Source organism: Lacerta agilis, chromosome 5, assembly GCF_009819535.1.
Source record: "Lacerta agilis isolate rLacAgi1 chromosome 5, rLacAgi1.pri, whole genome shotgun sequence".
Lineage (NCBI taxonomy): Eukaryota > Metazoa > Chordata > Lepidosauria > Squamata > Lacertidae > Lacerta > Lacerta agilis.
Genome location: NC_046316.1, coordinates 53351572 through 53414176, shown reverse-complemented (window position 1 = coordinate 53414176; position 62605 = coordinate 53351572). Strand labels below are relative to the sequence as shown.

The window sequence follows — 62605 nt, the reverse complement described above, 5'->3', positions numbered from 1 at the left end:
GCCTCTATATACTCATGAAAATGCCTGTAGAGGATGGTGCTGAGTTGCTCAGCAAGTCTGAGTACCTTGCCCTTGGCTGCTCCAAATGGAAGGAGGCAAGGTGATAGAGCTGTTGATTCCCTACTCTGCCAGCTTTCCTTGGTGCAACATAGTAAGGTCTGGCTCCTCATGCCTTCAGAGGTAGCATCTACACAACTTTAAAAAAAGGAGAGTCATGTACTGTTCTGCTGGAAAGAGTCAGTGTTTCCTGTGCATACAGTATAGAAAGGATTCATTTGTGCTGAAATAGTGTTACGTTTGACATTCAGCCTGTGGGAACACTACAAAACTTCATTGTCCAGCACAGAAAGAAGCAATGAGTTATCCACCCTTCCTTTGAATTAACAAATGTATAAAAACCACCCTATTCACTGGAATTTCATAAGAGTCTGGGCTAGAGGTCTTTTTTTGTTGTTGCTCAGATGTAGTGCCAGATATCTTATTTGGAGATGCTAGAAATCAAACATAATTTAGCACTGAGCTGCAGTTTGGCTAGGATTGGAGCTGGAACTCTCATACATTAATACCTGGTTTCCAAACCATTCTGAACACACACACACACATACACACACACACAGAGAGAGAGAGAGAGAGAGAGAGAGAGAGAGGCAAGTAGAAATCAGCTGAACTTTTCTCTAAACAAGTCTACACACCATTGTCTACATTCAGTGGCTGCTTTCCATTGCCTTTATACAAGTTGCCCCATCTCTCCTCCCTTCTATTAAATATAAATTAAAGAGAACTCTTCCTCCTTGTAAAACCCCTGCCATCTCTTAATGGAAAGCACTGGGGAATCTGAATCAATTAATTAGCAATGTTGGCAGTAAAAGAAAAAAGGCATCCAGCAGCTTGGCAGAAGCAAGTTCTCATCTGGTTCCTTTCAGAGATTTTGTCATAGATTATCAACATGCTCCAGAGTCTTGGCAGAAGAAACTACATACGTGAAATGGGATTTTTACCTTGGTATAAGGGTAAGAATATGAAGCTGCCTTAAACTGGGTTGGGTCTTTGCTCTGTCTAGCCGAGTTCTGCCTATTGCGATTGCCAGGGGCTTTTGAGAATCCCAGGCAGAGATATTTTCTGCCCTTCTACCCCAGATCCAACTGGAGGTGATCAGGATTGAACTCGAGCTTCCCTGCACACAAAACATTTGATTTTGTCACAGAGCTATGACCTGGCTTCCATAAAGTTCATACCACTAAAAAGAAGAGTTTGCCACCACTTCAGCTCAGTATATTAAACTAGCATGTAATAGAGCCCTACATATGGCCAGGGCATATTTTTGGGCATGTGCTGCCTTTGTTTACATTCCCTTTGCAGTTTGTTTTCAAAGTACAGGCCTTTTGCAACAGTTCATGGTGTCTTGGCACTTTCAATTTCACCAGGTTGTGCAGCAGTGGGAAGAATATAACACTTCTTGGATTAGTGAGGGGAAGAAGCAACGAGCATCTAACTTTTGCTTCCCAGGGACATAGTGGACTTCTGTAACATGCCAGCAAATGATACTTTTATTTTCAGGAACCCCAGTCCAACAGATCTTAAGGCTTTGGGTAAAAATTCCTTTTATGGCATTCTGATCAGTTTGAATTTTACATTTCTGTTTTAAACTATATCAATCAGGAGGTTTGAGCTGTGCTCTTAAATGTTTTAAACAAGAACTTAAAATGTCATTTTAGAAGTACTGATGTTTCTTTAACAGGAGTAGTAGATTGGAGCAGGAAAGTGCTTTCATAGTTTGGTGTGGGCTGCAGTTAATGAGACAGCTAGGGCAAGAAACAGACAGAGTAGCATGTAGGCAGAGCAGGAATGTTGTTTTGTTGTAAGAACAAATTCTTTTTGCACTTAATGGGTTGGTTCTAGACATTCCCTTCCATGAATGGAAGAGCTTCTATTAATGGAAGAAATTTGGATCCAGTGGAGCATCCCCTAGTGCAGTTTCCCATGCTGTTCTGGGGGGATCCCTCAACCCTCTAGAACAGATTATGAGGGAGGGCACAGGCAGTTGCAGGGAGAAGGCAGTTAGTAAAAACTGCCTCCCCACCTGCTTTTCTCCAGTGCAAGCAGGATTCCACTGAGTGCAAGATTGAACCCAAACAATACTCTTCATATGCCATGTTTTCAGTCTTCATAAGATGTATGGCGGTGGCAGGAATCTGAACTACCAGCAAAAAGAAACTGCTCACTTATCAGGTAGTCCTACTCTGTTCAATGGGATTTATTTCTAGGATTACAACAGTATTCAAGATTCTGAACAGCATCCTCCTAATCTGTCTGGTGTATTGTCACAGTGATCAATATATTCCTGGCTTGCTTGCTTCTCCTCTTTGAGCCTTGTTTTAATGCCATTTGCTACTGTTAACAGGCTTGTGCTTGCACAAAGGAATTTTCTATTCCCCTGCAGCCCTTGTCCCCTGCCCCATACTCAGAATCTGCCCCAGAGGGTTGGAAGACCTCCTTGGATTTTGAGGGCGTGCAGAGATAGGAAGGGGACATCCCACTGCATGAGCAGAACTCCATCAAGGGGAGTGTCCCACATGCTTGTGTTCTGTCTTGCATGTGGTTTGGTTTCTTTTGATTGGAGAGAAGACCATTATTAGGAGAGATGCTTTGTATTGGATGTTTTTACTATTAGCTATTAAATATTAAATAGCTATTAGCTATTAAAATCTCATGCTCAGGTTAAGTAATGAAGGTGTAGAAGAAGTGTGTACCAAACTGTAGCTTTGTACTGTGTGAGAAACATTAATGTAATTAGCAGTCACAAAGACTAGAAACTTGCTTTTATTAAAACTAAAGCAGTTTCTGAAGATGCTGAAACTTTCACTCATAAATTTCTGTACTTGTATAATCTGAGTGCATTGAAAATGCTCTTGAAGCCTTCCTAATAATCACCAGATGGCTTTCTCGGTACCCCCCAGTTTGCAAATGACACCAGGTTATTCAGATTGGTGAAAACCCAAGTAGATTGCAAAGAGCCCTGCAAGGGATCTCTCTAAAAAGGGTGTGATTTGACATCAAAACAGTAAAAATAGGGTCAGTGTACAAGTGTAAAAACAGCTTTTCCCAGCCTGGTGCCACCAGATGCTTGGTCTCCCAGTCCCAACTGAAAATAAAAGTATCTTAATTCCTTAACACAAAACAGTAGTGTGCACGTATTTAGAATACTGTGTATAATTTGCATGTCTCACCAAAAAGGATACTACAGAGCTGGGAAAGGGCAACTCTGATTGAAGGTGGAGAGTTCCCCCCCCCCCGTCGCATCAGATATGTAAATGAAAACCTTATCATAGATTCCTGCATTGCAGGGGGCTGGACTAGATGACCCTCATGGTCCCTTCCAACTATAGTTCTATGATAGAACCCAAGGCAGAGAAGAGCAGCAACTGTGTTAAGCGTCCATTGGGTTGAAAGCAAGGCTGTGTAAGATGTCATAAATGACATTGCAGTGCTCGCTTCGGCAGCACATATACTAATAAATGACATTGCAGCCTGTGGCACTCTCCCTCTAGGTCTGAAATGCATGATATATTTATATTGAGGTTTCCAGTACCAATGCTATGTGAATGAAACATAAATTAGATTTCCTAAAGGCTCATAGAAGATCATGAGAGATGAAGACAGTGACAAGAACTTCCCTAAGTGCACCACAAATATATCCTAAACTGTGTGGTATGTAGACTAGTGGTTTTTTTCACCCTGTATTGCAGATGGATTGGGCTGAGCGATTCTACTCCCCTGTCATTTTTCACCCACAGGTCACTCAGACACCAGTGCTTGCCCATGGCAGCGCACAGCCAGACTGCTGGTTCTTTTGATTAGTCCTTAGGGTACCATTATGAGCTCTATGAAAGAGATTTCTCTATTCACCCATTAGGGATGGTGCTGCCTTACACAACTGTGAATACAGTGGTACCTTGGTTTTTGAACGTAATCCATTCCAGAAGACCGTTCGACTTCTGAAACGTTCGAAAACCAAGGCATGGTTTCCGACAGCTAGGCCTCCAGATCTTGCACTCAGCGGAAGCCACGTGGCATGTCCGACTTCTGAGGAGTGTTCAAAAACCGAAGCATTTACCGGTACTTCTGGGTTTATGGTGTTTGTAAACTGAAATGTTTGTCAACGGAGAGCTTTGAAAACTGAGGTACCACTGTATTGGGGGGGGTCACTCTTACCCCTTACCCCAGTTTGCCAAAGCAATAATAATTTCAGATGGGAGAAACCATAACCTAGATTTAGCAAGAGACTCGTGCTAGTTCAGACCAGGAGCAAAACAACTATTCTTGTACATTGGAGAAGGCAAGACTAAACTCTCTAAAGTCTTAGAGACCAACTAAGTTTGTTCTTGGTATGAGCTTTCGTGTGCATGCACACTTCTTCAGATGCACACGAAAGCTCATACCAAGAACAAACTTAATTGGTCTCTAAGGTGCTACTGGAAGGAATTTTTTATTTTATTTTGTTTTGACTATGGCAGACCAACATGGCTACCTACCTGTTTCTAAAGTCTGTTAAGGTTGTACTGAAACCTGTCCCCTCACCCACTACTCTTGCAGGAGGCCCGTTGCCAGACAGGTGAAATGACAGTGAGGCAAACACTTGCTCTCAGGGCAACAGGAGAGAGTTTGGACAAATTGTAATTCAACTTCAGCAGAGGGCACTGTTTTCCTGCAGGTTCACATAAGCAAACAGCAAAGTTTGGATGAAACAGCTCAGTTGTTTTGCACCAGCAAGGTGCCATTCAAAAGCTCATGGGCTGTAAGCCATAGTTTAATTTGTTTTTAAAGAAGCTATTGGGCATTAGTTGTGATATACTAAGGTTTCTCCATTCAGCTGCCTAGCCCCCCCTCTAATACCATAGCAGAGAGACCATTTGCTATGGGTCAACACTGACAACTTGTGGACTGTGATTGTGCCCCGCCCCCCAAAAAACCCCAAAGGAACCGAAAGCATCTCCTAATGTTATCTAAGGAAAACCCAACCTCTGAAGGATTAACCAATAGACACCATTTATATCTGATGCTCAGAAAAAAATACCCCTAATTCTATTTATATAGGTGTACTTGAAATGTGATTTGAATTTGATGTAATTTGGATGTAACACAGAAGTTTTGTTACCTACCTCTTGAAATGACAGCTGCTGATGCCCTTCTGGCCGTTGCAACTATTGGTAGGAAACCACCCTCTAACCACCCCACTGTCCAGCCCAACAGCATCATTCCCCACACAAGCCAAGGGCACATTCTGATATACCCCACCCAGAGAAACCCAACAGATCGCTGTGGCTCCTGTTTATCAATCATTGTTTTTATATATAAATATAATTCCATTTAAATAAGATCTTTTTTTACAGCAGTTGGAAAACAAACCATCAACGCCAACGAAAAAAACAACAACCAAAAAGAGAGGGAGAGAGAGAAGGAAATGAGCATGGAGCCTGTGGCTGCTCCGGAGGGCCGGCCGGAGGTAGTTGCTGAGTCGTAACACTGTTTCTCTGCTGGGCTGGGGAGGAGGAATCACAGAGGGCAGTTAGGGGGTTTAGTTCACAGCAAAGTGGGCTCCCTGTGCCCTCCACCCTGCCCTACACGGAGCTCTCGTCCAGCTTTTCTACCAGCTGCGTGTGTTTCCGCTTCTCCAGGATCTTGCTCAGCTCCTCCGTGAAGGAGTTGTAGAGTGGAGAGGTGCACGGCTCCTCATTCTGCCGCAGGAGCATGTAGCTGTTTCCATTCATCTTGCGCAGCATGCTGGGCAAAGTGGTGATGCCGTTGGTGAACTCGGCAGGGAGCGGAGGAGGGGGCGGTGGTGGGATGGGGAGCGTTTCCTTGGAGGGCGATGGCACAGTGGGTGCTTCCCCGGGGATGATTTGCAGGCAGCCATCCAGGTAGGTGCCCGGGTCCTCCTCCTCGTCCTCCTCTCCTCCTTTGCCCAGGCAATTGGAGGAGACCGTCTGCAGCTCCACGCTGGGCGCCTGGGGGACCCCCAGGCTGTACTTGCCCCTGCGCTTCTGCAGGCAGGAGACATAGAGCAGAACAACGCTAAGCACCAGGCACAGCCCCCCCAGCAGTGTGATGACGGCAATGTAGATGAACCTCACGTCCCCATAAGTGGCACTGGCGGCGTGCCAGTACGGGTGCGACACGGTGGATGCCTGCTGTGGCACTCGCTGCTCAGGGAGCACGTTCAGGGTGTAAGCAGCCACCAGGGCCTGGAGGCCGTTCTCCTCCGCGTAGCAGCGGTATTCCCCGCTATGCTCCAGCTGGGTGTCTGTCACCAGCAGCCCATCCACCCCAAGGCGGAAGCGGCCTTGTCCGTCCTCCGCCAGCACTTTGGTGCCGTTCACCAGCCAGGTCGCCTGGGCCAAGTTGGACATCTGCTCGCAAGGCAGGAGTACGTCATCACCACACAGCACTGTCCGGTTCTTCTGCATGGGTGTGGCTGCAGGAGACACAAACACACGTAGTAAAGCACCAACATGCTGCCCTACCTGAGCCGCAACAATTCAGGTGTGAGACTGGAGGGCCAGTTAATACTTTGGAAGAGGCACTCTGGGCTCTTCAGCTGAGGGGGATGGGATACCCAAAAGGTTTGGGGAGGGTTTTATTTTTAAAAGCGAAAGCGCTCTTTAAAAGTACAGATAATCAGGGGCGTCGCTGGGGAGGGGCGCTAGGGGCGGTACGCCCCCAGTGACAGGGTGAAAAGCGGCGGGTTGGGGTGACAGGCGGGGGCCCCTCCCGCCACTCCCACGCGCCACCGCTCCCTCCGTCACCCCGGGAGCAGCAGCGATGCACGGACGGGGTGCTCGCTCGGCCGAGCGAGCACCCCGTCCATGCAGCGCTGCTCCTTCCGGGGTGACCGGTGGGGAGTGGGGGGAGGGGCCGCCGCTTGTCACCCCCACGCACCGCCGCTCGCTCTGTCGCGGAGGGAGCAGCAGCGCACAGTGTGTGCGGTGCTGCTGCTCCCGGGGCGAAGGAACGAACGGCGGCACGTGGGGTGACAAGCGGCGGCCCCTCCCACCACTCCCACGCACCGCCGCTCCCTCCATCACCCGGGAGCAGCAGCACATGGCCCGCCTCCATCCAGCCAGTGGCGAAAAAGCCGCTGAAAGAGGGGGCTTTCCCCCTTTCAGTGGCTTTTTTCGCCGCTCCCTCCCTGCCCGCTGTGCTCAGGGAGCGGAGCCCGGGGGGAAAGGACAGGGGCTGGCCCCTCTCCTTTCCCCGGGACGGCTCCGCTCACGGAGCGCAGCGGGAGAGGGGCGGGGCGTCGTTCCGTGCGCATGCGTTATGACGTCATGCGCACGGAGCGACGCCCCGCCCCCATGGGTGCCGTTTGGCTTGCCGCCCCCGGCAGCCCGGCGGCTAGCTACGCGTCTGCAGATAATAAAGGGAATCTGAGGGCAGCCTCTAAAAAGCTTAGATCCCTTAGATGGGATAGGCACAGCCCCTATAGTGAGTGGTTAGTATTCAAAACCTTCCCATAAAACATCCCTCATTCATGGCTCTCTCTTCTCCCATTCCCTTACTCCACCCTACTGCAAAAACAATGAGTGAAAGAATAATTTTGATAAAAGACAAACCCACAATGCAAATAAATATATGTTGTCCTACTTATTTTGCACTACTTTGTGTCCATAATCTCGTGGTGGTTCTGTTGTTGTTTTACATAACCCTGCGCTGGAAATATTCTATTAATTAAGGGGAATAAACTTTGAGTCTGGGTGGGAAGAAGGGAAGCCTTAGGAAAGGAATCATTATCCGTTCTCTCAACCCAGAGCACCAGACCAAGGTAGCAGAGGCAAGGCTCCGTTGGCTTCCAGAAGGGGCAGTATCAGAATCTTACCCTGGGCAGAGTCGTTCGAGCAGCCCACATTGCCATGCACAATGTCCTGGATCAGCAGACTCCTAAGCCAATATAAGCAAAACCTTGATCAGCTGGGAAAAGGCAGCAGCGCAAAGATACTCAATCCCACCGGCATGCAGCACACACCTGATGAAATCTGTGGCTATTAATACACTTGTGGGCTGAATCTTACATGCTCCAGCAGGCACCCCTCCCCACCATAAGCACCCCAATATGCACAGCTGTACAATATCCAATACACAAACTGCAGGCTTTGCTGAAACCTCCCGAGTCACCTGCTTATGTCACCTCACACAAGGGCATATGCACAGCCAGCAGACAATTCCAGCGACAATACAGAGCTCTTCAGCGTGTTCCGTTTAATTAGAGTATGGAGCTATGGCTGCTCAGCTGTAGTCCAGGTCTTAAAGAGAAGGTATTACTAAGGAAGACCCAATCCGAGTCCAAGCTTGCGGGGGGGGGGGGGTGGGGGACACACGACGTAAAGCCTGTTTATTTAAATAGGCTTTCAGTGAGTTCCTATGGGATTTAGCAACCTATAGGATTTAGCTACCTGCCCTATCTATACATTTATGCTGTGATTCTTGTAATGGATTTATATTTTAGTGTGCACACACTCAAAACTTTCATTGTTGTAAAGCATGTAAATTTTCTGGAATATATTCTTACTGTCCGCTGACTACAGCTTCTTAGATATCCTGCAAAATCAGAATCCAGTAATCCTAACCCGATTTACCGGGTACATGAGACACGAGAGATGCCCTGATATGTTTAAAGCCAAATAACAGGGATGTCCTCTCAAATGCCCACTTTCAATAGGGAGGGATAGAGTGAAGGAATGTTGTCAAGTCTCAAACATTAGCAGAGCTCCAGCTTTACCAAGTGTTGGCGAACATTGGTCTTGGATGCAAGCTGTATGCATGCATTACTCATATGTAGGACATGCCTGAGTACAGACCAGAGTGGGGAGCACATGTTTAACCCAACTCAAGTTTTTCTTTTCTTTAATAGCTGCATTGAGCATGGTCAATGTATGAGCTCCTCCTTGCATCTGCCTGACTGGGACATCCAGGCAACTTGGTGTCCCAGTCCTATGGAGTGCCAGCAGGAGCTCACACATTGGCCAGACAAACACACCCAATGGGCAGTTGTTTAAAAACAGCAACCAAATATCCAGCATTTGGGAGATAAGCAGGGTAGATTTAAAAGTATGGCCCTGCTCCAGTTTGTGCACAAGTACCGGTATATTCCTATCAAACCTATCCATTCTCAAAGAAATCAGCCCTGAGTGCTCACTAGAAGGACAGATCCTGAAGTTGAGGCTCCAGTACTTTGGCCACCTCATGAGAAGAGAAGACTCCCTGGAAAAGACCCTGATGTTGGGAAAGATGGAGGGCACAAGGAGAAGGGGACGACAGAGGATGAGATGGTTGGACAGTATTCTCGAAGCTACTAACATGAGTTTGGCCAAACTGCGAGAGGCAGTGAAGGATAGGCGTGCCTGGCGTGCTCTGGTCCATGGGGTCACGAAGAGTCGGACACGACTGAACGACTGAACAACAACAACAACCGGTATATTCCACATGCGAGTAACACGTGCACAGTGTTATATACACTTCCAGGTCTTTGTAGTCAGTTTTCAATTACCTGTCCAGCATCTCGACTACTACTCTGCAGGTCTCCCCATCCCAGCCACAGTATGGGTCCCGGGCAAGGATACAATCAAAGCAGGAGACATAGCGTTTGCAGGAGGAAAATGGTAACTGCAGGATTCCACTCTGAGCCCCCACATACAGACTCCTCTGCAAAGAGAGAAAAGAGAGGACATGCACTCAGCAGAGATGCAAAGGCAGGGAACTGAAACATCCAATTAACTGTTGAAAGGCAATGTAAGGTGCAATGCTTCAAGGCCCAGGTTAATTACCGTATTTTTCCGTGTATAAGACTAGGTTTATTTAACCAAAAAATGAGGTTTAAAATTGGGGCTCGTCTTATACACTGGTAGTGCTGAGGGGTGTTTTCTTAATTTGGAGTTCCCAAAAATAGGGGGCGTCTTATACATGGAAAAACACTGCATTATTTTTCTTACATTCATATCTTGCCTTTCTTCTGCCATGGAACCTAAGGTGGCAAATACATTGTTCCTAGGTAGCCACTCTTCCAGGTGCTGACTAGACCTGCCTCACTTCAGCAAGGTGGTGGCTTTCAGACCATACCTTGGAATGACTTAAAAGGCAGAACTGCAAAAATGGAGCCAGGATTTTTATAAAAGCTGGGCTCAGCTATAGCTGATACACTCAATATCGTGTGTTGGTGACAGGTAGCTTCAGCACCAGTGCTTGACCAGCAGAGGGAAGCAGGGAACCAGAGTAAGTCACTGGGGTCACCCTGCAGCCATTTATCCTTCCCAGCTCAAGGCTACCCTGCTGCTGTACGTGTTCATCACCTGGTGCATAAATTTGCTGCCTCTCCAAAGCGACCTTGACATCAAAAAAAGTCTGAGGGCAGAGTTGCATTCCCTGCTGACCACTCAGAGGGAGGTGCTTGAAATGAAAGAGAAAGAACAAAGGCCAGGAAATGTCCCTCCTTGAGTCCCATCTACATTATTTCCCTTTAACAGCAGCATGACATGCAGGCGTTTGCCTGGCTAAGCCTTGCCCACCCTTTTTATCTCCAAGCCAGGAAAAACACAACCAACTAAATATTTGCATGTCTGGCTGATGGTTAATGCAAGGAACAGGGGCAGATCCAGTAAAAAACAAAAAGTGGCAGCCCTAGAAAAAGAGCCCAAAAAGAAAGCAGGAAGGGTGTTAGCCCATGTGGTACCCTCCATAAGTAGCTGCACTGCAACTCCTATTACCCCCAGCACACGGTCAGTGGTCAAGGATGATGGGAATTGTAGTCTTAACAAGATCCGGAGGAGCCTGCAGAACCACATATGACAGCACATATTTTAGTACTAAAATATCATCCCACCTGCAGTACATCACACAAGTTCCCCTGACAGCTCTACCAGGGAGGCATAAACCTTCACTGTCACACTGAGACAGGAACTGAGCTGCAAATAGGGCTGTTGCTGTTTTGCCTGACGGGAACTGAAGAATTCAACAGATGCAGCATTTGCTAGGATGGAAGTTCTTATCTAGTGATCCCCCCCCCACCTGTCATCATAGAGGCACAAAGCATCTTGGCTGGAAGACCTGCTCCCTGCCTTGCAAGCCTTTTCTCACCTGGCCTGTGAGGGTGGGGTCTAGACTGACTCCAGCTACAGAAGCTGAGGCTGCTGAACAGACTCTTGGGCTGGGGTGTTTTGTTGCTTTGGTTGGGGGGGGGGTTGTTGCTGCTGGTTTTTGTGTATCTTTATTTTAGACCTTGTGATTTATGTGGAAATTGTTCAGTTTGGTTGTGTATTTTTTGATGTTTTATTTATTTATGACTCCTTTTGTGATGCTGAATTTATGCCGTAAGCTGCCTTGAGCATGCTTTGGACGGTGAAAAGGTGGCATGCAAATTATGCATACAGAATTGAATCTGTTAAGTCACAAAAAATGGCAGTCCTTCCTGGGAGCTGGAAAGGAAAGCTTTTAAACTTGGGCAGCTTTGCAAGGAATGTGGAGGAACAAGTTCCAGACTGCTGAGCAAAGGGCTCCAACGAGGCAGGACAGCGCATGACAGGGCCTTTGGACACTGGGTGGGAACCACCTTAGCTACAGGCAAAGCCAAATAAACGCCCTTGAGGCACAGTTTTATTGAGGGCTGTCTACTGGCAGAGACAGCACAGAGTCAGAATACATAAGAAAAACACCACCCACAAACTTATGATTTTATTTTCCTTCCAAGGCGAAAGGTGCAAAGGGGAACCACACCTTGACAGAGCGTTTTCTAATATGGATAGTTCTTTCCTGTTATAGCAGTGTGCAGAAAAGGTGACTATCTTACAAGTTTGGTAGAGAGAAGTGGCAGGACATAGGTTAAGCAATGAAGTCCAGACTATCCTGGATTGGTTCTCCAGCTGACATAGGCCTGTTCCCAACATTTGTTTATTGCACCCTTGTTTGTGCTTTGCTTTTTTACAGTGCATGTGTGCCTTCACCAAAAGCATTTTGGTGGGGTCCGAAGCCACACGTACCTGCTTTTTAGAGATGACAAGGTTCTCCACAGGCTGGGGGGCTTTGAAGACCTGGATCTCCTCGATGATGTGGACCATGGAACCAATGACCACAGCCTTGTGAATCCAGCCATTACCTGTTAAAAGGGAGTAAACATTAAAAAGGCAATTTCCTGCACAGTCTCATTCTTGAGATCAGCAGAAGTATGCCTGAACAATTTAGAGCCAGTCTATGCTGCAGGATAACAATTTTGCCACTTCTTTTCCTGCTCTTTTCCTCTCCCCAGAATAATGGGATTTGTAGTTCTGAGAGGAGTTAAACTGAATTCTAAACAGGTACAAAATTGCAACTGCCAAAGTTCCATAGTGGAACTTCACTGGCAATCATGAAGCCACCTCTCCCTTTCTCAGAGCAATTTTCCAGAACTGATTTGATGTTGGGGTTTTGTCATCAAAAAAGCATCACTTGGAGTAGAACTTAGAGGAATATAACCTTTTATGTTTGAGACAGACAAACCCACAAAGCCTGCCTAAGTGATGGAAAAGGGGCAAAGAAGAAGAGATAATCAACCTTTGATTCTCTGTGTCCTTTGAAGAGCAAAAGCCAGAAAAAGCAAGGCTCACCTGGGGGAGGGGAGTAACCATACCTGTTTACAGGTATGTCTGTTTGCAGCTTAGTAGTGTTAAGCACAGCATAGTAGCTGTCAATCAGAATTGAGTGGCACTGGAACAACTTAGAGAAAAAGAGGCTCTGCAGCATACAGAAACCCCAACTTTCTCCTAAAACAAAAACAGAGTCATCTACACAGGTTTGGAAGACTTAGAAAGCATAATAGGGTTGCACTCTTGGTCTCCTCTACATTCCTATACAAGGTTGAGAGGGGTGAGAACAACGAGTAACCTCCCTAGATTTGTGTTCTGTCCTAACAGATGAGGACACACAGACACTTAGATATGGCCGGGGAATGCAAACACACCTACCTGTTCCCAAGAAGAGAATGTCATACACTCGCCCATCCAGGGCTTGGACTCTGTCTACAGCTACTTGGGTATAAACAGCATTTTTCTTCACCAATAGGGGGACTCCATCCGCAGGGTTCACCTCTTCATACATCAGTGGATGGAGCTTGACAAAATCCAGCACACCATTGGGCAGGTCCTGGGAGGTGTTGTAGCCATTCTTGCGAGCCCGATTGGTGATACACTGCAGAGGAGAAATGGGCGATATTTGCACGCCTAGCTTTAATATGCTTCTGGTCTCCAGCTCCTATTATCCCTGACCTTTGGCCATGCTAGCTGAGGCTGATGGAAGCTGGGGTCCAACAACAGCTGGAGGAGCACAGATTCTCCACCCCTGCTCTAACAGCTAAAGCATACAAACAAATGCCCCTTCTGATACACCAGTTGACAGGCTTGTTGTATTTCACTCTGCAGGTAAGAGACTGAACACAACCTTACATGCAATATACTCTATTCACTCAAACCTAGAATGCCTGTGAAAAGCCTAATTGGAGCATCTTATACTTTTCTGCTGCTATGGATTATTTTGGGTAGGGGAGCCCCCAGCCTTCACCCGCAGTATGAAATTGTGCATATTAGGGATTCTACTTGTCTGTTTTAGTTATGAGCACTCTTGCGTTCCTTGGGAGGAAGAGAGTGCCTCCTGCCTCCTTTATCTGAGACAAGAGGCAAAATAATATGTTATTTATTTATGCTATTCTGTGCATGAGTCACCTAATAAAAAACTGTTCTCTAGGTGACATGCACCCTGAAAAATAGATAAAATTAAAACGAACAGTTAAACCATAAATCAGAAAAACCAACACAGCAGTAGATAAAATCCAGCCATAAAGTCTGACACAGATTAAAACCTCCAGCACCAATCCAACAAAACTCAGGTTCAAAAACTAAAAGCAAGCCATTATTCCAAACTGACTTAAATAGAATATTATCAGTGATATTTAAGGGCTATTAAGTTGGGTAAGCAACTTACTGATCCTGGCCGGGGCACTGGCACCTCCCCGGTGTACTGGGACCACTTGTGGGAGGAGTCCTGATACTCCATGTAAGTCCCTTCGAAGGCTGCCCGCACTTCAGAGATGTTGTATCGGCAGATGGCAGACACCTCCATGCTCCTCCTGAAAGACATGGTGACGTGGTCATAGCACAGGACCAGAGCCTTCCACTTCTTGCTAATTCCTCTGGGTCCACAGAAACCAGGCATGGGAAACCTGTGGTGCTCCAGATATTGCTGTACTCTTTAACTCCCATCAGCCCCAAGCAGCATGGCCAGTGGGCAGAGATGATGGGAGTTATAGTCTGGAGAGCCACAGGCTCCCCACCCTCGACATAAAACAATCCTTGTAGCACTATAAGGCCGCAAGGAATCTGAAAATCATCTGGTTTGACCAACAGGGTACAGGTTTCACGAACTAAACCCAGATGGCTCAACAAAGTCTATGACACTGCATGTCAGAGGAGAATGTGATAAATCCTGGGGATCGTCACCAGCCCACTTCACTTACAGGAAAATTATTTTCCCGTTCCAGATAAACGGATTAGATGGAGCCTAAGATTGGATAAAATCTGGCCCATGAATGAAGCACCCCTGCCCTTCTCTGCAGGAAACATTTATTGTTTTAGGCACAGGCAGTAGCCTTAAAAAAACAAAAAGGCCACAAGATCAGCTGCAAAATCTATCTTGGCTGTGGAGAGTAAGGTCATGACTACAGGGTTCTTAAGTCTAGCAGTTAGCAGCAGTTGTTTCTACCAGTAAGGCAGCATTCTAGCAACCTTTTTCTCAAGCAGTTGGCTGCCCAGGCACTGCCCATTTACAGGGACTATACCTGGAACTATCTAATGTTTTGGCAGAATGTGGGTGGAGCCAGACTAGCAGCCTTTGGTAAGGGAGAATAAAAGAAGCAATTCAGGGTGGAGCTAGGCGACTGGAGTGCTAGGCGACTGGAGTGGAGATAGAGAAACATGCATATGTAAAAGTTTTAAAATGTTTTACACATTTATATTAAAAGTAATTGAACAAGTTTTAAAGAGCAGGAGCAGCTGCTGGCACAAACAGTTCTTATATACCTCACTATAGATCTGGAGTGTCCAGATGCACAAGAGGATGGAGCTCCTGTAAGTTTAATGGTTGTATGGAAGAGGGAGTTTCAGCAGCTACACCTCCTGAATTTCCCTCTTCTACTCAACAGTTAAAAGCACAGTTGCTCTGTCCTCCTGTGCATCTGGCCAGCTGATATGCAAGGCGCTGTCATCAGCTACCCAAGACTCCACTTCTCTCTGAGAACCTTTGCTTGAGGCTGCCAAAACCCACCGAGAAGCTCTGGTGCCATAAACTGTGCAAAGGTCTGAGTGGCAGGGCAACACCTTTAATTCCTTTCACTCTCTGCTGCTAGGTGGAGCTTGGAAGAGTAATCAGTCCCTGCGCCAAGATGAAATGGCTCACTTGAGAAGGCTTGTGCAACTGCTGGAGCGCCAGCAGAATTTTCCACAGCTATGCTTCTGCCTCCCACCCCTTTGTTGGGAGGCTGGATCTGAACTGCTATTTGAAATTTTCTACAATGCCCCCCAATGCAGTACTGCTCTGAATCATTATGGGCCCAGCTGCTCAGCACTGCATTGCAGTGGTGCTGCCTGGTACTTGCTACCCCATAGCTACTGCCGGGTAGGTCTGCTGGGGCCTGCCAGCTGGCACTCTGGCCTTTAAAACCTGGAGCCAGTCCTGGTATTCTGCCTGATTCTGTATCTGAACAAGACACTCTCTCTACAGCTGTATCCCTGGCGTCGTTTTACTCTCTCTGTAAACCACTTTGAGTATTATTTTTTTTAAACAATCTAGTGATGTATACATTTTATGAAATAAATAAATAACAAATAATTCACACCTGTCCTTGCCACCACTTATTGGCCATCATCTTCCTGCTATCCCCCCATGAACTTCCAGCCAATCTTTGGATTGCACCTGCGTGGCCTTTCTGCACAAGAGAGACTGGACTTGGGCAGTCTGGATTCACCATTAATTAGGAGAAGTCCACCTGCCCCAGGCAATAACAGCAAATTGTTGTCACAGTGATACCATTTATATCTTCATTCTCAAATACCAAAATATTTTGGGCCTTCTCCAACTGGACTCCTTTATCCCTGTAGTGCTAATTCATGCTGATGCTTGCAAATGCTTGCTTCTCCTGCTGGACTTTGTGCTGTATGGTGAGTTCTTAGTTTTGCACTCCTCCCTGGATTTGGCAGTGGTCTCCTTTACGCACCCTGCTCCCTGGAATTCTTCTCAGTGCAAAGCCAGATCAAGAGAATAGATTCCAAATAAGTTGTAGCTTTTGCTTCTCTGACAAATGAGTCAAATGACTTTCTGTCACGAGCAGGGTATTCCTGTGCAAACCTGGAGGTTTCCTCATTTCCTGTCATTCTGTGGGGAAGACTGTCAGCCCTGCAAAGCCCCCTGGTTTTCCTTCATCGTCACATAATAGTAACAACCAGCTGCCACTTCTGCCCCAGTTCTGTCTCTTTAACCATTCCCCTGACATCCCCGAAAAGGCCACGTGCAATATACTCTGTGCGTTCTCAATAGCCTTTGAGATGTAACGGCCAGTGCTCATTAATAAATGCCTCTGATGTTCAGCTCCCCTCTCATGAGGACGGTAGCTCAGTGGGTGCCATCTTGCTGCCAGTGTGAACCTTCCACCTTGATAAATGTTACAAGCACAAAGCTGCTAATTAGCCGAGGACAACTTGTTAAAATTCATACTACCATTAAAAACCAACAGGAAATGCAAAAGGCTGGCTATGACTTCAGACTGGGCTCAGTCCACAAACAGTGAAGTCGCACAGCAGCTATTGCTGTGGTTAAAATCCATATGGTGAACAGTTTGGCCCTTGCTCCCAATTAAGCCAAAGTGAGCCCTTCCAGAATGCTAAGCTGACTCCCCTTCCCACCCCACACCATCTCCTGCATATGCAGCTATTATTAATCTATTCTACGGATGCTCACCCATAGGACTTTTGTCTCAAAGTGCTCAGAGTGTCCCATCTGTTTCTTGCCCTCAGCAAGAAACACTCAGGCAAACTGAATCAGTCACAAGTGCCAAAATACTTACAAGGGCAAGGAGGATTTTACTGGCAACCAAACTGAAAGCCTCCATCCACCTTCACACCACTGACTAGAGCTCAGGTGGGATGAAAGCATCAGTGGACCCCGTCCAGCTTAAAAGCACAGGCAGGCCAGCCTTAGAAACAGAGAGGCGAGCCTCCTGCCTCACTCGAAGCAGAGGGCAAAAGTATCTGAGAATATAGCAGGTGGTACTGGCAGCACAGTCTAAGCAGCTGAAAGCCTCTTTACTCTGAGGACCAACTGACAATGGCATTCTTTCCATTCAGCGCAAGTTTATTTTCTTTCGGTGTCTTTAATAAACCTTTGAACGGTGTGGCATATGTCTGGATTGTGCCACAACAGGCACTGAAAACCTTTCAGAGGTGGGGTGAATCCATACCTGTTGCCTTGGAATACAGAGACTGAACCAATTTGCCCAAGTGAGTGCAGATGCTCCCTGGAATGCTGAAATATGCAAGGCCAGGTTCCCTTGCCTGAACAGCCTACCTGCTTTGTCTGTGTCCTGCACCATACTGCAAGTCAAGTTCTGCAATGCAGCAGGCAGGAGACAGAGAACCACATTTGGTACTCAAGGGTACCGTGACACATCCTGTGCTGTGTTCTGTACCATTACCTAATAATCCCTAGCATTTCGTTTGTCTTTTTTGCTGGTGGCAGCACATGGAACTTGTGTAATTCAAACGGACTCCATGTATCTTTTCGGAACGGTTACAGTTACTTGAGTACGCAACACGCAGTTAGCATGCTTGGCTTACCACTGTGCTGATAAAGTGAATGTTGCATAGAAGACGGTGCTCCTCCAGTCGCCACCATCCAGACTGAAAACATCCTTCAGCACCTCATAGTAAGGAACATAGCATGCCAACCTTGCTTTCATGAAGGATGTCCATTTCCTCTGGAGAATCTTCTTGCCACCAATATCATTCTGGAATGCAGAAAAAGAAAGAGAGGCAGAGGCTAAAGCCAAGTCCCAATTCAGTTTATATCTGTTAGGCAAAGCACAGCACAAGGCCAACTCTGATTCCAATACAGTGGAAAGGTCCCATTTGAACAGTTTCACCATGCATGAAAAGCCCAAGGACAGTGGGGGAGGGAAGCACAAATGAGCAATCAATAGCTTTGTGGTTCCTTGAAGACCAACTATTTTATTATGGCACAAGTTTTCATGGACTATGTTCCGCTTCATATATTTTATGAAGCGAACTATAGGTCCACAAAAGCTTATGCCATAATAAATATGTTTCTCTTTGATGTGCCTCAAGGCTCTTTGTTGGTTTTGCTGCAAGAGGTCTACCCCTGTGGAAACTGTGACCATAAACAAGGGGAATTCTATAAGTGAACAGAACGCTCTGCATTAATGTTGGTGTGGTCCAAGCTGAGACCAAGGTCCTCTAGGATGGCCCCAACTCATATTCAGTTGGAGCTTTACTGAAACAGATCAGCAGCCTCTAAACATTTAAATCAAAATAATTTAAATGCACAACATTTGGGAAACTACATGGCGTCTGAAAACAACTGCCTATTAACAGACCAGGATTAACAACTTAGTTCACTCTAGGAAAGGCTCAATACTTTTTCAAAATTACTGTAAAACGAGCCCCCTGAACAGCTCTCAATGCTATAATCTGGGCTGATCTTTCTGAAAGCAAGTGTTTCTGCCTCCCTGTGAGTCAAACACAGCAAGACCAGTGTTTGGAGGAGGCTTGAGAGAGGCTTGATTACCCCTCCCCCCCCCCCCCCCGTAGTGACAAAACCCAGAGATCAGAGCACAATGCCAATTGTGAGCTTGTGTGTTCCGGATAAGACAGTTCTCACTGCAAGATGTAACTGAAGCCTCAGGCCCTGGAGAAAACAAGCAACACCTGATGCCAAAGACACAGGGCTCTGGGTGTAATGGCGCACATCCCTTTCACAAATGGTTGGTGCTAATCTCCCTTGTTGCTTTGTTTCTGTTCGTAAGAACCTGGTTTCCAATTTGATTGTACATAGCTTTAACATCCTGCTGCCGACTCTTGTTTCTGCCTCCCTCCCAGCGCTTTCTCCCTGGGAACATACTTATGTGCAGTAATCAAATAGCCTCTTAACCTTGTGATCAGGCACACATCTCAAGCTCCTTAAATCTCTCGTGGCCAAGCTCACTCTCCCATTCCTCTCTCTCTCTCCCTGCCTGCTCCAATTTGCTGCTGCTGCTGCTGCCCTGGTTACAAGGACTGAGGTATAACCAGCCAAGGTGACTGATGCATAAATTCAGAGCCACAAGCAGAGTCCTGGATGCTCCCGGGGCCCAGAACCATCTGTCAGAACAGCTGAAAGATGGGTCCCATGCAGCCTTGTTGGCTCTGCCCTGCCCTCACTTAGATGAACTTGGAATACTCTGGCTCTCAAGCCACTGAGGCTTGCATTTGTAAGAGGTTGGGGGTGGGCAGCATAGCCTCTTTGGGAACGTGGGCTTCACTGCAACGGCCTGAGCAGAGCTGGCAGCACCCAGAGGAGACCCAGTAGAAGGACTTCTGCTTTGACAAGCCTCCCTCTCAAAAACCTCGTGAGCACCAAATCCAGTGCTAACTGCCGCAGTCACTGGAGTGAAAGGGCTCATTCTGGGGCCAAGGGCACCTTGCCATGATCACAGACAGAAGCCTGTATCACCTCCATCTAAGCTATTTGTGCTCTGGCATCACAGGCAGAAGAGATTCAGTGCTCGTCCTTGCAGTATACTGCAGTTGGTTTGGTTAGCCCTTTTCATTTATCACATTTGCATCCTCCCCCCAGCCTGCCACCACCCTCAAGGCAAGGGGAAAAGTAGGCTTTATTTCACCCGGGTTTAAGACCCAGTTTGGCACTCCCCATGTGCATTTGCGTGTACAGTGGTACCTCGGGTTTCAAACGCTTCAGGTTACATGCGCTTCAGGTTACAGACTCCGCTAACCCAGAAATAACGCTTCAAGTTATGAACTTTGCTTCAGGATAAGAACAGAAATCGTACTCTGGCGGCGCAGCGGCAGCGGGAGGTCCCATTAGCTAAAGTGGTGCTTCAGGTTAAGAACAGTTTCAGGTTAAGAACGGACCTCCAGAACGAATTAAGTTCTTAACCCGAGGTACCACTGTACACACACACACACACACACACACACACACACACACACACACACACACAGGCTGAGATCCTCAATGGTGCCCCTCTGGAGGCTTCAACCAGGACAAAAAAATCTAGCTAGCCCCCCCCCCCCCCTGGAGCTACAGCTCTTCTCAAGGAGTGCCCAAGGGACCATTTGACATTATCCTTGCAATAGCCCTGTGAGACAGGCCAGGTCCAGAGTTAGGGACTCTAGAGTTTTCTGGCTGAGCAGGAAACCTAGGTTTTCTATCCAAACACATGTGTTTCCTCCCAAGTCCCACTGAACTTGGTGAGGCTTATTTCTGCGTAAACATGTTGGGGTTGCCGTATTTTGAAGAGGGGAAAAAGGACACATTTGCCAACTTCTACTTTTAACTATGGATCTATGAACTATGACCACTCTGCCCATGAAAAAGAGGACGTGTCCTGGAAAAAGAGGACATATGGCAACCCTAGTTAGGATCATACTGCAAATCTCCCTGGTCCAAACTCAGCCCTCTATACAACACTGCCTCTTCCTTTTATTTTGGATGCTTTATGGCACCTGAGAACAAGTAGCTGATTTTGCTACAGCAGTGAACTACACAAAGGGGCTGTAAAGGGGTTTTAGCCATGGACACTACCCATCTCAAGAGACGCAACAGGGTAATCAGGATAGAACAGTAATAGGCTAACAGGGATAATCATGGTTATATTTGCCACAGATAAAACTTGTGAATAAGGCTTTGCAATCTAGAACTTGAGCAAGAAAGGGCTTGGCAGCATGCAAAGGGAATATACAGGTGGCTGAAGCAGCAAAGCACCAGGTCCTTGCAGGGCTAAAGCTGAGGCTCAAGCCTCTACAGCTGCATACTGGGCTGCATGGCTGACCAAACTGCACTTCGGCCTGCACCTCTCAGGCTGCTCTGTGCACTGCGCCCCATCACAACCTGCACCCCATCAGGATCTTGCTTAAGAAGTGGCCCTGCTCCCTTCAGTCAAATACTCAACTCTAGTTTTAACTGAAGATACACACCAGGCCTGTGCATCACCTGCCAGTACATGAAGCATTCAGGTGAAAATGCAAGCGGCATCTGCTGAATTTTTCTCTTGCGCACAACTATTAAAGTTGCAGGAGCCATCTGGTCACTCTACCAGGAAAAAGGGCCTTTGGGTCTTCGTTCATTCATTCATTCATAACTGGGATGAGTTACTACCTCTCCCTATAGCCTTTCTTGGGGTGACTGATTCATATATATGAGTTGTCTAAGCCTCTTTGTACATAATGTCAGAGATGGGTTTGTGTGTGTAATTCAGACTGTTAAATATTTAACATTTGAAGTACGGTAGTCTGTGCCATGCAAGGTTGGCTCTATGCTCGAGATTTTCAGGTGCCATCATCCAATGTTTGGGCACTTGGGCAACCAAGCACATGGAATTTTTCTAGTGTTGCTTGATGATACTTATCTGCATAGCCTAGTTCTTTTTCTTTGAATGTAGAAAGTCAGCCATGTGTCCCCAAAGGTCCAGTGTATAAACACCACTTCAAGAGTAATGTTTTTGTTTGACCTTTCTGAGCTGTTATTTTTAAAAAAAAATTGATTTCTATACTGCCAGGCCATGGGGGAGAAGAAGAAGAAGAAGAAGAAGAAGAAGAAGAAGAAGAAGAAGAAGAAGAAGAGGCGGGGGGCACCAACATATACTTTTGCAAGGGATAAAGCTGTCAAAATAGAACAGGGAGAAACAGCTGGAAAAAACCCTTGCCTAGGACTACATCCTTGATGCAAAGCTTACCCCCACAATTCCTTTTAAACCAAGATATCAGGATGTCCTGCAAGAGATCTTCCATGACACATCTCACTTGATTCCAAGCTCCCTTTTAAATTAATGACTCTGTAACTGTATGGCTTAGAGGGGCAGTTTTAAATGAGGAGAAAGAATCTCTCCACTACCACCAAGCACTCCTAGATAAAATTCTGAATTAATCCTCCTGATGCCCTTCAGCACACTCAAGCTTTTTCCAACACACCAATCTCTTTACCTTGCACACTCGAGCCACCCTGGCTACTCTGGGCACTTGTGCCTTGTCAAATACAGAAGTGCTCTGCTCTCCTGCTCTCTCGGTGAAGAAGTAGTAGATCTTGTCATCATCGCCCACAGGGTTGCGTACACTCTCCCTGACCAGCACAGAGGCCACAAACTCAGCATCTGAAAACATCAAGGAGAGAGGGAAAGGGTTGGCACAATATTTAGAGGAGAGCTACCAAAGGAGGCACTAGATGGTGTTCACGCAGCAACTCTAAATGATCTCAAGCCTGGGTGTCATGGCTATGGGATAGGCAACAGAGAGGGGAACCAGGAACAAACTGGGTTCAGATCTGTCCAGGAGTCAGTTAGGCTCCTTTCTGCAGTGGAACAGGACACGCTCTGGCTTCAGAGTTGGGAAGAGTACCTCCACTACCTAGGGCCTTACAAACACAAGACTCCCCCCACCTCCAGTGTGGGAAGAGACAAGAGTTCCCAGAGCTACTGCTCTGGGATGAATGGGGCTTACCATTCAACCAATGCAAGGGGGATTCTTCAGTCTTCAGAATCCGCTGGTGCCTGTTGCGTCGGATGTCTGGCAGACTACGGAATTCGTAGCGTGTTGCCGTATATAAACTGCCATCTGCGAGACAATGCAGCAAAAGTAGTAAGGAAAGGCCAGTTTTCTGAATGGTTTTGCTCACGGATGTGTCTGATCAATATCCCTCTAACAAAGCTTGGCCAGAAAGGCTTCTTTCCTTGTTAAGCTAACCCTTCTGCACCTGCTCTAAGCAGGAAGAGCACACCCTTGATAACAACCACACACCCGCTCCCGAGATTTATTGACTTTGGCCATTGTGTGTGCCTGTGCATAATAACTCCCTTACAGAGCTAGGCACCAAGAGAGCATTCGAGGAATAACCAGAGCATCACCTACCCATAACCTCCCTGTCATTTTATCATGCAGCAGCACCTGGTTGGTTTATGACTCCAGCCACATGTAGAGTGGAAGAGAAGCAGCCGCACCATGTGGCTAGCGAGGCCGAGGTGCTACACAGGCAGAGAGATTACAGCTGCTCTGACATCAAAAAGAGCGAGGAAACCTAAGTGCTGGAAGGGATGGGAGAGATGGAGATGCAGTGCGCCCTCAGGTGATGGATGACGAGCGAGCATGGCCTTCCTCTGGAGCACCACACACCCACGGCATGGAGGCACTGCCTGCTCTTCCCACTCCAGCTGGATTCCAAGCAGAACTGTTATATGGAGGAGAAAGCACATACATACCCACAATGAGACCTGTGTAGCCCCGGGCAGGGTCGTAAGGGCATTTTTCCTTTCCTTCCTCAAAGTGAGAGGGCAGTGTGAACTTGTTGGTATCCTGCAGAACACAAAGACAAGAAACAGATTAACCTCTGGGCAGGGGAATCACAGGGTTTGCTTGCATCCATTTAAATAATCAATCCCTCTGATGATCCTGAAGACCAAAGGCCTCCGCTTGGAAACAAACAAGTATGACAGTTCTTTCAGAGGGGAGAGAAGATACAGGTCTTCAGGGCCCGTTAGATCCTGCTCTCCAAAGGTAACAATGGGATGCTTTTTGTGGCAAAGACTCTCATTCCTTCACAACCCTCATTCCCCAAGAGTCCTCCCACTGAGTTAAAGTTCCAGTAGCGCTGATTGCTAGGTCTAGGCCACATCCACACCGTACATTTAAAAGCACGGTTGTCTTTTTCCTCAGCACTTAGTTGACGATTCCGCAGTAATCTTCAGCAGCTTGTCATATAGGTTGGTGGTATTATGCCCAATGTTCAGGCGAGAGGTCAAGGTTCAGAGAACAACAGCTTAGCTCAGATGAGCCAACAAACTCAAGGATGAGCTGAGATGTGAATCAGGGACTGCCAGCTCGTAACTCATGCTCTGGGCATTACAACTTGTTGCCATTTTTATATCATTATCTTCCCAACAATCTCTTGAGATCACCCACTGGGCATAGAAGTTCAAGGCTTAGCACAGATCTAAAACTGACACCTGCCACTTCCAAAACTTAACGCTGTGCTCTGCATCACACTGATTTAGAAACCTGCATGAGTACATCACAATGTACGCAACAGAATCTGGATATTTGGTGAAATATTTATTTTTATGCCACCTTCCCACAGCGAGCTGTGTCCAAAGTGGCTTGCCACAAATACACACTTATCTTAATACAAAGCATTGGGGTGGTGATAAACTGTGTCCAGTTACTTCAGTTTCTATTTTGGGCAATTAAACCACCCAATTCTCCACTGAGAATATAAACAATCCTTTGTTTTATGTGTGCTTCTTTCATGTTTGATTCCTCCCCCCACCCCACCCCATTTAAGCTGGTGTCAGTGAAGGAAGTGTGCTTACACTGAAACGCAAACATTTATGGGAATGCATCATAGCTTTATTCCAACTTCATGGAAATGTTTTTACTGATCTCTGCCTTTCCTAACTTTCCTAAAATAACTTCAGTAACTCCCTCTGATTAGAAAAGGAACCCAAATACCAAGCATCAAACAAGAAGCCTGTTCAAATTTAAAGTCTTGATATCTATGTGACCAATGGAGCAAGTTAAGTGTGCATGTCAGACAACTCCAATTACTGCATTGCCAACTGGCTCCCAGGTGCAATTCAAGGCGCTGGTTTTGACCAAACAGATGGGACCAAGATAACTTAAGCACTGCCGCCTCCCACCTAAACCTGCTCAACTTCACCAGTCTTTGGAGGAGATCCTGTTCTAATTTTCTGTAGGGTAGCCCTCTGTTGTACAAAACAAGCCATGGATCAGGTCCAAATCTTCTTATTTCATGTTTTAGTGATTCAGGAGCTACAGTCAGTTGGATCTGAACTTTTAGCTAAAAGAAGCAGGCCCATTTCTTGGATAGCATTCTGATCAAACCATAATTCTTGGTTCTGGGTGTGGTGTGCAGTTCAGAGTGCAAACTAACCTGGGAGCGCAGTTTGTACAAACATGGATCCCAATATATAGATGCTGAACTCTGAGCCTCAGCTTAGTGCTGGCCCAAGATAAGGCAGGTGAGCACATAGAACTTCTTGCCTTTCACCAGTCCATGAAGACCTCCAGGTTTTGGCGTCTTTTAGCATTGGTCTGAATCTAATGTTTTTACTGGGTTTTCTTTCTTTTTGGTCTTCCCACTGGCTTTACATTGTGCTGCTGTTTCGGTTTTCTCTTACGTTGCCGATACCTATTTTCTTGTTAGAGTTAATCTTTATTTTATTTTTGCTTTTCTGTTAGTCACCATTCGATATTTTTTGAAAAGCAAGGTAGACAACAAAAGATAAAGAGGGTTGTAGTTGATCGTAGCATTCCAACAGCAGAGAGTAGCAGAACCTGCTGCTGGCTAACAAATGGCACCTTTTCTTTCTGTTCAGAGAATCCATAGATCAGTCAAAAACACTGGGCTCTTTTCCAAGCAACTTATTTCCAGCAGGAGACTAATGCATTGGAGGGTGCTCAGATGAGAGCACCAGGCACTTGTGGAGGGTTTGTTTGTAAAGAAAAGAGCAGGAATGCAGGGAATTCTTTAACAGTTTTGAGAACAGGTATTATAAAGAAAACTCATGCTCGCGGGGGGGGGGGGGTTGGCAGGGGAAATTATTAAACCATCAGTTACGTATGGTACTGATGGCTTTTTTAAAAAGTGAACAACTCTACTGGCAAAGCAAAGAACAAGAAAGAAGAGGTAGATGAAGGGGCTGCTAAACTGCAAAGTCTGTGAAAGTAGCTATCCTTCAGGAGCCTCTTATGACCCAATCATATCAGGTAGGCTTGGGGTGTGATTCAGAGATAATGGATATAAAAAGGAAGCAGCTTGTGTGGAAAATGTCTTGGCCAGAGCAGATTTTCAACCCCAACGGATGGATTTAAGCCTTTGGTTAGGCAGAGATGAGGCCAATGCTATCAATGTGTTCTCTTTCGAAGGTCCTTGGCTGCCCGGCTTGCCTTGGAAAGGAGATTTCTGGGACAAGCTTCACAAAGCCCAGCTACTTTGAAGAATCTATTCAAAGGTCACACATGTATCACAGTTGAAGCTGAGGCTGGGGTAGCACCATTGTACTGGTTCTAACCCAAGTGTATTTTCCACAGAAATGCAAGAAGAGAGGCAAACGGGCAGTGAAGCTAAAAATGGCATGCAGAAATGTGGCAAGGCACAAAAATGAGCACAAGATAGATGAGACTGTCCAGGGCAAGCTCTGGATTATAGAAAATGTTATTAAAATAGAAGATGATCCATCTAAATGACTGTTTGAACAGGTGGCAGGTATCTAGAGGCTGCAAATTGAGGGGGGAGGGGGAACAGCATCTTTGTTAGCCAGTATAGATGATTAGTTCAATGAAAGATGCTACCTCCTTGTTTCTATGACTGCTGGGACTCTGGGGAGCAACATGTTTCAAAGAATGAGGGCTGGTGGGACTTTGACATCCTGCATAAACATGCTGAGGTTCTCTAGCCAATGAGATCAATCTAAAGGTGGAATGCTCTCTGCAGAACGGCCAAATTAGACTACAGAATCAATCACAATGTTCTTTGTCCAGCATGACCAATAGTTGGTGCAAACATAGGAAGAGCTTTTGTCCTAAATGGGATTACTTTGTCCCCAAAGCCATTGGTTTTATAATCTCTCTTCCTGAAAATATGGCCACTCTAACACTTTATTTTCCAGAGAGATGTTCAATTATCATTTGACAAATTTGCCAACCACATCCAGCAACTTAACTGGAAAATTCACATTGAAGCTACCTGGATCTCAGCTCTTCCATGATCTGAGTACATTTAAAACACGGGAAAGACTTTATGAAAACTTGGTTATCCCATGCATGTAGTACGTGCATCTAAAATATAATGTGTTGGTGTCAGTGACATAAGACTACATACCTGCTTTCTGATCTTTGACCCTAACACTCAAAACATCACAATAATAGCTACCTGCTGCATTATTGGAATTCTAAGGTTGCATCCTTAAATAAATTTACTTAGGAGTGAGCTGCATTGATCTGTATGAGACTTTGTTCTGAGTAAACTTACAAAGGATTGCATTGTTAAGTGTGGCACGCGAATCAATAATTAAATAAAAAACAAACTTTGGGTGAAAAACAATCATTGGCAAAGCCAAACCTGGACATTCTCCTATTGGTGGTCCAGCCCTGGAAAGTGAAATTGCACCAGGTTGGCTCCAACTATTAGTTTTGGAACAAAATAGTAAGCCTTAGCTTTTTTACTCTGCTGCTTTAAGCATGATGCAAGAAACACTACTGGGTGGTAGAGGAAAGTTCAAATAAGTCACTTGCAGTATTGGCAGCAGAACAGAGGTGTGAGTTTAAAGTCCTCAATCATCAGAATAAAGTGTTCTAGTGAGTTGCCTAAACTGACAAGGTTCTCTCCACATATATCACTAGTAGGGTGATGTGCCTCAGGTAGGAGGCATTGCCATCACCGAAAGGGTACAGTTTGCCCCTCTGTTCTTTTTTATTGCTTTCCTTTTATTAATGTCTGTCTTCATAATAAAAAAAACGAGAGGCAAATGCTTGTACACAAATTAACAAACTGCAGACACTTTTTACTAAGGTCCCATCTTGCCCCAAATCCAAAAAAAGGGAGGCAGGAGGAGGGAGTCCATCATACAGCTCCAAAGCTGTGTGTACATTTGGGTCTGAACGTATATAAAGAACCATTTAAAAAGGTAAAGGACCCTCACAGTTAAGTCCAGTCACGAATGACTCTGGGGTTGCAGCGCTCATCTCGCTTTACAGGCTGAGGTCGGGGTTTGTCTGCAGACAGTTTTTCCGGGTCATGAGGCCAGCATGACTAAGCCACTTCTGGCGCAATGAAACACTGACACCAGCACAGCGCACGGAAACGCCGTTTATCTTCCCGCCAGAGCGGTACCTATTTATCTACTTGCACTTTTGGCGTGCTTTCGAACTGCTAGGTTGGCAGGAGCTGGGACCAAGCAACGGGAGCTCACCCCGTCACGGGGATTTGAACCGCCGACCTTTTGATCGGCAAACCCAAGGCTCAGTGGTTTAGACCACAGCACCACCAGTGTCCCTAAAGAACCATTACCTTGCAGCAAAAACAAATGCTTCAGGAAAGATGGGTTCTGCTAACTGAGAAACAGCTTCATAATAACACCTCCATAATCACCCCAAATTGCCTGAAAAGCTCTTTAAATGGCTTGTTTATCAAAGCTCCTTTGTGTATCCAGCAGCTAGCTTACACTGATGATGATTTTCTATTATATCTCTAGTATGCATGTGTATCTAGTGCAAGTGTGTATTCTTACCCTCCCACCAAGGAGCTCAGGATGGTGTATACAAGGAGCCCAGGGTGACGTTTAACCCCTCACAACAATGCCACGAGGTAGGCCATCTGAGAAAGAGTGACTTCCCAAGATCATTCATGAACCACATGGCTGAGTAGGGATTTTAACCCTGGGGCAGGAGTCACCAAACCAGCACTGTAAGTGGAAACCCTGCACAAGGACTTCTGCTTGCACAACAGGGCTTTCTCCCCCACCTCCCTCCATGTGCCCCCAATTGACTCTGGGTCAAAATAACCCCTATAGCAGCACGTGGGGGGCAGGGCAATTGTCATTAGCAATGGTTGCACAGATGGAACAAGTGGAAGAGTGCAATGCAGAATTCCACCCCTGATTTCCCAGGTTCCAGTCCAATATTCTATCCACTATGCCAAACAGCGGGAAAGCGTCCCAAAGTTAACACATTGAATGTGAATTTAAAGGAATGAAAGAAAGGCATGCTTATGCTTCTCAGGGTCTGCCTATGACGAAAGACAAGTTGTCACCGCCACCCCCTTCCCATGTAGAGAAGCCGAGTCGAATGACAGTTGAATCTTATTTCCAGACTGGCACAGGGCACACTCAGTTCTGTCCTCCAGCAGAGGGGAACAGGGGGAAGGGGCTGTTGTCATAGAAATTTGTATGATTATATATTAAAAACTAATATAGAAATTTAATTAATAAATAAATTATCAGTGGCCCCACACCAGGCCACCTGAGATGGTTGTCTCATTGCCTAACGTTAGGTTTGGCCTTATCCTTTAGTTCTTTATGCAGACAGTATGTTAGCAAACCCATGGGCAAGGGTTAAAGCATCAGTCCAGGTTCTTAGGCTTCCCAGAAATCAACAGCCAGCCTGGGAGAACAAAACACTAGGAAGGGAGAGCCTCCCCACAGACCTCCCTCCTTCTGGCAGGCAGTAAAACTTAGTTCTGGTCTCCATGACCTTTCCGTTCCTTGGCAGGAATTACTGACACAGGAGCCAGGATTTGGGATTGGTTTATTGTCCTGGATACCTGCCTATAGAGTTCATCTACAACCAGTTCCACGTGCAGAAAAGTTAATCTGAGTGATTTTCAGTTGGTATCTGACTGGCTAATAATATTGCACAGCTTCTGGAGCCAAAGGGCATGGCTGACATCTGCCCGACAGTCAGTTTCAGTGCAAAGAGGGACTCCCAACAAGGCAGTGGAATAGATTATTTTGCTTCTTTTACTCACAATGTATGTGCAGAGCGGGTGGAAGGCATATGTGCCACAGGCATACAGGTGGGTTGTGTTCAGCCGTTGCAAAAGCTTGACATGGTTGTAACACTCTGTCTGCAAAAGAGGAAGGGAGGATGTCATTTGCACAAGAGTCCTGACAATGGCCTATTCATCAGCTACAGGCACAAACAGGTCAGAAGCGCAGGCAGAGAGAAAAAAAGGCAGAGACTTGTGGAGCACATACCTTGTTGTTTCTGCCCTTTTTCAGGCAGTCTCCCCGCTTCTCAGGAGAGGCTTCCCAATCAATCTACAAAGTTAAACACAAAGCAGGATCATTATTCACTGGAGCATCCCAGCCCAGGAAATAGTGGTGGAGCGTGACATTAAGAAGCAAGCCCTGTGAAACTCACAAGAGCTCTTCAAAGTTCACACTTCGCCTTCCCCCAGAATAAGTGGATTTATTTAAGTGCAAAGCGGGGGAGCGCTGCAGATTTTTGTAGCCTATTTGCTTTTAAAGGTCCATGACTGAAATGAGAACCTGGCTGTTACAAATACCATAAGGAAGCAGCAGGGAGAAAGGGAGAGAGGAGGAGACCCAAAAGCAAGTGGTTTTCAGTAGAGGGTGGCTGCTGTTTTCATTTTTACCTGGCTCAAGAGCTCCCTTCCCATTTTGCATAAAAAATAAGGGCACAGGAACAAACGAAGCTCAGAATGGGTTTAGAAACCAAAATTTGCAAAGGGAATTAACTGTGAACATGCCAGTGGGATAAAGCTGCACTTACTGTCCGATGGGAGCCATCAGAAACGTTGCTGGAATTTAAGGAGAATATGGCCCCCCTGGCCCCAACATAAAGAATTCCCTTCTCATCCTCTAGCAGGAGGGTGGTGTAGTTCTGGGCATGGCTGCTAAAACGTCTTGCAGTGGTCAAATCTGGGGAAAGAAACACAGGCTGTTTAAAAAGCAAGACCACAGAGGTTTCTTGGGCACTCCAGTTACCGGGGACGAGGCAGCTGAACTGAAGGCTCACTATTGTGCTGTCCAACATCTGAAAGATGAGAACAGAAAAATGCAAATGTAAACCAAAATGTGAATCAGGACAGAGTGTGGAAGTTGATCACTTTCAAGGGCCTCCAAAAATGATTTTCAAATATCCAATATATGCAGCAACTTGGGAAGGGGAGGAAAGCCTTTAAACATTTCCATGGATCAACATTTAACACAGAGATTTAAAAGATACAGAGCCTGATCTTCAGCTCAATTAAATCAGAGCACTTGGAGCTTAAAATGAAGTGCAGACAGACCCTACTACATGCTTAACTGGTGGAAAGTCTTGCTGCATACACTGGGGCTTATTCCCTAGTAAGAATGTGAAGGTTTGTAGCCTTAGTCCCACTACTGACGTCAAGAGGGATATGTAGAGGGATCAACCCATGTCTTCTAACTTAACTTGTTTGTGCACCAGGTTGATAATGTTCTTCACTGGGCCAGAAAGGAAAAGATATTGTGAAGCTTCTTGTTGTGCTGGCAATTCAATTGAAAGCATGGGTGGAGAACACATAGTAATTATTTGAAATAGTGACGCTCTGTTTGATATGGCTCTGAACTGTTGCTTAAGGAGGATGTAGACCTGCAAGGAAGCCCAATAGGCAGCACGCTTTTTAAAATAATCTCTAGAGTCTAGACAGTATACATATTGAAAAGATAGGTACTGTTAAGAACCAATCCCCTATTAGCATTGCAAGCTCCCCTGGGAGTTCCTTGTCAGATAAGGCAGTTCCCACAGATCCTGAGGTTGCCATAAGAACATAAGAAAAGCCTGCTGGATCAGGACAATGACCCATCTAGTACAACATCCCAGTCTCACAGTGGCTGGTCAGATGCCTGAAGGCATCAGCATTCCTCCTCCACCCACCGCCTGTGGTTTCTAGCAACTGGTATTCAGAAGCATACTGGAAGATAAGGGAGGCATGACCTGCTACTTGGTGTTTCCTCTCCTCTTCATAGAGAGGGTGAATTTTGTTAGCAGAATGTCACATTTCTCAAACCCAATGCATTTCAAAATAAGCCAAACAGAATTTTTATAATGCAATAGTTTGAAATTTTAAATGGATTATTACAAAGAAAATGAATATATATATACATGATTATTGACAAAGGGATATTGTGGGGGTCCCAAAATCTTAAAGCAACATTTAAAGAAACAAACATAACTAACTACCAAAAAGATGTCAGGTTTGAGGTGTTTTTACAGACTTAACAGCTCATTCCTACGCATGTTGACTCAGAAGTCCCATTGTCTTTAATGGCGCTTACTCCCCTGGGAGTGTGTTTAGGGTTGAAACCTTGAGCTTACATGGGAGTCAGTCCTAATCAACTCCATGAGCCTTACATTAGGATAAGCTTGACTAGGATCATGCCATTAACCACAAAAACAAATTAAACAAAGGTTCTAGCTAGCTGCTTAAAATAAATCCCTAATAAGTTTCAAGTTGTAAATCAAGCTGTCCAAAACTGCACAGCTCTCAATGTTGCCTATGCGGTAGTCATTCCTTTGGCTGGGTCAAAAATTACTGAATGGCTATTCCCTGGATCAACATTATAAATTAATGGATAAAACTGCAAATTGGGCAGTATATATTTTGAGTACGAGTTCACCTTGCTTAAATTGGGAGTATTCCTAACTGGCCCAAACCAATTTACTAGGTTTCTTTTTAAAAAATAATAATATTTTATTAAAGCTTTTTCATAATACAGCAAGATAGAAGAAACTAAGGAAAACAAAAACAAAAACAGAGAAAGACTGAGAAAGAGAAAAGAAAATGCAGAGTCCTCTCTCAAGGGTAATTCTTAATCCTTGTCTCACCCAGGAAGTGGTGGATCCTCTCACCTCTCACCTGGGAGCTTTCCTTTCTTCTCCCAGTCTTTCACCTGAGGAAGTCTTCCCTTCCCTGCCTCTCACTAAGTGTCCTTCCATCAACCATTTACCGTGTGTGTGTGTGTGTGTGTGTGTGTGTGTGTGTGTGTGTGTGATCTTTGCACACCAATAACAGCCCAGAGCAGAGGACACCAAAGGGGGGGCAAGGGGGGAGAAGCTGCACCTTGTAAGTATAGGGACCTTTGCTCAAAAACTAAACTCTAATTTTCTTCCATGTTGATTATGGGCATCCTAACTAGACCTCAATGCCTTTTGTCATCACTGCTGGCCTTTTGTCATCATTGATCCAGTATCTGCAGCATCTCAAGTTCCCATTAAAACTGTTTTACTGTGAGTGTGATGACATCTGAAACTGTTTTTCATTTGAAATATTGATTATGCTTATATATCCAGTTCTTACGAACAGCTTCTACTGGTTTCCCATCCAAGGGACTGTAGCAATTCTGCAGCCTCAGGTATTCCCAGGCCACCCACTGACTAACATGCTTTTGCATAAGCATGTTTTCTATTGTGAAGGTGGACTATGAATTCTAAGGTCAATCCTGAGAGGTCTCTTTCTAGCCTTCACACAGGGGCATCTTGCCCATAGAGGGAAGTGGCACAGGGCGCCAGGTTCTGGACGGCACCAGGGAAGAGGCGGAGGCTGGACGTGGCGCCTCCCGGCATCAGCTCGCTGGCTTTGCCCACCTCCGCTATACCATGCCAAAGCAGTGCCATGCCCAGAAGAAGGAGAAAGAGAAGAAGAGGAGGAGGAGGAGGAGGAGGAGGAGGAGGAGGAGGAGTTCGGATTTGATATCCCGCTTTATCACTCAAAGTAGCTAACATTCTCCTTTCCCTTCCTCCCCCACAACAAACACTCTGTGAGGTGAGTGAGGCTGAGAGACTTCAAAGAAGTGTGACTAGCCCAAGGTCACCCAGCAGCTGCATGTGGAGGAGCCGAGATGCGAACCCAGTTCACCAGATTATGAGTCTACCGCTCTTAACCACTACACCACACTGGCTCTCACACCACACTGGCTCTCCACACCAGAGCCTCCACCTGCCATGGCCACCGCGGCATGGGCGCCAGGAGCCTCCACCTCTTCCCCACCGGAGGAGCCGCCCTCTAGCTGCTGTAAAAAGGTTGGCAGCTCTGGGAAACGGGGGGGGGGGGATGTTTGCACCACGGCACTGGATATACTTAAGACGGCCCTGAGCCAAAGCAACGCACAAAATAGCAGCCCAATCCTGTGCCTATCTACACAGTAGTTAAGTCCGACTGAGTTCTGTAGGATTTAATTCCAGGTAAGTATGCACAACATTGCAGCCTAGATGTCTTAGTCAACACTATCTGGTCCCTTAGTTTAGACCCCAGAAAGCACAGGCATCAAGCTGTCATGTTTTGGGATCCCGGGAGCTGGCTGTCCACCCAAATACCCCAAGTGTAGTCTAAAGCAGGCAAGAACCAAGGTTCAGAGCAGCAAACAAGAACCAAAGATAGGGTTGCCATATTTCAAAAAGTGAAAATCCGGACAGAAACGTTGTTGACATATGGTGACAACCCTACCAAAGAGGCAACTATATAGTCCAGGTAAGGCTGAGTCTTTACACTAGAGTCAAGTGTCTTAAACTTAGGAGCTAGTTCTGAGGCTAGGGTATTAAAAGGCCTAGTGATCTGAGACTGACCCATAGAGTCAGCTGACTGGATGTCCAGATTAGTGCTGCAGCCCTTAACTCCAGAGTCTGTCAGGCTCATTAAAGGAATTGAGCAATGGGGAGCAGGAGGTAAGCTGGAAGCCCTGGTTTGAGACACACACATAATAATAATAATAATAATAATAATAATAATAATAATAATAATAATAATAATAAATAATTTATTACTTATACCCCGCCCATCTGGCTGAGTTTCCCCAACCACTCTGGGCGGCTTCCAACAGGAGATTAAAAAGACATTAAAACATCAGTCATTAAAAGGACAAACCGCCTTCACCCAACGGCAACCAGAGGCGCTAGCAGCAGAGAGAAGAAGCACCTATCTTGGCAACGGTATGCAAAAAAAGGCAATCTGCTTTTTCTTTAATTGGGAAGCGCAAAAAGATCTGGCACTTTTGAATGAATTGGGAAGGACTGGGGGTTGCAGTCAGGAGATGCCTACGCCCGTGCCAAATCTGCCCCCCAGCCCTGAAGTTCTCTGGCTCTGTTTCGGTATCTGCTGGAAGAGGGAGACGAGGCCTCGGCTGGGAGGAGAGAGAGGGCTGCGAACCCGGGTGACAGCGCCTGCTTCCCAGATCCAGCTGCCTATATGGCGGGGCGGGGCGCAAACACACACACACACACACACACACACACACACACAACCCTGGACTTCAGCCTTAATGCTTGCACACCATGACCTGTTCTGGTTTTTCGTCTCTCTCTCTCTGGCTACCTCATGTCCCAAACTCTTCTATTGTGGATATCAATCAAGAGTTTGAACAGGGCATGCAGAAGAAATGCAGTCAGACGTTATGCTCTGTGGAACAGTGAAAACTGATTATGGAAGATTTCTTCCAACTTACAAAGCCCATATTTTTCAAGGGGAAATTCAAGTATACCATGGAAATGCATGTTTTCAGGAGCCGACGTGTGTGGGCGAGTGAATGAAAGGGAAGGTGGATAAACTGAATCAGTATCTGACTGCTTGAGAATGCGAGTCCTCATTCCCTATGGGAGCACTGAAAGAAGCAGAAAGCCATATATAAATATACCGAGGCAAACCGTAATACGCCCAGAGGAATTTAACCCTAGCCTCGTCCAAGCTGCAGTGAAAAACCAATTGAATTTCCTCCGGTTGTTATTAGAGCACCACGTTTTCATAGCAAAAGCACCCCTTTCGGACAAGTGCCTAAACTCCTACTGAAAACTGATCAATATTGTGTTCCAACCCTTCATATATAGCCTGCTATTAAGTGAAAATGAGAAAGGGGCACATCCACACCATACATTCACAGCACATGGCTTCCCCCAAAGCATTTTGGGAATTGTAGTTTACACCTCACAGAGCTCCAGCCCCCTGCACCCTGCATTACAGTTCTCTGGGAGTCTTTGGAGGAAGCCATGAGCTGTAAATGTCTTGTGTGGATGCAAGCAGAAACTGTGAGCAAATAGTGTTATATACTTTGCCTCGTAACATGTAAGAAAATGTTTCCATACAGCTATATCCAGTCATGTCTTCTTCCACACAATCACACTGAGCTAAGGGAGGTAAGACTTGCTTTCCAAACCACAGTCCCTTGAGGGAAGTCAGGGACAAACCAACAATCTTGATTGGGACACAAATGCCTGAGGCAGACAGCTGCCTTGATAGTAAGGGCTATTTATATCCCTTACCTAGGACTGCTCAGGCTGAGTCACCAGAAGGCCAGTTCTGAGCAGGGATGGCAGGCTGGAGACAGTTTGAGGTCAGGCAGCGAGTCCTGAGCCCTCCCGCTTTCACAACCATCATTTCCCCTCCCCACTCATGATCATTTAAATGCCTGTGGCAGAAGGAGGTGAAAGGCACTTCTGGTTTATCAGTGTTTTCTATCCCTTGCAAAATACCAGTGTTTGCTCCTGATTACTGACTAGGCTGCTGTAAAAAGAAGTCACAGCTGTTTGGAGGTTAGAAGGTACCATGTCAAAATAGGAATAATACCACTCAAAATTCAGCTCAGCTGGAGAGGTGCAGCTGGAAAATTGTGTTTATTGTTGTTTATGATGCGTGTGTAGTAAAAATCTGAGGGGGGTCAGAGGAGCGTGACAATGACAATGCTGTTAGAATGCAAGATCTGCGAGAAGAAAGTGACAGAAATTGAGATTTTTTTAAAAAAAAAAATGAAACCCAATTAACATGCAGCAACATGGAGCCAAAGAATCTTATTTGCTGGTTCACATCTGCATAGACATAATTTAATTCTTTTCTATCACTTGATGACTTGCAACCAAGTATGTGAACTGATTCCCTTTGAAAACTTCCATATTGAAGTACTATCTGGGATGGCTCATTCACATAGCTTCATCATCAAATGACATATGTACACATGTGAACTGGCCCTTTGATATTGGTTGGTTTATTACACAAACTTTACTTTTTGTGTGACCTGATTCATAACCTGGGAGGGAAGGGAGCTCAACAGGAGAAAACAATGTCTTCCAAAAAGTCATCTTGATGCAAAGCATGGGCTTTTGAGCTCCACTTCTTAGCATCATTCTTCTATTTGCCAATATGTTAACAAAGCGCATGCCCCCACCCCGCTCCAATACATTTTGCTGAACTATTTCAGCATTGGTAGAAAGAATCCTTAGTATATGCTGGAAACTGAAAGCAACAGGAGGAGAGGGTGAGTATTGGAGCGAAAAATAGCAAATTGTAATAGATACCACTGCAATATTTGCATTTGCATTCTATATACTATATTCTAGTTTCTTCTGTTAGTCAGCAAACTTTGTCAATCTGTGTCTGCAACTATTATCTGGAACCTCTAACTTGAACCCACCCCACCCTTTGGCTTTTGAAGCCTTATCAGAAGCTGCTGCAGGAGAGGGACTGTGAGCAACATTATGAGAGGAGTGCTTCTAGGACTAAGGTGAACCTGTGACACTCCCTTCTTACTTTTTCTATTGAATGCAGCATGTGGTTTAAGCAATCTTTTTATATTTATAGTACAGTATTGAAATGTGGTGTTTTGTATGTTTTTGTTTTGCCATGTTATTCCATCCCATTCCAGGGGTGGAGCTCACTGACCCTCCAAATGTTGTTAGATCTCAACTCCTAACAGCCCCGGTCGGCATGGCCCATAAGCAGGAATGATGGGAGCTGTAGTCCAGCAATAGGTTTGCCACCCCCGGTGTAGACTGAAATGCAACAGTGCTCCCAATTATTCAAACTGTGTGATGTTTCTGCCATGTAATCCTAAAGCAGTTCAAGGCCATGTAACTGCAGCTGACCCACTCTTATCTGAGGAGTCTGGTGTTTACAACAAAAGGAATTCACAATAGATAAGATTGCACCAGTGTTTTAGTAGTGTTGGTGTGACTCTGGCTTTTGTACAGATTTGTACAATTGTACACTCCCATAGCATTTCACAAATAAAAAACAGGGATGTTGGAAAAGGAAAACATGACCATAGTTCATCAGATACAGCAGCTTTGAACACTTATTGTTATCAGCATGGGAAGTGTTCAGGGGCAAGATTTGTTTGTTTGTTTGTTTGTTTTCTATATTGCCATTCATCTGATGAATAATAGGACAGTTTATAATATAAAAGCACAAAAATATATAGCATAACAAAAAATACACCCCTCCAGTTTTAAAGACCATACAGACAACCCCCCATTTATGAGTTCAATATGTGCGTGAATGTGCACACCCACATCATGCCAAATCCAGAAATTACCTGAAAATTCACAAAAAAGGGGCTGGGTGTTTGTAGGCTTTCTCAATTGTGTTTCAAATATACACGATTTCACTGACACACACAATGCCTCAGAAGGTAGCCCGCGCCTGTAATTTATTTAAACCGTATAGATCAGGACTGCAGAACCTATGGTCCTGTAGATGTTGTTGAACTATATCTTCCATCATCCATGATCACAGATTATGCTGGCTGCGGCTGATGGGAGGTGGAATCCAATAACATTTGGAGGACCACAGATCCTGATTGATATGTATCCTTAGTGCTGCATCATAGACCATACACTGACACCTTTTCCCTTATTACAGGTAAAACTCAGCAGATGAAGGGGGTTGGACTGGATGGCCCTTGTGGTCTCTTCCAACTCTATGATTCTAAGGGATGAATGTGTGTGCAACGTGGACCTGACCAGCTTGACATGAATCATATACACAGCAAGCAATGACCTCAACTATACAGCAAGTGCAGGCATAACCTAAACTGTCATAGAAAGTATATTAATAAATACTTCATCTCTTCTTGGAAAAAGATGATTTTGCAAAAAGAAAAATGGAGCTTGAGATGTATTGACATGTCTCTAGTTTGTCCCATCAAAGGAATGGGCAATTTTTCAAAAAGGTAGCTGGTTTTGGGGGGGGGGGAGATTTGGAACACTCTGAGCTCATCTTGGAACTTTATGCAAACAATCATTTTATTCAAATGGTATACAACTTATGAAAACACCAGCTCTGTTGATGTGCATGAACAATGGCAGTGACATTGTACATCAATGAGGCACAAGACAGACCAATCACTTCAAATTGTAAGGTGTTTGCAGAGTTATAAGCCTTAATGACTAAACCTGCCTACGTAGAGCAAATAAATTCCCTGAGCAAAGCTTAAACGTTGGAGTCACCTTCTTGGTGCTGCGGCAGCCCTACCTTGAGGGGGATCAGATCGGTGACAGATGGCAGGTACCTGCCTTTGAAGTGTCATTGCTGTGCCAAAATGCAGAACTGCAGGGTGAGCCTCAGTGGGGGGAGCCACAGCCTCTCAACCTCTGAGAGAGAGTTAGCTGCAGCTTTTAGGGAGAATGTGATATCCCCCCCCCCCGCAGCCACCTGTGCTGCCATGAGGAAAGGTGACACTCAAATCGCTTTGCAAGTGGGAAGCGTTCTGCTGGATGCCCTTTCCAGCCTGTTTCTCAGTCATTTCACACAGTTCTCCTTTCCAAGGTTGCCTGAACTGATCAAATCTGTAGCTCCGGATCATCAGTTCCAGGCCTCTGCAAGACACTCAGGTTGTTAATATTCTTTGAAGGACTGTGAATGTACATAAAGGACCCCCTCACAAGAATAGCAGGGTTTTCTAGGAAAATAATCTCCCACTTCTAGGGAGAACAGAAAACCGCACAGACTGCATGGGGTCAGTGCCGATTAGAGTTCACACCTTAATGTCAGGGGATCTGCCCCACAATGAGCATTTGACAGGCAACATTTGTATGGGCATCAGAAAATCTGTACAGAATATACATGCCTAGAGGCATTATGAATAACACTACACATGTACACAGAGATAATTGCATTTGCTTTGATAACCTTGATCAGTTTGTGGGATTTTGCATACTAGTATCTTTGCTACAGAGAACCAGCAACAGCCACACTGTTGCTGCAACTGTAATATTTATGAATGAATAAAGATTTAAATTGCTAATATGAAATTATTTATAAACAGCAGAAGAGCTATGTGTCTTTCTGAAATGTCACTACAGAAGCACTCTTAAAAGATCCAGCTTTATTTTAAAGCGAGAGAAAGAATGAGGAAAGGCAAAGGGTCACATGAAAAGTGGTGATTTTCCTGTCCCCTGAAGCATCTCCCCAAAAGCTGAACAAACTGGGGAATTTTTTTATGTACCCAGTTTTAGGAAAAACTGATCCCATAGCTTTGCCCTGATTATGAAAGGGCTCTTTTTTTTTTTTTTTACAAAGGGTCCAGGATCAGACGTAAATGACATTACATAACAATGGACATTGGTGGAGACTTCATGGTGAATCCCAAGTTCAGTTAATTTGGTGTTGTGCCAAAGGTTGAAACATAGGAGACATAGGGATATCTCTGCCAGTACAGATATTTATGGCAAGGTGCTCTCATCCTTGCTGAAATGGGACTTCTAAGGAAATGCAAAAAAGGCATTAGATGTATTTGCTATTGGACTGGATTTTGGAATTAATTGGGTCACAGTGTAACTTCCTCCCCGTGGGTGTATGTACCTCCAGTTTATACCAGCTCAGCCTCACACAATAGGGGCTTCCTGTGACGATCACATGGTATTCTCTCATTACTAGATCAAAGCAAAACCATACACACAATTCTGGACATGTGCAGAGCTCCAGTTGAACCAACCTCCTCTGTAAGAAAGGACAAGCAGAAGCAGCAAAGTATGAGAAGTGGCTGGTTGAATCCGTAATTCAGCTGAACTTATCCTAATCAATGTTTATTCCACACTGCACAGCTAACCTATTCATCAGCATGAGGATAGGGAAGGGTGAAACTAATCCAAATGTCAAGCGGATGAGATCTCCTTAAACAGACAAAATGCTGGTAAAATTTATGAGCAGAGAGCTCTGTTCTCAGTACTGGCATCAAAACACAAAGGGGAGTCTTGCCTACCATAGAATCTCTCTTTCCCATGCCCTGAATGCAAGCTTACTTTATTCTGCTGTCCAAGATGGAATGGAAGTGGCATGGAATAAGCCAGACCGGTAGTGGGAGTAGCCCTCTAAACAAAAGGCTCTCATCCACCTCCTTGGTTCTGGGTGAGATATTGGGGGCAGGGGAAGATGGCTGCTAGCAGCTGTAGACTGAAAGAATGCAACAGTGTGTAACAAAACAACACCAAAGCATGAGAGCAGTGCAGTTGTCAGTAAAAATAAATGTGTATAGGCAAGAGACGTTGAGAAGGGAAACTGTGAATTTTGTGGATTTACAAATGAAAGTATGACAGGTAAGCACAACACCTCCACTGCTATGAAAAAGGCTACCACCCTGCCCCCAACCTCTGTATTCTGCTGTTCAAATGATGTCACTCTTGCCAATTTGAGAACGGCTTCAACTCAAATAGGGCTGAGGTCTCTTCTGCATGCATACAGATACAGGGGCATGCCTAAGGGTTTGATAGGTTGACCACCACCAAGGGCACAGACCCAGAGGGATGCAAAAATCACACCTCTCCACTCTGGCTTAGAGCGGTTAGGAGACCTCCCACCTGCTTGCACACTCCCCGACGCTCCTCTGCTGTTCTGGGCAGCCAGGTGAGGTGTGCAGGCTTTTCTGGGCACCTTGGCAGAGGAATCTGGTTGCCAGCATGGGTGCTGCAAGGCCCCCTCCCCAGTCAACTGGTGGTGCTGTTAGAAGTCTGAGTGAAGCACCCAGCAGGGCTCAGAGGGAAGAAAGAGGGAGAGAGCGGGCATGAGTTGCAGGAGGAGGAAAAAGGAAGGAAGGAAGAAACCAGAAGGGAAAGCAGTGAGCCAGGGAGGCAGGCAAGCAGACAGACGGGCGGACCAATGCAGGAGGAGGAGGAGGAGGAGAGGTGGAGCAGAGCAGACCTGATCCCGATCGCTGCAGAGGAAGTCATTGGAAGAGCACAAAAGGCAACAAGAATAAAGTTTTTTGAGTTTCTGGTTCATGGTCTCTCCTGGCTTCAGAGGTGCTAATACATTTTCTTCCCAAGGGGCAAATGGAGAGGAGGGGAGCCTAGGTACGCCTCTGTACAGATAACAAGTAACATGCAACAGATAATGTGTAAATAACAGGAGAACAAGTGCTACCTGTCCTCATATGTGCATAAGGACCATGAGAAACAGTTCTTTGCTATTAAAAAGATGTCTTGGTGCATAAAGCTTTCAGCCTGGAGCAGAAGTGAAATCCCAGTCTAGCTATCCATTTGCAAATAACCTTGAGCAGGCCCAACTTGGTTTTCTCAAGCGTAAACAGGAAAAATGAACTACTACTTCATAAGGCAACTTCGCACATGTGTGGAATAAATATGAAAGGTTATTTGTTTCAGGTTCAGTGCTAGGGTAGAACCTTAACACATTAACTCTGAGAAGCCAAAATTCTGATGTGGGAGTAAACTCCAAACAGATTTAACTTCCACACAAAGTATTTAGCACCATAGTGTAACTATTTGATCAATGAAAATCTTTTGGTATTATCTGTCTGATCCAAGAAATCAGATGCTCTGGAAACACAGGGATGGATGGAAAGACACGGGCACAGACACACACACACACACAGAGAGAGAGAGAGAGAGAGAGAGAGAGAGAGAGAGATTGAGAGAGAGAGAGAGTACTGTACCTTCTCTCTGAGGCTCAGTTAAAACTTGCAAAAGAGCAAAATGCTCTGCCCTCTGCCTACAGCAAAGGAGGAAAATGGCTGCAGGGCAAGGTAAAAGCTCCTGCCATACTGGGAAACAAGAACAAAGTGAATCAGAAATTACTGAGGATGATGCAGTGCTGTTGGAAAAGGAAGCTTTTAAGAGAACAATCCCAGGACTTGAAAGGAGGTTAAGAGAGCTGCTTTCTCTAGTACAGTAGAACAGAGACTTGGTCCTTGATTTAACTGTTTGAACAAAATCTATCACTTATGGAAGTGAGATGCTGAAGCTAAAGCCAGGTTTGATGCAATATTAGCACCCACATGAATCCTATAGGTACATTAATTAATGCAAAATATTTGTTAGATTTGTGCACATGCACAAGTTGCTGGTAAATAATCCTATGTATTAGAACTATCCACATATCCAACCTCAGCTCATGCTGTGTCACTTGGGCAGAATATTTTTTTACATGCCTGCACACATGGGATGAGTTTCTGAAGCTTATTGGTAAAGCCAAAATGTGACAGTGGAACTGGCTCAAAGAAAACAGCTTGAAGGCTTTCTTGAAATTTAAATAAGCCCATCAATACCCTTCTGAAATAGAAACTGAGTTTTTTAGATACATAGCCAGAGTTGTGAGTGGGATCCTGTTACATGTAAGTCACATTGGGTATAGAGCCCTGCAGAGAGCAGGACTGAACCCCAACTAGATGAACCCCCCTCTCCCCACTCAATGGATTAACTCTGAGAGATGTGTGGTCCTGCCTACCTGTCAGTCATCTGATCAGCAAGAGTGACCCTGCCCACCTGCAAACATTGGCCCATGTAGTGGAGAGAAATAAAGTTCTGGTCCTCCAGGCCAAAAGGAGTCCCTACTCCTCATTTACCACAAACCTTTTAGCACTGGCGCCTATCAAATTTGTTCTGTCTAGATCAGAAATGGGGAACCTTTCTCCGTCCAAAGGCTGCACTAACTCATGAGCAGCAATTCAGGGGCCACCTGCCAGTGATGGGTGGAGCCCAAAACAAAAGTGGGCAGAGCACCAGATCAGACTTTTACCCATGTACAACAAGTACCTTCCATGCTACACTCCCTCTGCCCTCCATCCAGGTAAGTGAGAGAGATTCCATATGGGAACCAATGACTAAGAGGTGCAGCTTGAATTGTGAATATGACCCAGCTGTACCAGCGGGATAGGATTCTATTATCAATACTTAATATTGTCCATTTCTGATCCACTGCAGGGTTGCCATATGTCTGGAATTTCCAGGACATACCCGGAATACTGCAGCCAGAAGCTGTGCCTGGGCGGAAATCGGTGAAATGTCCAGGAAATTCCCAATGTATGGCAACCACTGTTGGCAGTGTCCAAAAGTTCAACAACTCTTTTGGCAAAACTACTTTGCCCCCCCCCCCAAAAAAAACTGTCTGGATTTTCACTTTTTGAAATACGGCAATCCTATCCACTGCATCGTTCATATTAAGCACAGTTTCCATTAAATTAGAGATGGGGAACCTGTGGCCCTCCCATCAGTCCCAGGCAACATTGCCAATGGCCAAGGATAATGGGACTTGTAATCCAGCAACATCCAGGACCACCCTCTACTAAATACTTTCCACTGTGGAGCCATGTCCAACACTGCATGTTTTCGAGCTCAAATCTTTCCAGTACTTCCTCATTTTTGTGTGATTAGAGGAAAGAGTGATTACCCACAGCAATCTCCAGTCAAACTGGTTTCGTGGCCTCTCAGCTTCTACAATCACAACAGTAGAGACTGAAAGAAAAATCTGCCTTCTCTGCCAAGAGCTTTCTCCGTTGGCAACCTTCAGCTTCAAAGCACCATCCTTACACCAAATGGGAATCTCACATCTTAATGTGAGGAAGTATTCTGACGTAGCAGCAATTCTATACACTATGTTCCAGCAGTTCACCTTGGACCAATTTTTCAATTTATCCTTCTCAGCCTTTGCCTCTCTCCTTGTGAAATAAGATCAGCCTTATATTTGGGTAAGGTCAAAGGTGTAGAACACCTGACCAATAGAAATTCTCCTGTGCTACATAGTAGAAGAGAACAGCGTTTGGATATTATTATTGTGCCTTTTAACTGGGAAGTGTCTTTAGCCACACTGGGTTCTAGCCACCGTTGACCAGAGAATACCCTTCTGCTCTGGGTTGGTGGGTACAGTTGTTTGGTTTTGCTGTTTTGCACAGCTCCATTGCTTTCAGCTCCACTCTCTGTCTCCTTTGGGTTGTGCTGCCTTCCTCCACCCCTTGCCAATTCCAGGAAATATGTGCTACTAAGCCCTCAGGGTGTCAGCTTCTACTTGGCATTTCAGACAATTGTGTGAATCTGTACAAGTTAAAATGCTCAGTGAAGCAAGTGTAAGTCTGCATCTGTAAGAACATGCACTCTGGAGTCCTCTGTGCTTACCTCCATTTGCCAAGTACGTATGTCCCATTGATTTCCTCAATCCTTAGAGGCTAGTTTATGCTCTAATAATACAATTACAGTCAGCACCCCTTGTACTACACAAAATAGGAAACTAGAGTGTGGATGACAGACCAGATTCCAGAGCCTTATTAGCCAAGTGTCTACTTCGAAGCAGCTCTGAATGTTGTTTGCTTGCACAGCCTCCTGAGGCTTCCATTTCAAGGGAAACAGTTTGGTGTCCAACGAAGGCTGCTTTGAAAGACAGCATAAAAGGATAAATGATTGTGCAATGGAGTAAGTCCCAGCCAGGACCAACCGTTTTTGTTTGTTTTGCAGGGGGAAAAGACTGGGTGCTTTCAAAAGGGAGAAAGTGGCTCTATTTTCTTGAAAAAACAATGACAGAGGATGTTTAGGTCCCAAAGAGAGACAATTCCCTTCCTTTTATGAGATCAACATTTAGGAGCCAGAAGCAACTGCTTCACAATGCTGGACAGTTCTCCCCAATTTGGATTTTATGCACTAGTTTCACTTGGCTTTGGTTTTTATTTGAAGTGCTAAAACAAAATTAGAACAAAAAATCTACATGTCATTGCAAACCTGCCAGCATGTTTTAGTCCACTTCTTATACGTTGTACACAACACCTGCTATTCTTCTAGATTAAAACCTGTCTATAAATATGGGCATGTTCACACATGAGCACCTCCAGGGGCAAGTGCCAAATACATCCCATAGCGGGGTGCATCCATAGCCTCTGGGGATTCAAAGCCTTAGGTCAGCCTAGATACAAGGATACCAGAGAGACAATAGAACAACACAACCAGAAGCTCCATCGAGGTATGTCAGAATAAATACACACACAGAAAGCAGCCTGTCAGCCACTCTTCCTGCTTCTATTTCCCACAGAGATCAAACAACAAAAGATTATGGCAGAATTCACCCTCTGTACTTCTGAGCCAGCTACTTAGCTTCCATTCACTGTTTATGTTTATAGGAACATCCCTTTGACAAATGGAAGAGGGATGCATTGAAAAGCATGGCCTGTGGAGAGATTTTTCCTGTTGCCGCTTCTTTAGAAACAGCATGAAAAAATGTACTCCCTGAAGGAGGAACATCTCAGCACTAATGGTTCAGAACTCACCCACCATAACAAGGCTCCATCAGCCTTGCTGGCTGTGCTATTTTTATTTATTTATTTCATGAAATTTATACACTGCTTGATTATTTAAAAACCACAAATCAGTTTACAAAAACAAAACAAAAAAACCAGGAGAGGAACTTTTGTGGGCTTGTTTACAATGCTATCATAACTGTTTCCAAAAAGACCACAAAGAAACCAAAAAAAATCAAGGTCTGCCCTGAATCCCAGGGAGGAGGCCAGCAAACACTTCTCACAATGCAGCTGTCTGTCCTGAAGGCTCCAGTCTTGGCCAGGAGTTTTATCAGAGTAGTTTTCCCAAGCGCCAAGGCTTTAACAATAAGCAATGGCTAAATGCTCTGTACAATGACAGCTGTTTCTCAGTTTATCCTCAGCAAGGATGCCGCATTCATCCATCACTCCTGTCGAAAAATGAAACGTTATTTACTAGGTTTGGAGGATGCCTCCATAGCTACTATGCCCGGTAATCATGCTGGGGAGATTTAAAGCAGCACGGTTTTTTATAATATAGGGTTGCAGGGATACATACTTCATGCAAACACTACTCAAGTCACTGAGAGGGAACAAGATTGTATTAACAGCTGCCTCTCCTTACCAGACCACTCAGTAGTACCAACGTGGATTAGCTCTCTTAGAGGCCCCTTAAGTAATTTATTCTTATGACCACAAATTCCTCCTCAAATTTCAGCCACACTAAGATAATGTGGTGGGCTGTTTTCTCAGATTTTATTAAGATAAGGCAAACCGATTATAGACTGAACTGATATATCATCCCGTAAAATATGCAAGATTTCACAGTTTTGAGATGAGCATGCCCCAAACTGTTTCATCTTTGTTCCAATGTAGGGGTAGACAACATGGTGCCCTCCAAATGTTGTGATCTACAGCTACTATCATCCCTGCCCATTGGCCATGCTGGCCAGAGGTCAATGGGAGTTGTAGACCACAACATCTGGAGAGCACTATGGCAACTACCTTGTTCTGATGCATATTCCAGCTTTCAATGCCAATTGGCACTCCCGGGGCAGCTTGTAAAAGCATTAAATGACACTGTACACAAACATCTAAAACATCAATAATAGTACAACACAGAACTTCATTTACACAGCTTCTTATAAGGCTCAGAGGCTTCCTGCCATCGCTGGTGTTACGATTCACGGCTCCCTTGAGCAGCAAAATCCCCATTGCTCTCAATAATAAAAGAATTGGTTTGTCTGAGACTGAGTAGAAGGTAGTTTCTAGAATCCACAGCAGCAGAACTTAATCTCATACCACAATGCAGGGTTGTTTACCACTGAAATACCACCTGACAGGGAATAGAGCCCTTGCTGCCTAGCCAAATTAGGCACATATTCACAGATCATTTTCACAAGCTGATGTCAAACCAAGTTGATTTTTCAACATATGGTCGGAGTCATGTGCTGTTTTTCATCTTTTAATTTTTGTCTGATCCTATCATTGTGTTATCTCTGTTTTATATAAATTATAACATGGAAGAAGAAGAAGAAGGAGAAGAAGAAGAAGAAGAAGAAGAAGAAGAAGAAGAAGAAGAAGAAGAAGAAGAAGAAGAAGAAGAAACTTTATCAAAAAAATCCAGATGTTCCGATTATAAAGTAGCATATCTGAATTCAGCACATTTAAAAAATACTTTTCCAGACATAAGACGATGCACTGCAGTGATTTGGCCTTAGGCACTCAGTTATGGAGACTAGGTGGAAGTTTACGTCTGCCAATCTCACAGAAGTGCTGATCTTCTGCTCTCTCTCTCTTTGCTTTTTTTGAGAAACCTGTCACTATTTGGATTATGTTGAGTCATTAACTAGAGCGATTCAACACGTGTAAATCCACTGTAAGTCTCTCCTCACGAATTAGAATTATTATTTTGAGTAATCAGAGCTGTTTTCTCCTTTGCACCACCATGGTCCTAATCCCTCTTTTGCTGCTGCAGTTTGATTCTGTAGAAACTTAATTTGCAGGTTCTGGGAGACTGAAAAGCAAAACTACCACATTTAAGCTGTGTAATGGGAGGATGTCCTTCAAAGAAAAACCTCTCTCTCTCTCTCTCTCTCTCTCTCTCTCTCTCTCTCTCAAGAGTTTCAAAGTAGCAGGGTGGGGGGAAAGGGTGATAAACTCTGGGTTAAGAAACCATAAAACAGGTTGTTTAAGAACCTTTTAAAAGCTCCATCAGAAAGATAAGCTCCAGGCAAGAGCTGCCTGCCACAAAGAATTTCTCGAGAGCCCTCTTTCTCTTTACAAGAATGACTGCAAACACTCCAACGTGTTTCTACAATTACCTTTTCAAACTGTTCCTATGGCATGGTTACATACATCACCCAAGGACACCTAATGTGTACAAGCTCGTTCCTTCTTATAGCAAATATCTGAAAGACTTTCCCCTCTGCACACGCCTCTAGTGAATACCTCACATGCTAAAGACAGTTTGATATTTAGGCCATCCTTTTTCTTGATATTGTATTTAATGCTTGTTTTGAATAGAAAATGGATGTGTACAGATCTGGATGAGCCAAGCAGTGAGTCCTCTGGTAAAGTACCGGTACATTTTGTCTTCCAATGGTTTCCTCCCAGTCACATACCAACAGACATGCACTACTCAGAGGTGTTACCCCACACATTGCATGCCTGCCAATACCACTGTGAAACAATAACAAAGGCTTTCTGCTGTGGTGACATGCTGTAGCAGATCCGATTGTAATTGCTGCCTGCATTATCAGTTTAACTGAAAGACCTAAGGATTTCAATTCAAACAATATTAATTTTCAATCGCTCCTTTTAGCTCTCAGGGGAGTCTGCATCGTGTCTGTTTCATGGATGGATGCAGTTCCAGCTGCTAAAATTCATCATTCAGTGACCAGCTACAGCCATTTATCCTCCTATGAGATCTGAAAGGCAAAGACCCACAAAGGAGCTGTCAAACCACATCAGACTTGGAAGGGGAACAGGCTCAACTCTCCATTGCTTCCAAAAACTCAAATGAAGAGAGCAGTCCTCTTGCCACAGTGGATGTGTAGTGAAAAATAGCAAAACAACAACAACAACAACAACAACAACAACAAACGGAAGCAACAAGCTTTGGCAGTATGAGAGGTAAGAAGTCAGAAATCAAAAGTACTACAGCCCTTTCAGGTAACAACTTGAAGAAAAATCATTAAACTCTGGAATAGTATTTTGTGATTTGTAGATATACTAATGTTCAATAAACGAATCCACTGAAATATAACTTTTTAAAATACAAATATAGATGTACATCCTACAACAGCATGAGGCCACTCTCCCTCACCATCAAGCCCTTAAAAGTTCATGATCTACTCAGGAAATTTTTACCTGAATTCATCAAATACCTCTCTGCACAATGACCATTTATTTTATTTTATTTTAATCGAAATGCTTCTGAGAACTGAAGTCACTTGAAAATGTCTGAATTCACAGTTGCAAAACGTAGGTGGCCAATGGAATTTCAGCAACACTGAAATTCAAGCATGATGCAATTTATAATTCTTTATAAATCCCAACAAGTGTGGTACATTGTGAAGTAATTAGCACAGAAAGCTACAGTGTGTGCTCCATAAAGCAAAAATTTGAGACTGGGCCTCCACACATCTAAACCTAACACATCATCCACTGCACCAAACTTTTACAAATCAAGCTGGACCTCAAACATGCAAATATTCAAATGCAAGGCCCTACATGAAACATTTAACCCATAGCAGTGTCCACCCCTGTTGGAAGTCAGTCCTTTAGAAAAGGGCTCTCTTCTCTTTGGAGTGGCCATCAGAAACTAGTTAGTTAGATAACAGATGCAAATATCAGCTAACATGAAGTAAGGAAATGGTATAAAAAGGTAAAGGGACCCCTGACAGTTAGGTCCAGTCGCGGAAAACTCTGGGGTTGCAGCGTTCATCTCGCTTTATTGGCCGAGGGAACGGGCGTACAGCTTCCAGGTCATCTGGCCAACATGACTAAGCTGCTTCTGGCGAACCAGAGCAGCGCACGGAAATGCCATTTACCTTCCTGCTGGAGCAGTACCTATTTATCTACTTGCACTTTGACGTGCTTTCGAACTGCTAGGTTGGCAGGAGCAGGGACCGAGCAACGGGAGCTCACCCCATCGCAGGGACTCAAACTGCTGACCTTCTGATCAGTAAGCCACAGCGCCACCCACGTCCCTAAGAAAATGGTATACAATCCAATATAAAAACACAACAAACTACTGAACATTGGTATTTGCCATGGTCAGTAATCTGTCACACTTCAGGGAATGTCCAAGTGAACAAAAAAAGTTTTGAGCATGTGTTTAAAAGTTGGCATTGTAAATGCTTGCCTCAATAAAATAAGTTTTTGCCAGGGAGTAAATGCTTGCCTGATACTAATCAGGAGAAAGTTCTGCCAAGCAGGTGCTACAGTGCTATACACCCTGCTCCTAACAACTGTGAAGCAGACAGGAGGAGTAAGAGTCACCATCAAGAGTATATCTCCCAATGACCAGAATGTTCAGGAAGGGACATAAGGAGCAAGACAATCCTTAACCGGTCCAGAGTCTTAATAAAATAATAAAATAAAATAAAATAAAATAAGCATTATCAACTCATACACCCATGTCAACACTGATATAAAAAAAGAAACAAACGGCATCATTATGTTACATCAGTTCACTCCTTCCCCATTATATTTCTGCCACTTCTAATGTATGCTAACCCCAAGGCTAACTTCAACACTTGTTCTGCAGTGAGCTGATTTCAGGAACAGCTCTATTCTTTGCTTCTCTGAAGCTCAGCTATGAGGCATTCATATTTTTCAGTGCTGAGCACTTCCAATAATCCTCAGCTCATGTGTCCAGATACTGAATTATCAGATGCAATCCTACACACACTTACTTGAGAGTAAGCCTCACTCAGAAGAACTGTCTCTGAATATGTGTACATAGAATTGTGTCAACAGAAAGGCAAAGAGCTGACGGAGCAGACAGTTTACACAGTGAAGTGAGTGGCAGATCGAAGAACCAAAGCCAAATCTCCAAAGTGATGCTTCGATGCTCCATCCGTTATTCTTGACACTGCAAGTAACAAAATCCAGCTCTTTATGCAAATTGGTAACGTATGCAAATACCCTAATCAGGCTAGCTTACTGAAAATGTTGTCCAGGCCATCAAAATGTGTTAGAACACAGAAAACTACAGTCTTCAGCTAGGGGAAATGAAGAGGAGAACCTCCTTGTTTTTATGGTTACAGAAATGCCCACTCTCTAATCAAGGGAAACTCCAGCAAGATCTCATTCTTTAGAATGGAGTGGAGAATCTGTGGCCTTCCAAATGTTGCTGAAGTACAGCTCTCATTATCCGTGACCAATGGCCATGCTGACTGGAGCTGATGGGAGTAGGAATTCAACATACCGGTAACCTACAGGGCCACAGTTCAATCATCCCTGCTTTAGATGCTATGGTCTATATGCAAGGTTTTGATATTAAATGCTCCCTCAATACAAGAGTGCTAGAACACCTTAAAGAGGAGGGAGGGGGGGCAGAGGTTGGCCGAAATCTACTAAAGTTATCAAGATGTCTCAAGACAGCTATATGCATGATGGGGTATACAATCCCAGCAAACTAGCTTTATAAACAAGCAGAATCACAAAGCAGCAGCAGCAGCAGCAACTACCGGTACACATTTCTGCCATAACAAGGCATTTTAGATCAAACCAACTTGTTCTCAACAAAAACTAAGCTGCACCCAAGTTGGTATTTTGATTGTACAAATAAAGCCTGTGTCAGGCAAGGTTTAGCTATTTCTACATGTTAAAAAAATATCTCCATAAACAGACTCAGTTACTCCTGTTCCATTTGGCATTCAGATAACATTTGCAAAATGTTAAACTCGCTAATCCAAATGCCACCTCTACAAGGTAAGGACTGTGGTCTTCTCAGTTTGGCTGCCAGATAGCCATAATGCAATTAGCGCTGCTTTGTGGGAAAAGTCTCAGAGAAAAGCCTGCAGGCTGAGTGCCAGTTCTTACTCATGGCTCCTACGCCAGCTGCAAGACCCCCCACACTGCACCAGGGAATCCACAGAGAAGCTGAGGGGCCCTAGTTACACAAAGGAAGGAAGGCTGAAAATCAGGCAGTGGGTATGACTACACACCACTTAAAATGAGGGCTTGAAATTGCTGGACCTATACCAAACAGGCTGAGGAAGACCAGCCTCCCAAGGGTGTTTTTCATTACACACACACACACACACACACACACACACGGCCTTGTTATACACATTTGTGTGAAGTGTGTAGCTATATTCTGCTGTTCCCAGAAAGCTCTGGTGCAGTTTACAGCAAAATGACCATTTCCCATTTGAATTATTGGGATAAGGTGGACACTTCAGTGGAAGAGGGTACTTCATTCCACAATTGCCCATCAAGGTAGGCCAGTCATGCAAGAGAACCTTCACATTTTGGCTCACAAGACCCCCAACAGCCAAATCTTATGAACTTTATTTAAAATTAAAAAACAGAGAAAGACAAAGGTAAAAACAGAATAGTACTTTAAAAGGAAAGGAAAGTCTATCCTATTGTAGCTACTTCCAAACAAGCCTCTGATCTAACATAGCAGGATAGATGGTAAGGTTGAGGGACTAAGGACTGTTTGGCAATAGTCATCTTTTTAAAAGTTTCTGGCCCAGGTGGACATTGATTGACTGATGGTTGTGGTTAACCAATCAAAAGTCAGCCACACTACTTTTGGAAGTTGGGAGATGGGCTATTGCAGTGTTAACTAGCTACCTGCCAGACAGAACCCATTCTGTACTTTGTTTATTCAAAGGGAGATGTGCCTTCTTCAGAGGGAATGGAGAATAAGATCTTAAATAATACCTTTGTCATAGGCCATAATTGGGGTGCAATGATTTATTTGTAGTTTAATTTTTAATCATATTTCAACTGCAGCAACTTCCAGTCAAAGATGTTAATCAACAGTAACCTTGCTATCAATAATCTACAGTCACATGATTCAGACAATGTGTAGAAGTGATCAATGGCTTATACTGAGCACCTCGTTCAGTAGGTCTAGCTCCTCTGACACAAACAGAGGAAATAAAGTGAAGCAAGACTGCTTGGGAGAGTAGTCTGCTTTAATAGGCTATGCTATTTATTTAATTTGTCTAATAGACTGAATTAAATAAAAACAATGAACTTAAAAGCCATTAATCAGCTAACACCCTCCCACATGAAATATGTTAACAGACCTTCAGAGTTGCATTTATCCAAGAACTGGCACGACATGCCTTGCTGTTCCATTGATAAGTATTTCCTTTGGACAGCACTTCGTTCCACAGAAATCCCAAATGCTCTCTGGACACTACAAATAGTAGAACACAGTTCATATTTTAGTTGCCCAAATCTATCAGAGCAGGTAGTAGTGTGGTAAGAAGGCCCATTCTAATACCTTGACCATTATTGACGGCACCCCTAAGCAAAATGTTAACATAGTCACACTACTCCACCATGCTGGTCACTGAGCTCCTAGAGCTGGTGGTTCAATCCTGAGCCACAACTGAGTTCCCACCTCCTCTATGAGCTGAGCAAATCAGCCCCACCACTAACACCCCCAGTTGATACTCATCAAATCTTCTGTACCATTCTGCAAATCTTGTCAGGGCTGGGCGAGAAACTAGTAACTCAAGCCTAATAACAATCAAGAGCCAGAGAACAAGCCAAGAGTCAAGATCAAAGGGAACACATAATCACAACAGAACTTGGGTTGTCTTGTTATTTAAGCAAAGTGCCACTGAGACAGGAAGCCCTTTTATACTCCTTCCAGCCCAGGAAGAGTCAATGGCCAGCCTGGGTGGAGTCCTTTGAGAAGGTGCTTCCTTGAAAAACTACACTAATGCACCTCAGCATCTGGAGCAGTGGTCAACAATTCCTAACAATACAGAAACCAGGATTCCTTTTCCATAGCTTATTTGTGGCCTGGTGCTTCCTTCCTTCCATATAGCTTCATGCCTTCATTTGCTTCTCCTCTTGTTCCTAAGCAGCAGAAGCATAAGTTTTTCCAAGCAGCACTAGGATGGATGGATGTCATCGCCTAGAGTACAATAACTATCCTAAGCAGCCACTTGATGGATGACCAACTGTGTGACTACCATTGCCACATGTAGTTACAAAAATGACAAAGAAGAATAGCCAATAGCCAGGAACGTGTTAGAGACACCATTACAACTTTAAGAGTCAATTGCTCATCTCTGATGAAGAGTGATAACTGTAAATTGGTTAATATGTAAGGCACAGAACTTACCACACCAGTGGGCTGAAACTGGAGGGTGGAAGGAAGGAAACCATGGGAAATGGATGCTTAATGTTACATTTCCTGTGTATCACCAACTGTATCATTGGGAAGCGGGATGGGGGTGTCTTCTGTTTCAAATGTCTTTTTAATTCTCCCTCCCTCCAATTATTTTATTAGAAAATTTAACAGGAAAAAGGACTCATTGTTTCCTTAAGTGCCACATCTTCTGAGAAGGGTCAAAGGAACCCTAACAGCTCAGAGGAGAGATAGGGCAACAAATTTTAAAAAATCTTCAGTGTAGCAATGCTAGGTTAATAACATGCATGTTTGGGGGAAAGAGACTGTTAATCACCCAGAGCAGCTCCTTAGAGGGGCATCCAATTCCAACTAAAAGCCATTAGAAAATCGAGAACTCGCTAGCAGGATTGCCTGATGGTTCACTGCACTAAATCCATGTTTTTCAATATTCAGATCTCTTCTGGTTTGAACTTTCAGCCATTTGGACCCTGTCATATGTTTAACTATGTCTTCCCGGACTAATAGCTAACTGAATTCAGTTATAATTCACCCATGGATCTTACGTCAAAACCTTTTAAAAATGTTTCACGGGTAGCAAGCCAACAACTGAAAAGCAGCAGTTTCTGCAAACCAGCACTCTCTGAGCTGACAAATTTAATAGTTCAAATTAGGCTACATATTATTACTCTTACGCGCTCACTCACTCTTTCTTTCTTTCTTTCTTTCTTTCTCTCTCTCTCTCTCTCTCTCTCTCTCTCTCTCACACACACACACACATTCAGAATCTGAAATCTTAAGAACAACATTTTGCATTCACAGAAATCAGAATAAATTACATAACGTTTTTATTCAAAGCACATGAATTTGTGCTTCCCTTAAATCTGATTCACAACCCCCATCCCATTAAGGAGGGAGCACAGATTATACAAAGCCTTAGCTTTACTAAGCAACTCTGGCGGTGTGATTGATAAATACTGCTGTAGAATTGAGAAGCTACCCAAGACAGGAGATTTGAGCGCAAGGTAACAAAGGCAAACAGAAGGAAATTCTTGACCCCCTTCTTCTGCACTCTCAAAAAAGCTTGTGATCATGTGTTCGTAGTGCCTCGGGGTCCCCGGGAAACTGGAGCAGAGGAGATTGCTCCAAGATGCTGATGTAACCAGACATGCATGTTGAGGCGAAAGACAGCAGTGCTGACAGCGCCAATCTGGCATATAATAATCAGTGGCAGCTCCCACACAGCTTTCAAAACAGGTTTTCCCTCTCTCCCTCTTCCATAATAGGAAGGCAAGGAAAGAAAGGTGGGATGAAAGGGCAGGAGCCCGGTGGAAGCCTCTCAAAAGTGATTATTTCCTTTGTTGTTCCAAGCATACCACAGTGTGAAAATTGCCTGTATGCCACTGTCATCATTATGACACCAAGCTGTGCTCTTTCTACATCATGTAGCCAAGATGGTTTCCTGCAGATGTTGTTGGACTACAACTCCCATCATCCTTAACCACTGTCTGTGCTGGCTGAAATTTGATGGAGTTGTAATCCAACAAAATCAAGAGGGCACCACTTTGGCATCCCTTGTTCTACACAGTATCAGCAGTTTTGTCATGGTTTTAATTCTACCTCACGTTAACCACCCATGGCACGTACATCTACCCATCTTTGCCTTTCATCTTCAGCCTTCTAGCCAATCATAAAGTAACAGACTAAAGCACAACACAAAGTCATTTCCAATCTCCTCTCTATTTGCATTGGAGCACTGAACAACTGTAAATACCATGGAGGTCTAGAGAGAGAGGCATCCACTGCCAGTTCCAGGTTTTGCAGGGTCCTTGGGAAAGAGGCCTTCAGTAAGACCCCTCCCTGAGTGGACCTTTCTCTTCAGCACTACAAGTGTCCTCTTCCCTGGGGATCAATTTGCACACTACCCAGGAGATGGGAAGGCAAATGGAACCTACTGCTCCTTCCCCTTGATCCTGTCATTCTTCATACACAGAGGACAGCTCAATCGGTATCAAAGAGGAAATAGAGCAAGACCATAGGACAGTTGTGGACCTCATGCTGGGATGTGGGTTTTGGCAGGTGCCCAATGATGCCAACTTCTGATTCTAACACTGCAGGCAACCCTAGCAGCAAATCACAATTTTGTCACCTGAATGTGAGATGAGACATCTCAAATCTGATACAAAAAGTAAGAGAGAGAGAGCGCGCGATATTATTGCAATATTTGGAAGCAGCTTTTTTTCAAAAATAAAAATAAAAATAATCAAATGGAAAATAAAAAAGGGAGAGGTAATACCCTGATTATTACACACAAACAACTTTTTCAAATGACGTCGAAATAAGTTTATATAAGAGAGCATTCCCATCCTCCTCTCCATCTCTTTTGTAAAGGGTTACATCATCTTCTGCAAGTCTTTAAAGCCAATAGCTTAGCTTCCTACAATCTTCATTTTGTGACAGCACAACTGACAGAAAAGGTGCAAAACTACAAAGCCCTCATCACTTGAGTATTAAATCACACGTAAGGCAAATATCTCCAAGAAGCTCTACCAGAAATTCCCAGTCTGCAACATTCAGAAAGCTGTCAAAGACTCAAGAACCGCTCAATAAATTCCCTTTATACGCCTGCAACAGGTTTTCTCTGCCTTTTCCCAATTCTGTTTGGGTATGGACTAGATAAGCACTGGCCCTGTCAACTCCTAAATGGCCCACTTTCATCCCATTCCCATATAAGAGACTACATAAGGATACCAGACAGCAGACTGCAAAACCTTTGCTACAGATTCCTTTGTATGCCACGAGCATCCACCCCTAACATGTGTGCACAGTTCAAAGCAATTTTTCCTGCACATTACAGGCTGCACCAGTGCAATAGAGGGATCTTTCACAGCAATATTTGAAGGCATGTTTACGGAGAGAGTCTCTGCTAACTTGCTTCACGCTAAGATTTGTTTACTAGATCAAGAGGCTCTGGATTAACAAGGCCCCCCCCCCCCGCCTCCACTTTCAGTATAACTGGCCATGAAAACAATTCCAAAGAAAAACAATCTGAATAGGTAAAATTATGTGGGCTTTACCATTCATAGCAAGTATAGGTTACCCAAAACAGTTGGTGTAATTGCCTTCTTGTGCAAATATACACCAGAGGAGGTTGTCAACACATACATTAGTAACTATGGAAAGCTGCAATCATGTAAATAAGCACTCAAAATCCAAACATGGAGATAACAAAGGGAGAGAGAATGGGATTTGCATACCAAGGTGTATGCAGCTATGAAGCATCACCATTTGGGCACATAGATCTCTCTTCTTCATATACATTGCAAAATTGCCCAGCTAAGTGGTTCATGATAATTCAGGCAAACCTTGAGAGTCTCTTTACCGTTATAGACAATTGTCATTCGGGGTGTGGCATCCAAATCTACAGCAGAGCGTCTGGAGGGATATCCCATTGTAGCAACCACAAAGAGAACCATCTGATAAAGGGGTACATTCCTTCTCATTCTTCCTGGTTGACAAAGGCTGCTGCCCACTGGGCAACACAGCCCTTTTCTACAAGAAAACCTTGAGATGGTTGGATAACCTTCCTGCTGAGTTGGTGAATGTCACTGGAGGCCACAGAAGGGATTCCTGAAATGCAAAATAAAAGCTTTTAAAAAACAATAATTGTAATAAATTACTTCTTAATAGTGCTAAAGAATTTATAGCTCATAAAATTAATCCCTAAGATTTACCACTAACTCAAGCCTTCTTCATGTATTGCTCACTTGTAAATGGAAAGTATGGCAAAAAAAGGTCTGCAAAGCCACAAGTTTAGCCTTGCCCTCAAAACCACATTGCTCCTTCTGCTTCCACAGTCTCTGGTGCTATGCTGAGCATATGGATCTGTCATTTACCAAGTATATTGTGTATACTTCTTCCTTTAGATGCTATTGTTGTTATATTTTTTTAAAAAATAACCTCAACTATCCAAAACGATAAAGACAAACCAAGCATGCAGATGTATCAGAATCTGCTTAACCACAACAGTCTAGGTTCTCTGGTTTTGGCTTTTAAGCATTCCCAGAACTTGGAAGATGCAAAATAAGGCTGGTTGCTTTTGCTTGGTTACCCACCATCTCTTAAGTTTGGTTTCTACTGCCCACCATTACTGCATGTTGACTTGTGCCCCAAGTCTCTTCCCACTCCTTTCCTATACCAGGACTTGCTGCTCTGCTCGCCACTCCAGCCCCACTGAACTCTATATTCCCTCTTCATCCTTCCACTCCATTTTAGCACTACCATTCCCAATCCTGCACCTTTAATATTCGCCACAGAACTCTGTTGTATTCTTTTTTTTAAGTCTATATTTCAGATTTCCCTTCTGCTTCATTTCAGGCAATCAACAGCCAATTGCCAGCTAATGTGTCGCATATGGGAAATTGTCTTGGGCCTCTGCATAGTCATTCACATCAGAGTCGTGACAAAATCCTTTAAAAGGCAAAGACTGTTTTCCCATCCCAAGCTTCGAAAGCTGCTCTCATTAAATCCCAGGGCTACTAACTGGCTAAACATCCACATAACTGGATTCTCCAGGGATGCGTTCACACTCTGGACATTGCTCTGCTACAGCAGGCACAGCGTTGCTACTTAGGTTAGCAATTCCTTCTGCATCATTAAATACCATGTATTAAACATTTGGGCCTAAATGTTTCGTGGAGAGAACAAGATGCTATTTGTGATTTATTCTCCATCTTCCTAAATTTTACGCAAGACACTAAAACTCCTAAACACAACAAGGAAAGTGCTTAAATGAGAGGATATTTTGCATTTTTATGCCTTGCAACATCAGTGGTTTAATTCAAACTCACACAAGTAACAGTTGCTTATTTCATCGAAGATGAATTTCAGGGCAGGGCTTGATCTGCAAACTCCTGTTAAAAATTACCATGTAGATCAGCATTCTATACTAATTACTAATCCTCTTTTAATAACTGCCATTTTTAGTACCGGTATTTAGAACTGATATAGCAAAGCTCTTCGCATACATTATCTCAACCACTTTGTAAGTTAGGTTGATATTATCCTTTGAGACATGCTTCAATCCTCTACACACAACCTTGGAGGAGAGGACTACACTGAGAGAGAGCTTATAGCAAGTTTTGGATCCTCCTTCTTAACTATTATGTCATAGTAGCTGTGGAGACGGGTGATCGTTCCATGGCATAATTCAGCTTAGGCTGCAAAAGAATTCTAAAGCAGTGTTGTACAATGGCCAGAGAGTGTTAGGTTTGAATGCAGGGCTCCCAATATCAAATCTCCACTAGCTGTCAACCTCACTAGTTGGCTTTGGACATGTAACAAGGTTGCTATGGGTGCAAATAATAGTCCTGAGTTCAGAGGAAAGGCAAGATATAAATATAACAAATACATTTCCACTTGCACTCCTTGTCCAACACATATATTCAACAGCACAGCTTCTTCCTCTCAGAAAGAAGTTCAAAAAGTTCAAAAATATAAATTAAAAATTAGCTCCAATCTCAACATGTACTGTACAATGTACTGGATCTACAGTAGTCACTTCTGCAATAAGCTATAGCCCAATCCCCATAGGTACTGACTAACTTACCAGGGCTTAAGTAGGAAACAGCTAAATTTGCTAAATTAATGTTCCCAGACCCATGCTGGAAACCCTACCTGCATTGAGGGTGCCTCCCCCCCCCCATTAAGACTGAGCTGATCATGAATCATCATAAACGGGATGTTGCTAGTTTCACGAGTTCCTGCGGGTTCTGAACACCTGATTAGAACTATGGCAAGTAACCATACACATCCCAACCTACGGTATGTTTACCTGAGGGAGGATTGCAATTAAGATCCATACCCAGAAGAATGAGGATGTAATACTTTTGTTTCAAGAACATGACTTCCAATTTAGACAATCCTGGAACAGCTAATCAGACTTTTTAAAAAAAAAAAAAAAAGCATTCAAAAGATTTTGGAATTTTAAATATTTTACTTTTGTTTTTAAACATTTGATTATGCACAAAAAATAGCAAGCAAGATTTTAATATGCTGTTTCAGAATACTACGTTATTTCTCAAATCAAAATCAACAAAGACATTTTAACCCCGTAAGACTTTTGTAGGGGAGGAAAACCATCTATACTGTCCACATTATCAATATGGCTAACAAAATTCTGCCTTCTTTCCATCCATGCAAGCACATTGGAGGCACTATCAAACATGATACCTGCAACATTCAAATGCCAAATGTGTACATCCGCTAATGAAATCTGACCTCTCCAAGGCTAAATGTTGATTCTGTATATAAGAGACAGGAAAATTTCCTTACGGAATGTGGCAATAATCCAGAAGCAGCCACATGTGATCTTTGCAGAGCTTGCCAATACCCCAATATCAGCATGATGTCAGCTAACATAATCAACACATAGGCACGCAAGCACATCATCTCAGGCACACAATCACTAGAATAAATCACACGCAAGAGTGTTTCTCGACAGCAGTTGTTCAGAGACATATGCTGTATTAATTAAAACGTGTTACAGCAATGTGTTGAAGAACAAGGCAAGCTGTGGAGTAGTCAGCAAATGCTTCCTTTTACTGGTTAAAAAGAAAGTCACAAATTTAGTAGGTGAACACTCTTGCTAAAAGAGAAAGTGCAAGACAAGGATGTGTTCTGTTCAGTTCATTCCCTTTGATATTAGTACTCTCAACTCATGTTCATATATCTGTGCAAAAATAATTTAAAGTTCTGCATGCAAAAAATACGGAGCTTTTGAATAAATGTTGCTTGCAGAATTTTCATGATTTGGATCAGAGGGACTCATGGGTAGGTGATGGTTATATGGATTTTCTTACCTTGCAGCCTAGGGTTGGGTTACAGAGACTCTGAGTCCCTTCCAATGCTATAAATCTGTCTTTTTTTTTTTTTTTTTAAACAGAATTTATTAGCATTTTCATAATATAACACAAACCCAACCCCACACCTACAAATACAAAAACAAATACAAATACACATAAAGTCAGGATTCTTCTTCTTATTTATAACCTTACAAAAAAAAAATTTCTAGTTCTGAATCTTGACGTTTGACTTCCCCCGCCTTTTCACCTTCGGTTTTAATTCAATATACTATTTCCTTAACAACTTTTCTCTATAAAAATTTTTTAACTTTACTTAAAAAAAAGAAAACATACTTATCTCAGTCTTTGCATTATACCCTAAATCATAACCAAATATTCTTATAGCTAAACTTATTTCTTCTGTCCTTTATCATGCTGCTTTTAACTTAAAATTCAATATCTCCTTACTTATTTAAAATAAACTTATCATTAACAGACTTCACACTCCGACTTCGGATACCATGGCAGACCATTTAAATTATACATTTAATACTTCAACCCACTCCCCCTCTATCCATTGTCTTTTTCTGTCTTTCTCCAGCGCCAAATCTCCCATTGTCTTCCTCCAAGTGTCCACAGATCCAGGCAGCATCCACAGCTAACCCCGCATCGAGCCTCAGGGCGTTTCTCATCAGCATTCTGGGCTCCTCCGTTTCTTTTGCTTCTTCTTCTTGTAAAAATTCTAATTCCATGTCCCTTGCCCCCGAGCTGCCACCTCGGAGTCTGGATATTGTAAGTTTTCCCGTTTCCGGTTGCTTTTCCCGGATTTGCCCAGCCATCTCAGACCATCTTTCAAACGCCCCTCCCAGCTCTTTGCCAAGGCATGATTCCATTGTGTAGAACTTTTGAAAAGCCTCCTCTGTGGAAAGTAGATCTTTTTTATGAATAATTCCACTCAAGACTTGTAGTTTCCGATTAAGCAATTCCATCTGCAAGACAGTGAGCTTTTCCTCATCCTTTAAATCTGAGTTCGATGCCAGTGTGAGCGCGAAGTCCAGCATTTTAAGAGAGAGGGTGAGTGTCAGTAAATCTGTCTTTTCAGATAGAAAGAAACATCAAATTTCTCACCTACCCTTTCCTCACCAAGCAGCTACAGTGCTAGGACACCAGAAAGATAGACAAAGGCTTCTCCAATAGTACTATGTACCGTATTTTGCCGTGTATAGCATGCCCCCATGTATAAGATGACCCCTATTTTTTTGGACTGGAAAAAAACTGGGGGGGGGGGATTGCCAAAAGTTGTTGAGCTTTTGGGGGGGTGTTCACAGGAGGTGTTGTCATTTTCAAAAGTCT

At 44.2% G+C, this 62605-nt stretch overlaps 1 protein-coding gene across 1 annotated transcript; it reads right to left on the bottom strand.

Moving 5' to 3' along the window:
- Window positions 1-5323: 5323 nt before the first annotated feature.
- SEMA4G (semaphorin 4G) lies at window positions 5324-58040 on the bottom strand. The gene is made up of 14 exons (XM_033149806.1): window positions 57793-58040; window positions 30594-30742; window positions 30056-30118; window positions 29827-29925; window positions 23546-23639; window positions 22791-22904; window positions 22278-22444; window positions 17898-18067; window positions 13996-14140; window positions 12984-13206; window positions 12024-12139; window positions 9542-9696; window positions 7874-7935; window positions 5324-6472 (listed from the first exon to the last, which is right to left on the bottom strand). Exons 1-14 carry the CDS (start codon window positions 57911-57913, stop codon window positions 5619-5621), a joined length of 2532 nt encoding a protein of 843 aa, XP_033005697.1. The 5' UTR covers window positions 57914-58040; the 3' UTR covers window positions 5324-5618.
- Between the last annotated feature and the right edge of the window lie 4565 nt (window positions 58041-62605).

Coding starts and splice junctions, on each gene's coding strand:
- SEMA4G (XM_033149806.1), bottom strand. CDS start 57,913: ATGAGAAGGAATGTACCCCTTTATCAGATGGTTCTCTTTGTGGTTGCT. Junction 30,119..30,593: donor CTGATGGCTCCCATCGGACA/GTAAGTGCAGCT, acceptor TTAACTTTGTAG/ATTGATTGGGAAGCCTCTCC. Junction 14,141..17,897: donor TTCACTTTATCAGCACAGTG/GTAAGCCAAGCA, acceptor CATGTCTTTCAG/GAGGAGCATGGAGGTGTCTG.